Here is a 72,089-nt window from a genome sequence, read left to right as displayed (position 1 = left end):
AAGAGCAATGGGTGTATTGCAGAGCTGAAAGACCATGACTATCTTTTGGGCACAGAGGAGTGGCAGGTAGGATGGTGGTGATAAAAGGGCTAGTGGGGCTATTAGTTCTGAGGCCTTGGCTTACAGGCTAGCAAAACAGAAAAAAATGTTACAAGAAAGTGCTAATTAGGAAAATTAAACAAATTTTGTGTTGCTGCAAGTGTTGTGTTAGCAAGGGTTTACGGGGACCATAAGGCCCCTTCAATGCAAACTGCTTTTCTGAACCTGATGGGCCAGTGAACATGTCTCCCACTAGGATAGAAAATCTCCCCCTTCACTACATGAAGCTTATGAAACTTTTTTTTGGGGTGTAGAGCAAATTTTTGACCATTTGCACCAGCTGTTTGAACCTGGTGTTTATGCTCAGCTCTGTCTTGAAGCTGTCAGCATGCATGACTCTTTATATTCTCCCACTATTAATTTAAGCAATATGAATGCAGAGAGAATTTTAGACTGAATCAGTACTCTCCTGCAAAGTAAGAGAGCTGTACTTTGATCGGACTTTCCACCTGGCTATCATTATTGTAAAAGCTGTTGGAGGTGGGGTTCGCAGAACCCTACAGTCTATCCCCATTCAAAATTATAGACAAAACCCAGAGCTATTTAATTGATCTGAATAGCAGGGACAATCTCTGTTTTGCTGGGGGTCTCACAGCACTTATAGCAGTGAGGGATCTGACATGCAGAACTGTTAAGCAGAGCAAAAGAGCTACATGACAAACTGGGGTGGCCTGTGCCACCCCATGCTGAGTGACATCCCCTTATTTGAGGATCTGCTACATGTTAATATATGCATAATATCTGTTTATATGTATTTGTACACTCCTTTATATATATATTTCTATGTAGATATTGTATATAAATATATTTTTTTTTATAGCTGTGTGCTTCCTGGACCAAATGAAATGGACAGCCAGTCAGAGGGTGGTCTGAGATCCTGTGGATATGACAGTGTCAAAAAATGGCAACCAACCAATCACAAAGCAGTATGAAAACACATGAGGAATGACACTGTCAAAAGTTGTGGTCTCCCTGTATGTAGTGAGAGGGGGCTTCCTTTTCTGACATACTTCTGGGTACACTGGTAGGGGCAGCTAGTCCTAGCAGCCAATCATAGGGCTGCCTGGGAACACATAGATAGGACTATGTCAAGAAATGGTTGTCAGCCAATCAGAGAGCAGTTTGAAAACATGGGGGTTATGACATTTAGCAAAATGGCAGCTCCCTTCCATAAAATGGTGGCTGAAACAAAATAATGGTCCCCTATGTATGTAGGGGAAGGGGCTTACTGGTCTGATGTACTTTTGGGTAAACTGGAAGGGGCAGCTGGTCCTGCCAGCCAATCACAACAGAGCATGTGAACAGAAGATGGGAGTGACTTCCAGGGAGAATGGAACATGTGGCTGCCTGCAGGGGGCAAGACTTCTGCTAGAAGCTGAGGGTGGGGCACCTGTCACTTCTTATCAGTGGTCCCTATAATACTGACAGGGCCATTGTTTTACTTTATCTGATTAAATATTGATCATTTCTTCTCCCAAAGATGTTTGAGTCTAGTAAGCAGATGAGAATAAGGATTGTTTTTTCAATTGTGGCATGCTGTGAACAATTGCAAAAATCATAGTCAATATTTATAATGAACTCTGTGACTGAAAAATTTGTGTGAGTTGAAATGTACTCACATGAATGCAAAAAATATTACTTTTAAGCTTATAATTCACATAAATGCTGGATGAATAGGAAATACTCAGAGTACTATGTTAATTCGTACAGGGAGATGACTTTTTGCTCTTATGCAGTTCATTATCAGGAGTTTTTTAACCAGTATAGTGATAGGACATAGATTTTCTTCTCAGCCAAGGCATATTTTTGGCAAAATAATGCAACTGACTGCTGACTTGAATATTTAATTTTATCCTCACTTATGCAGAAGTACGCCAGCTACTGATACATAAAAATAATTTCTGGTATCACCTATCTCTTATCTCAGTCACTGACATGGCCCAACTTTACTTAGTTTATGAAATATGAATGCTCTGTTTGAGTATAGATATGTACATTATTCTTGTATCACTGAACAGTTCCTTTCCTAGCCGAGTGATTATAATTTAAAAAGTTTTAGACTGGGTTCTTTGGTACAATCCATTCTTTTACAGAAGCTACTAAGTGTATTATAAACTTTTGTTATCCAGTGCTTTATTTTAATGTTATTTGAAACTTGGCAATATTTTGCTACTAAAGTTTTGCAGTAGAGAACTCACAGTTGATGAGAGTTTTAGTATCTTCCATTCCACACAGAAAAGATATAGTACTTCTCAAGTCTGTGATTTGATGACATTCTGTAGGAAGCCAAAGATAACACAGACTTTTTTTTTCTGCCAAATTACACTGAAAATCTTACTTCGAACCTCTTGTCCACAGAGAACCAAATCTTGAGTCTAGGAGTAGAGTATAGCTACTAGATTTCGTAGCTTCCTATATAAAAGACTTGCATCATACATATGTATTTTGCATTGAAACACCAAAGTTATTTTGCAGGTGTATTTCAGTAGTCTGCTTCCTTCTTTTATTTATTTGGTGTACTTTGACGTATGACTTTGATGTGATTCTACTGCATGTATGGGGAATGGACGCAATTAGATTTTTAAAGGAGTTTTGGTGACAACAGATAGACATGCTATTGGAAGTTTGGTGCCTACATACCTGGCCCAAAATCTCCATACGTTTTTCACAATTCTGCATGGGCTGCCAGCAAGACTACTAGTACTTTAGGTTTAGTGCTAAAGGAAGACAATCCTTTCGAGAATCTTTGGATGCTTATCCTAGCAAAATTGGAACTAGATATTTGTATACCTAAATACAATTACTCAGAACAGTAGAATCTGGAGTTCTGACAGGCTAGTGGCTTAAGTTTCTCTGTCCTTGATGCCTGAAAGTGCAGAACTCAAATGCAAGTCAGCTACCATCCTATATATGAAGTTCTCTGATGATGGAACAATAAGATTATTTCAGACCAGAATCAGGGTGCAAACTATCACCTGAGCCATGTAAATAATCAAGGAAGTTAGAGATCAAATATGAATTCAAGATTCAAGTTAACAGGAGAGTTTCAGTGTAGCCAAAATATTCAGACTTCTTTTATCCATGCATTTAAAAAATAGTTTATTCTAGTCTTTTAGGTAATAGGTAGTTTGGGGCTTCAACTGGTAAAATGGTAGCAAGCACTGTACAAAAAAACTAAGCTAAACAGATACTGCTCACTCCTGTAAAATTCTCTTACAATTTACTCAAGTTCTAATCTGATTTTGTGTCCAGCAAATATATTTCTAAAAGAGATTTCTTGCATTAATCTCAATTAATAAAAATCCCTATTAAATAATGCCTTAAAACTGGTATACTTACATTGAGGTAATAAACCTCAATCAGTCACTATGGCGAAGAGTAAACTATCTTTTTATTCCCATTTCATAAGAATAGAGATATACACAGAGGTAAAAGAGTTTACTTGAGGTCAAGTACAAGATATTATCAGAACTAGGGTTAAAACTAGGGATTTTCCAGAGCTGTTCATATGCTTAGACTACTTGATATTCCTACTTCCTTTGTCCTTTTACTCTAATATAAGTGAATTTGTTATGACAAGAACGTTAAAGAGGAAAACATCCAAAACATTAATGTGTAATTATTTTTGTGTCCCGCTATCTGTAAAATGAACAATTCATTTTCTCTTGGTAGATAAGCATACATCTGCATTAATGTATTGCATGTAGAATGAAAGGGAAGATTTTGTTCTTTAAAGTTATATTTAAACTATAAAAATGAGCACGCTTTACAACAAACATCTTTAATGCATTTAATAATTCTATGTTTCAGAGCAGTATATGGCTAGCGACTTATCTACCTTGAGGAGAATGACTGAGATGTCTGTTTGGAATTATTCTTGGAATTAGACCAACATGAGGTCTCTTCCGCCAATTTAAAGTAATACTGCTGAAAGGCAAGTCGTCCAAAGTGATGTATGTCCAGCTGACTGTGCATTGACAATGTCATGCCTGGCAAAAGTTCTAGATGCCCGAAGCCAAAAAAACCCAGGAAAATAGGTAAACCTGGGGGCATCATCACTTTATGAGGCACGGTAAACATAAATTCCTTTCTGAGGGTTATTTAGTAAATAGAACCAAAAACTTCTCTAGGTGATGGACAGGTTTTACTAACAATTATAGTCCAGACTTCTGCCACAATGAAGCACCTTCTTAAATTACTGTGAAGATTAACTAACTAGTTATTTACCTAAGAATACATAGCATAATGGCAAATACAAGAGCATTGTTGTTTTCAGTTAATTTGTAAAGCCTTTACAACCCGCAGATCCCATTAAAGGAAAATCAGACAATTTTAAGTGAGAATGTGGACAGTTAATCATACAGTCTGATGCTACAAGGGCTATGTTTCTTGTTAGCAAAAATGCTCAGATTCTGCTTTCCCTTAACCTGGTATACATCAGAAGAGTTTCAGTTGCAGTCATTTTGTATCAGGGTAAGCCTGATGATATAAAATGAGGGCAGAATCAACCCTACCGGAACTTAAATAAGGCAAGTATGATTTGGCAAACAATATGCATGAAAACTAATTTGATTGCTTTAAAATATTCTTTTGAAATGTTTTCTTTAAGTGATTGTAGCAAAAAAGCAACAGAATATACACTGAGATCTGAAGTGTATCTGTCTCATTCTGCTTCCTTGAAGTTACATAAATTATGTATGTCCTCTTCACTTTGGCTAAGTCTGGTCTCAGAAAGATATTAATTATCATGTAATAACTTTCACTAATTGTTTCTCCCTTTAGAGTATTAAAAAATTGGTTCTGTTGACAATAGTAAAGGATGATGAATGGTTGTTAAAATGTCTGTAATGCAAAATGAAATACTGCTTCTGCTAATAATTTCAGAGAGACAAAGTCAGTATGATTTTAATGATATTATGGGTATGCCCCCCCCCCGCCTTTTTGAGGGGAAATAACCATCATGTTTTTCTACCATTTACGGAACTTGGAAAACCTCTATCAATGCACTCAAATTATTATTAAATAACACATTAAAATATCCTAAAACACATCACAAACAATACACAAATCCTTCGTGTTCAGAAATCCCATTTTCTTCAAAGGTTTGACTTGATTTCAGTGGGAGCTCTGTAAACAGGGGGCTGAAAAATATAGGTTCTTAATAATAAAGAAATCCTGATTCCAAAAATAGAGATGACAAAAAATCAAACACATTTTAAGAAAAAGCTTGAACAAAGATATTTTGTGCAGCTTTATCAGATATTTCTTTTAGCTATCAAAACCTCATGTATATGCAAGCTAATATAAAGCTGATAAATGTCTTATGTACTAGAACTCATTTGTGAGATATATGAGTGAATTAACATCTCTTAAAGACAAATGCTTCCTTAGCATACATGGACACATTTTATAATAGCTGTCACAATTGCATGCTTGTTGACAAGTCAAAATATGTCCCAACACACATATACAATTCTCATTCTTTAAGAGGAATTACTCACATAATGATATATGTATTTGTATACATATGTATGCACATCCCTCTTTAATTTCTAGTGGTTTCTAATTCTAGAAGTAAATGGAATGCTTACATTGTTTTCAGGTGCAAATGCCCTGTCAAGCTCTTACGAAGAGAGTACTTCATTTAAACAATATTTTATTAATTTAAAATGTAACAAAATATTTAATCTCTTCAGTACTTTTAATTATAGCACTATTCTTACTCTGTGAAAGCATTAATGAGATCTCAGACTGATTTTGATTCTATTACTCATCTTAGTTTTTTGTTAAAGTTACATAACACAGTTACTGATCTTTTATGGTACAAGCTAAAAACAATGGAAACTGAAGCATATCTAGAACATGGTAAAAGTAAGTCTCCTATAATAATTTAGTTTCTTGGAGAGTAGTGAATATCTTCATTTAAGTACAGAGTACATATAGGAGCACAAATTACCTTGTAGTGCTATACCACTGCTCCTCAGGAGAGTTTTGATGAACTTTCATATAAATACCAATGTGGTCCACTCTTAACTCTTGGGGATACAATAAGAATCAACAGCATCATTTGCCTTAGCCCTGCAAAATAGTTTGGATAGGACAAATTTTGTGCTCAATTCAGTTGGACTGACTTGGATCAATAAGGTAGCTACATTTGTTGTGGTATTGGTTCATATTCTGAAGAAGTGTGATAGCACTAGTACAGAGATTTTTTTTGTTAAAATACCTATAGGTATTTTATCTGCTGATGTTTCTTCTAACTTTTTTTTCTCTCTGGTCTACTGAATCTTGAATATTTCTTAGCAAAGTGGCACATCTTGAACAGGAGTGAAGAGTGCCCTCACCCAAGAATAGCCCATTCCTGGTATTCAGGGCAGGTTCTGACTTTCCCTACAGAGAAAAGACCTATGGGCAGCCAATGACAGGCACAGGGACTTAAGTGAAATTTAGGCTGGCTGAATCCAGGTCAGTTTAATCTAACTAATTCATTCTGATGTCCCTTCTGAGTCTGCCAAATAAGTCAGAGACTGGTGGTGAATTTGTGATATAGGCACACAAACAGACGACAACTGAACTCATCCCAAATAAGGCTACTTTCTTGGAAAGTAAGGGTCTTGAGCAAAGTTCTGACCTCTCTGGAGATTACATAAACAAAATCATCTACAGCATGGGTAGAGTAGAAGTCTACTCTCTCTGACAGATACAACCTACCACTTACTGCTTTTAAGTTTATTTATGAAACGAAAAAGCCCTATAATGAAATTGCCTCTTCTTTTTCTGAAAGGGATGAAAACCAAGATGAAAACAAATAACAAAATAAATATCAGCAGTAACCAAAAATCACTTCTTTATGTAATGTTTCACATCATAAACACTTTTCAATTTTAATTAATTACTTAGTTATAATCAGTACAATCAGTTATAATTGTCATTATAATACTTCCAAGGTCTACATGTTACTTGATAAGGGACTTCTTTTGTTATAATTTTACAGAAATAAAGCGGTGTGCATATGAGTATATATGGCAGAGAGAGAAAAACAATTGTAAGTTTGGAAGTTTTGTAGTAAGTCAATATACCAAAAGTTTCATTAAAGGAGAATCATGCACAGTCAAGCTTTTAAGAGGTTGGACATCATAGAATCATAGAATAGTTTGGGTTGGAAGGGACCTTTAAAGATCACGTAGTCCACCCCCCCTGCAAAGAGCAGGGACATCTTCAACTAGATCAGGTTGCTCAGAGCCCCATCCAACCTGACCTTGAATGTTTCCAGGGATGGGGCATCTACCACCTCTCTGGGAAACCTGTTCCAGTGTTTCACCACTCTCATCGTTGTAGAGGTTTGGTTAAGTGAGAAGGGGCACGATCTTGTGCCACTGAGCAGTCTGAGCAACCCAGGCTTTGAGCAAGGGTTAAGCCCAGAGCTAGCGACCTTGGACTCCCCTTGAACAGTGCAAAACAAAGAACCCCGTGGTGCCTGCTTCGGCGGGAAGCAGATCTGCGTCCGGGGGGGGGGGGGGGCGTTCACGGCTCTGAATATGTAAACCTATGGACCAATCACAAGTGCGATCGGGGCGCGTGATTAACATATGCATAGTCTATATAACCACTGCTTTCTTTGTTAATAAAAGAGAAGCCGTGAAGAATTTCTTCCTTATATCTAGTCTGAATCTATCCTCTTTTTAGTTTAAAACCATTATCCCTTGTCCTATCGCAACAGACCCTGCTAAAAAGTCTGTCCCCATCTTTCTTATAAGCCCCCTTTAAGTACTGAAAGGCTGCAATAAGGTCTCCCTGGAGCCTTCTCTTCTCCAGGCTGAACAACCCCAACTCTCTCAGACATTCTTCATTGCAGAGGTGTTCCAGCCCTCTGACCATTTTTGTGGCCCTCCTCTGGACCCGCTCCAACAGGTCCATGTCTTTCTTGTACTGAGGACTCCAGAGCTGGATGCAATACTCCAGGTGGGGTCTCACCAGAGCGGAGTAGAGGGGGAGAATCACCTCCCTTGACCTGCTGGCCATGCTTCTTTTGATGCAGCCCAGGATACAGTTGGCCTTCTGGGCTGCAAGCGCACATTGCCGGCTCATGTCCAGCTTTTCATCCACCAGTACCCCCAAGTCCTTCTCCACAGGGCTGCTCTCAATCCCTTCATCCCCCAGTCTGTATTGATGCTAGGGGTTGCCCTGACCCAGGTGCAGGACCTTGCACTTGGCCTTGTTGAACCTCATGAGGTTCACAGGGGCCCACTTCTCAAGCTTGACCAGGTCTCTCTGGATGGCATCCCATCCCTCAGGTGTGTCAACCACACCACTCAGCTTGGTGTCATCTGCAAAGTTGCTGAGAGTGCACTCAATCCCTCTGTCTCTGTCATTGATGAAGATATTCAACAGTACTGGTCCCAATACAGACCCCTGAGAGACACCACTTGTCACTGATCTCCATCTGGACATTGAGCCATTGACCACTACCCTCTGGATGTGACCATCCAGCCAATTCCTCATCCACTGAACAGTCCACCCATCAAATCCATCTCTCTCCCATTTAGAGAGAAGGATGTTGTGGGGGACTGTGTCAAAGGCCTTACAGAAGTCCAGGTAGATGACATTCGTAGCTCTTCCCTTGTCCACTGATGCATTCGCTCCATCACAGAAGGCCACTAGGTGAGTCAGGCAAGACTTGCCCTTGGTGAAGCCATGCTGCCTGTGTCAAATCACCTCCCTGCCCTCCATGTGCCTTAGCATAGCTTCTAGGAGGATCTGTTCCATGATCTTCCCAGGCACAGCAGCGAGGCTGATAGGTCGGTAGTTCCCAGGGTCCTCCTTTCTACCCTTTTTAAAAATGGGTGCAATGTTTCCCTTTATTCCAGTCTCCGGGGACTTCACCTGACTGCCATGACTTTTCCAATGTCATGGAGAGTGGCTTGGCATCTACATCAGCCAATTCCCTCAGGACTCTGGGATGCATCTCACGGGGTCCCATAGACATATGTATATTCAGGTTCCTCAGGTGGTCTTGAACCTGATCTTCTCTTACAGTGGGAGGGATTTTGCTCCCCTAGTCCTCGTCTTGCTATCCATCCACTCGAGAGGTGTGGGAAGAGAGGTTGCCAGTGAAGACTGAGGCAAAAAGTTGTTGAGTACCTCAGCCTTCTCCTCATCTATTGTTACCAGTTTGCCAGTCATGTTCATCAGGGGGGTACACTTTCTTTGACCTTCCTTTTCTGGCTGACATACCTGTAGAAGCCCTTCTTATTATTCTTTGTGGCCCTTGCCAAGTGCAGCTCCAGCTGTGCCTTGGCCTTCCTGACCCCATCCCTACACAACCGGGCAGCATCCCTATACTCCTCCCAGGATACCTGTCCCTGCTTCCACTGCCTGTGCATTTCCTTCTTGCCCTTTAGTTTGACCAGCAGGTCTTGACTCAGCCATGCCAGTCTCTTGCCTTCCTTTCCTGATTTCTTACACATGGGGATCAAGAGCTCGCGCTCTATGGCAAGCATCCTTAAAGATCTGCCAGCTCTGTTCTGCTCCCTTGTCCCTAAGGGCAGTTTCCTAGAGGGTCCTATTGACTAACTCCTTGAACAGCTGGAAGTTTGCTTTCCTAAAATTCAGGGTCCTGACTTTACTCTTCGCTTGTCCCATATCCCTCAGGACTGCGAACTCCACCAGTGCGTGATCACTGCAGCCCAGGCTGCCTCCAACCTTGACGTCTCCAATTAGCTCACTTGTGTTGGTGACCATCAGGCCCAGTATCGCAGCCCCTCTGGCAGGGCTGTCTATTACCTGGCTTAAGAAGTATTCCTCAATGCACTCCAGGAGTCTCCTTGATTGCCTACAGCTTGCCATGCTACTTTTCCAGCAGATGTCGGGGTGGTTGAAGTCCCCCAGCAGGACGAGACCCTGCGAGCGCAATGCTTCCTGTAGCTGGAATAAGAAGGCTTTGTCAATAGGGTCCCCTTGATCGGGCGGCCTGTAGTAGACACCAACCACAAGGTTCCCTTTGCTGCCTCGGTCTCTAATTCTTACCCATAAGCTTTCAACCTGCTCGTGCTTATTCTTCAGAGACAGCTCTTTGCAATCTATCCATTTCTTGATGTAGAGGGCAAAGCCTCCACCCCCCTTCCTTGCCTGTCCCTTCTGAACAGCCCGTAGCTGTTGATAGCCACAATCCAGTCATGGGATTCGTCCCACCAAGTTTCAGTAATGGCAACTAGGTTGTAGATTTCTAGAAGCACAGTGGCTTCCAGTTCCTCCTGTTTATTTCCCATGCTGTGTGCATTGGTGTAGAGGTACTTCAGCTGGGCTGTTGTCCACGTCACCTTTTTAGAGGAACACCCCTTAATTCCTTTGAGGTATTTCACTGGTGTTTTGCTGTTGGCTCCTATTACCTGTGTGCTCCAGTGTAACCAGCATGTTTCAGAGTAACAGGTTGAGGGCCCTCACTAGCACCCCATCCCTCAAACCTTGGCGTGTCATCCCACAGCTTGTAATGGGCAAGCCTGATATTATCCTTCTCCGCCTTCAAGTCTAGTTTAAAGCTCTGTCAAGGAGCCCTGCTAGCTCATGAGCAAAGACCCTCTTCCCCCTCTGAGAAAGGTGAATCCCATCTGATGCAAGCAGGCCTGGTGCCATGTAGGCCATCCCATTATTGAAAAACCCAAAACTGTGGTGGTGACACCAGCCATGGAGCCATGTACTAATAGATGGGGTCCAGCTGTTTCTTCCAATGTCGCTGCTTGCAACTGGAAGGAGAGATGAAAAAATAACCTGTGCTCCGGATTCCCTTACCAACCATCCCAAGGCCCTGAAGTCTCTTTTGATTGCCCTTGGACTACACGTTGTGCCTTCATCGCCACCCACATGGAAGAGCAGTAATGGGTAATAACCAGAGGGCTGCACCAGACTAGGAAGTTTCCTAGTGATGTCCTTAACCCGGGCCCCAGGGAGGCAGCAGACTTCCCTAAGAGGAAGGTCTGTCCGGCATATTGGACCCTCTGTTCCCCTCAGAAGGGAGTCTCCTACAACTATAACCCATCTTTTCTTCCTTGTGGAGGTGGTCGTGATACAGGGGGTAGGCCTTTCTGACCTTGGCAACACCTCTGGTGTAGATGGACCATCATCCACATAATCCATTGACTGGCCTTGCATATCCAGAGCCTCATACCTATTGTACAGAGGCACCTGGGAAGGCGAGGTGGGCAAGGAGGGGGTTTGCCTGCTGCCCCGAGCGTGCATGGACTTGCCTCCATTCACTCCTTTCGTATAAGGTACTGCCTTCAATCTAGCAGGGGGAGGATACAGGATCCCCTTGACCTTGTTTTTTTTCTGGTGGCTGTTCCTGTTTCTGTCTCAGGGAAGGCAGAGCATGGTTCCACCAGTCTATCTCTTTCTCAGACTCCCTGATGAGTCTGAGACTCAGACTCCTTAACCTTTCTACTTCCTCTTGTAGCTCTGCCACCAGGCTGAGCAGATCATCCACTTGGTCACACCTCACACAGCCATTCTCACTACTGTCATCCATTACCAGTGAAAGGCTCTGGCGTGCCCTGCAGCCTGAGACCTGCATGGCTGCATGTTTTCATGGGAGCTCTGTCTGGGTTGCCACATCCATTCTGGCAAGTGCAGAGGACATGGCTTTCTGTCGGGTGGATACCATAGCTAAGCTCCTTCTGAGAGGGTGATGACCACCAACCGAACTCACCTCTTGAGCTGGTAGGGTCACTACGCCCTTCCTGCATGCCCTTCTGTGCTGAGTGCTGCACCATGCCCTGGCTGACCTGTCGCGCCACGCTCTGTTTGCCTGCTTCTCTTCGCAGCGGTCCTGGTGGCTAGCGCTCCCTAGGCTGCTTTTCATAGGTGTGAGGGTAGCCGCGGTTGCTCTGGCAACGCCCAGGCCTCCTCAGCGTCTCCTGTGAGAGCTGCCGGCTCCTGGTGGGTCTCTCCACTGCCCTGGTGTTTCCTTGCCTCAGGAAACCCCCCTGTGCACCAAGATCTGCTGCTCCGCTTCGGATCGGGCTGGCTCCAGAGCATCTCGGCTCACCGACTTGTATGTAAGAATTAAAGCTTCCTTTGTAACCTTCATGATACTTTCTTTAATCATATACTAGTTTTCTCACATATACCATCAGCAAAGTTTAAAGGCAATTTCTTCAAAGCCATAGCACAGGTTTTATTCATTTGAATGAACAGAGTAACCAGTAACTGAGGTCAAATACTTTTCTGTATGCGGACAGATCTCAGAGATATATATAACACATACTTTGCCTCTGAGCTACACAATAGAGACAGCAGTGAAATACCGGGTATCAGGATACCCTAGTGCTGGGAGTAATGCGTCTTCTAGCAGTAGTAACAAACACCTAAGGATTTATAAACAACTAAGGAAGAACAGAAATTTGGTACAGTCAGTCTGAAATCCATCTACCCAATGTGGAAACCCAACCAAATGAACCAAATTTATCTCCCTGTTTACAAACTTCAAAAGCTTCAAAGATGACTTCCAGTACCTACAGCTGTTACCTACTTTTTGCATTAGAGGCTGGTGGAATACCTTGTATAATTTTCAGTAAATATTTGTTCGTATTTTTAAGTGATTCACTGTAATTTGCTCTGCTTTTTTATGCATGAATATTGTAAGAAAGTAGTTTGTTGGAAGAAACAGTCACTGTAACAGAAAATTTTAAACAAATATTACCAAATACTCATGGAAAGAAAATATTTCATTCATGTTCATGAACATCAGTGATAAAAGCCTCATTCCAGCAGTAGCATTAGTTCAGTTAGAGACAAGAAACATATCATATTATTTACATATACAAATAAGGCTATAGATTAAGAATTATTTTAGAAATAATTATTGAAGTTATTTATCAAGTAACTATAAATAAATATATCAAAGATAACATAAATCAATTTGCAGAGATATTTACATATATTTATATTATTTTAGCATTTCTTGTTAATACTCTGCTCTACTCTACACCCTTGCACTCTGGACCATATAACATATAGTAGCTACTCCAGCTAAGTCACCTACAAATTCCTGCAAGGAAAGATCACACAGCCTTGGACACAACCCTTTATCTATTATTGCTTGCAGTGGATTAACCTTGGCTAACAGCCAAACTCCCACTCAGCTGCTCACTCCATGCCCCTCCTCAGCAGGACAGGGAAGAAAATAGGAAAAAATACCCCAGGAATGAGAAAACTTGTGGGTTGAGATAAAAGACAGGGAAATTGCTTACGAATTACCGTTGAAAACAAAACAGACTCAACTTGGGTAAAATTATTTTCAATTAAAATAGATTTGGGTCGTGAGAAACAAAAAGACAAAAATTAAAATAACACCTTTCCCCCACCTTTCCCAGGCTCAACTTCACTCCAGACTCCTCTACCCCCCCTGAGCAGCACAGGGAAGACTGAGGGAGGGAGCTTTACAATTCAGTACATAACAATTTTTCTCTCTCTGCCTCTCCTTCCTTCTCGCACTTTTCCTCTGTTCCAGCATGGGCTTTCCCCACAGACTGCAGTCCTTCAGGAAAAAAATCTGTGCCAGCATGGGTTCTCCATAGGCCACAGTTTCTGTCAGGAAAATCTGCTCCAGCATGGGTTCTCCACGAGCTGCAGGAAATATTTGCTCCGGTGCCATGGAGCATCTCTTCTTCCTCCTTCTCTGACCTTGGTGCTCCCTCTGCTGTTTCTCACTCGTTTTGTTCCCTTCTCCTCTCTCTGTCTGTCATTTTTGCCCTTTCTTAAATATATTTTCACAGAGGCACCACAAACTTTGCTGATTAGCTCAGCTTTGTCCTGTGGTGAGTCTGTTGCCAAGTCAGCTGGAACTGGCTGTGTCTGGCACAAGGTGTATGAACAGGTTACCTTTGGGTCTGTTTTTCTCCTCTCCAGTTTATTTTCAAAATCGTCAGCTTGGAAGAATGTGATGACTCACAGCCACATTTTCTTTAAAATTCTTCCTTAGCTAACTGACATCTCATTTTCGTAGTAATCTGCTGAGAGAATGCACCCTTTCAACATCATTCCCAAGAGCTTGATCCTCCTAAATTTGCAGTTGTGCAGTCCTGGATAGTGCATTTTTATGAAGGTTCCATAAAAGTTAAACATTTCACTATGGAATATGAGTTTACTTTTGAAATTCGGAAACATGACTCAACAGTTTGAAGCAGGATGTTTATTGGTGGAAAGCTCATGTTACAGACTGGAATTCTCAGCCCTCCAGAGGCTTAGAGTTCTGCCAAGGCACCTTTTTCCTCATGACTTGACAGTGTTTTTGCAACGAGGTTTTTCCATAAGTCAATTGAGGATATGTATCCCTGTGGTGGGTTGACCTCAGCCAACAGCCACACACCCACATAGACACTCGCTCACTCCCCTCTCTTCTGCAGGACAGGGAGAAAATAGAAGGAAGGTGAAAAGACTTGTGAAAAGAAAGTTAACTCCATCCCAGCCAGATCCAGTACAATCTCCACCTCTTATTCCATACCATTTGCTTCATGCTCAAGTCCCACATTATCTGATACATCTAAGTATCCTCTGACCATCCCATTCATATATCGTTCCATTTCTATACCCTAATCAAACCTTTCCACTTTCTTACCTAACCCATACTGCATTACATATGATCCTTCTGTCCCATACCTTTCTTTTCCATTTCTATTCTATCTCTTATTGCTGAAGTTCCTTCTTACCAACATTTACAACTTATACTACATGCTTAAACCATCTTTAGATCCAACAGTCAGGTTTATACATCCTCATTAACCATCATCCCTTGTCCCTTGACATATACACAAATATTATTCCCCCATTCCATGGGCCCCTCCAGCCAAATGTCCATAAGAACAGTTGATCACTTGGGCCCCATCTGTCAAGGTGATCGCTTGGGGCAAGAGAAGGAGCATGATGGATTCTTTGGTGCCAAGACTGGCTTGGGTTGGGCCACCACCACACTCACCTAGTTCCTCATGAGGCTTATCCTCTGTTGATTCGTGTGGTTCCTGATGTATTACTTTCTATAACATACAACTCAAATCCTGGATTATTTTCCCCCAAGGTTAAATCACCTTGAGGTACACACTGGATTTCCCCATCCTTCTGCATTACCCACCAAGTACACCCAGGTCCTTGAGTGAAGACAATCCCACAAATGGGATTGCCTTTTCCCAAGGGAAGAGCAATCCAGACTGCCTTTCCCAGCCACTTCTCTACTGGCACTACACGAACCTTATCTTGTCCCACAGTATGTAAGGGCTTTATTTGGTCAAGACCAGGTCGGTTAGAAGATCCTTTGGTGTTAATCAGTCAAGTGGCTTCTGCTAAATTTGCATCTCAGTACTTCTATTCCCCAGCCCCTAATATTCTCAGAATAGTTTTTAACAGTCCATTATATAGCCCAATCTTTCTGGAGGCTGGTGCATGATAGGGGATGTGATACATCCAATCATTGCCATGTTTCTTGGTGCAGGAGTCTATGAGGTTGTTTTAGAAATGAGTCCCATTGTCTAACTCAATTCTTTTTGAGGTACTGTGTTGCCACAGAAATCGCCTTTCAAGGCCCAAAATGGTGTTTTGGGTGGTGGCATGATTTATAGGGTATGTTTTTAGCAACCCAGTAGTCACTTCCACCATGGTGAGCACATAGCACTTGCCTTAGTGGGTTCACAGCAGTGGTCCAATACAGGCAATCTGCCAGGCCTCACCATATCGATATCCCAGCCACTGCCCTCTATTCCAGGGAGACTTTACTTGTGTGGCTTGCTTGATTGTGGTATGTGGTTTACATTCATGGATGACCTGTGCGATTCCTTCAATGATCAGGTCCACCCCTCGATCACAAGCCCATCTATATGTTGCATCTCTCCCTAAATGTCCTAATGTTTCACATGCCCACTGAGCTACAAATAGGTCACCGTTACATTTCCAGTCCAGGTTCACCTGAACCACTTCAGTTCTGGCAGCCTTGTCTACCTGCTCATTTTGATGTTCTTTGTCAGTGTGGCTCTTGGGCATGTGAGCATCTACCTTTAACAGCAGTGTTATTTACTCGGGCAGCAATGTCTTGCCACAATGAAGCAGCCCAGATAGGTTTACTTCTGCACTGCCAATTGATCTGCTTCCACTGCTGTAGCCACCCCCATAGGGCATTAGCCACCATCCATGAATCAGTATAGAGATAGAGCACTGGCTACTTCTCTCATTCGGCAATCTCTAGGGCCAGCTGCATGGCTTTCATTTCTGCAGGCTGTCTTGACTCGCCTTCTCCTTCAACAGCTTTGACAACTTGTGTGGGACTCCACACAGCAGCTTTCCCCTTCCAATGGTTTCCCACAACATTACAGGATCCATCGGTAAACAGAGCATAATGCCTTTCATCTTCTGAGAACTCATTATATGGTGGTGCCTCTTGGGCACGAGTCACCTCCTCAGGCAATGCTCCAAAGTCTCTGCCTTCTGGCCACTCCACAATCTCTTCTAGGATTCCTGGCTGGTTGGGGTTCCCCATTCGAGCCTGTTGTGTGATCAGTGCTACCCACTTACTCCATGTAGTGTTGGTTGTGTGATGTGTAGAGGGGATGTTTCCTTTGAACATCCAGTGCAGCACAGGCAATTGCAGTGCCAAGAGGAGATGTGCTTCTGTACCAACAACTTCTGAAGCAGCTTGAACCCCCTCATATGCTGCTAATATCTCTTTTTCAGTCAGGGTGTAGTGGGCTTCTGATCCTTGATACCCCTGTCCAAAACCCTAGAGGTCGACTTTGAGTCTCTATGGGTGTTTTCCCACAGAGGCTCCAGGAGAGGCCATGGTCTCTGGCTGCAGTGTAGAGCATGTTTCTCACAGCTGGTCCTGTCTGGACTGGACCAAAAGCTACCGCATGAGCTGTGTCCCGTTCAATATATTCAAAGGCCTGCTGATGATTTGGGCCCCAGTTGAAATAGATTTTCTTTTGGGTCACTTGATAGAGATGGCTCACACACCAACTGTAACCCAGAATATGCATTCTCCGAAACCCACAATGCTTAAGAAGGTTTGTGTTTCTTTTTTGTTAGCTGATGGGGACATAGTTTTTATCTTATTGATCAGATCCATTGGGATGTGAGAATATCCCTCTTGCCATTTTATTCCCAAGAACTGGATCTCCTGTGCAGGTCCTTTGACCTTGCCTTTTTTTTTTTAATGGCAAAACCACCTTCGACTCCAGTTCATATTGGAGTTCTAGCATGTCCAGTATGGCATCACTCCACAGCAGTGTGACTTTGTTCAGACCACAGTAGTCCACTGTTGACCTCCACCCTCCATCAGACTTTCACACTGGCCCTATGGGACTACTAAAGGGTTAGTGAGTCTTGCTGATCACTCTATGGCTCTCCAGTCAATGTATCAATTTATGGATGGGAACCAGGGAGTCTCGGTTGGTGCGATTTTGCTGCCACTGCACTGTACTGGTAGCAATTGGCACCTGCTGTTCTCGATGCTCAGCAACCCCACAACAGAGGGATCCCCCAAGAGGCTGGTCAAAGTTGACAGTTGTTTAATCTTCTCTGTATCCATGGTGGCTATACAAAAGGCCTAGCAGTACCCTTTTGGGTCTTTGAAGTACCCTCTCCTGAGGTAGTCTATGCCAAGGATACATGGGGCCTCTGGGCTGGTCACACTAGGATGCTTCTGCCACTTGTCACCTGTTAGGCTCACCTCAGCCTCCAACAGAGACAACTGCTGGGATCCCCCTGTCACTCCCAAAATCCAGATGGGTTCTGCTCCTTTGTACCTTGATGGCATTAGGGTATACTGTGTACCAGTGTCCACTAGAGCCTTATACTCCTGTGGATCTGATTTGCCAGACCATCAAATCCAGAGAGTCCAGGAAATCCTATGAGGAGAAGGAACACGCCTCCACACAATCCAATGTGAATCAAAGTGAAGACGCTTTATTAAGCATAAGCTGTCCCTTTTATACATTTTGTACTTTCCCTGGCTGTAAGCATGTGCATTGCTACTGGTTAATATTACTAAACATACTCTTCTTTGATGTGTTGATTGGTCACTGCTCTGCCACTGGTCTTTTCTTAATTGGCTCCATCAGTTCTTGTTTCTTCTCCTCCGTGTTCGGCTCCCACCGGCTACTCCCTCAATTCTTGTTTGCTCAGCTACTGTTTTTCCTCATCTCTCCAATATACCGTTGACAAGGCACCAGGTTGTTCCTACTAGGTATTGAAAAAGCAAAGTAGCATTTGTCAATTTCATGTAAAGGGATAGTGAAAAAACAATCTTTCAGATCAATAACCAAAACGTATAGTCTGCATCAATAACTCCTGGTAAAACAAATAGACCTTGCAAGGTTACACTAGGACGTCCGAGTAATAGTGCACTTAGCCCATTTCCAATGGGTCCCACGACATTCAGTGGAACCTTATGCACTCTGCTATTCTCTGTTGTGATTGCGGTTGCTGTGGTAACATCCAGTCCGGCGCTCCCTGCGGTTCGGGCTGCGAGTTGACTGCTTAGGCCTGGAACTGGTTGGGAAGATTCATTTGTGTCAGCACACGGTTCCTCCCTGCGTTCTTTCTCCAGTTTCCCTGCACTCTGCCGCTGCTTGTTATCATCAGCTGACCTTGAGCATTATACTTAGACCTGCACTGCTTCACAAGATGCCCCAGCTTCCCACAGCAATGACACATCAAAACAGAGTTATCTCTCCCACTCAGCTTCAACTTCTTAAGGCAGTTTTTCTTAAAGTGACCTTCTTGCCCGCATGTATAACAATGATGAACTACCTTAACTGCCGCCACAAAAGTTTTTGCTAAATGCTCCATCTGAAATGTGGTGGTTCCTACTTTCCCACAAGCATCCATTAGCTCGGTTAAGGTGGGGTTACGATTTGCCATCCCTGCAATAACTTTTCTGCAGTCCTCGTTTGCGTTGTCCTTCGCTAACTGTAACAACAACGCTTCTTTAGCAGCCCCGTTTTGTATTTGTTTGTCTAAGGCAAATCACTCCCCAACTGAATGGCTCCCATTCGGGTGAGCTGCTTCCATCCCCTCGATATACTGAGCAAGCCAATACCCCGCCACCCATAGCAGACGCGGCCCCGAAATCACCATCCGCAAGTGCGTGCTCTCTTCATTTTCTCCAGAACCTGGCTGGGTCCGGGCCAGACACAGTAACCTGGACTGGCTGCAGCACGAATAACTCCTCCACGCTACTGCCTGACTTTCCCGACCCTCGGGCTCTGCAGCAATTATGTCCTGCTTCCACCTCTTCAGAAAGGTCTATTAAGGGTGGCTCAGTCTCAGATTCGGGTAACAGGACAGTAGAAGGATCAATGTTCCGCTGCTGTTCCCTGGACGGTGGGGGGGGGCTCTGGCGGCGCGGAGGGCGGTGGGGGGCGGAGCTCTGGCGGTGCGGTGTGGGGGGAGCTCTGGCGGCGCGGAGGGCGAAGTCACTGTGAAAGGAGCTGTAGCTGCCTCAGCTGCCGCCTTTGCCTCTCTATCCTCCTTCAATTGCTCCAGTGAGTCTATAACTAATCTCCACGTCGTCAAACGACACAGTGGTGTTCTTGTCCTCCCTTGAGGCAGCCTCAAACAGAGAAGTTCCAGCGCTTTGCCACGTACTAACTTCGAAAGCAGTCTGCGCTGTAGCTGGCAAATTATTCTTTTTACACCATTATTTACAATTATTTACACCAATTATTTACATCAATAGTCTGTGGAGCAAATGCTCATCGTATTTTACCCCTCTCTTAGAGAGGATATGTAGGAGAAGCCTTACTATCGCACTTTCTTCTTTAGAAATATTTTGGCCCATCTCCTTTTTCCCCGGCTGCTCACCTCACTAAGTGTCCCGTTGCAACGTACTATTCTTTTCTTGCGAGTCGTCCTCTGGCTCGCCCCGGTCTTCAGTCCCGCTGAGCCGTACTCCAGCCGGTGTACCTCCTTCTGGGCTATTCCCCGAACTTGCCATTGATCAGCGTCTCATCGGGGTCACCATCTGAGGAGAAGGAACACGCCTCCACACAATCCAATGTGAATCAAAGTGAAGACGCTTTATTAAGCATAAGCTGTCCCTTTTATACATTTTGTACTTTCCCTGGCTGTAAGCATGTGCATTGCTACTGGCTAATATTACTAAACATACTCTTCTTTGATGTGTTGATTGGTCACTGCTCTGCCACTGGTCCTTCCTTAATTGGCTCCATCAGTTCTTGTTTCTTCTCCTCCGTGTTCGGCTCCCACCGGCTACTCCCTCAATTCTTGTTTGCTCAGCTACTGTTTTTCCTCATCTCTCCAAGGTCGGCTTGTTGACACTAGCTACATGAATCTTGTCACGCAGCTAGGCCCTCACTCCATACTCTCATACTTCTGGCTCATTACATGACCATTCTCCTCCAAAAACCCCTCTACAATCCTATTGTTCCTTTCCTTTCTTCCAGGTCAGAGTATTTACTGTCTGAATCCTGCAGTATCAGACCAGAAGTCCCATCACCAAGATCAAGAGGAGAGGCATTCTCAGACCTTCTGCATCTGGGAGATTGCTGCTTGCCTTCCAATATCTCAATAGCAACTGGAGTGGCAGCCTTAGCAGATGTCTTCCTCTGCAGTTCACATATGCAAGCTTATAGCTTTGAGGTGGATGCACCATCCACCTTCCACATATCCTCCCCCTGGTCACATGGGAGGAACCATAGGGTGCCATGCAGCATGCACCTGGGGTTGTTCCTCCTCCTCCTCCCTTACTAACAGATTGCATGGACCCATCAATCTCCACGTCTATTGTTTTGTTTTGACTACTGGGGAAATTACTGTAGCTGGGGTTTGAGTCTCTGTCTCAGCCATGCTGTCCTCAGATGCAGAGGTCCTCCTTCCCCTGCTCCTCTGATGATGCCGGACAGAGGCTTGATAGGCATAGGCCAAGCCCCAAAGCAATGCTAGGAGTTGCTGGGTCTCATAGGGGTAAGCAAATCACCCTTCTGTCAAGTGGCACACCAATTCATTGGGATTACATATCCGTTCAGGTATAAAATCCCAGACTATTGGAGGTGATAACTGCCCCAGGCACCTGCCCAAATCCTCCCACATACCCTGCCACTCAGGGATCAAATAGCTCGGGGCACATTTCTTTGTCACATCACCAACCAGTTGTTTACTTGTATGCCAGGACCAAGTCAGGTTCTACACACCTAACAACAAGCCAACCATGCTGGATAATATGATTACACAGTTTACATGAGGATGTATAAGAAACTTGGGAGCCCATGCAGCAAAGCTGAACATGTTCATCCCAGAGGAGAAAAAGGGATGTGTAATGTAAAGATAGATCATCAGATTCTATTTTTAGCAACAGTGATATCAATCTGAAGAAACCCCACTAATTTCAGAGCAGCTGCCTTGGATTTACATATGAATTACAGATGTCAAATCAGTCTCTAGTTTATTGCTGAACATTAATGTACTGAGTTTAAGTGGCAAGGCTTTGGTAGCAGGAACTGTGGCTCATAGAGAGGAGCCCACACAGGAGCAGGTTTTCTGGGAGGAAGTGTGGCCCATGGGAGATCCATGCTGGAGCAGTCTTTCCCTGAAGGACTGTATCCTGTGGGAAGGACCCCATGCTGGAGCAGGAAGAAAGTGTAAGGATTAAGGAGCAGCAGAGATGAATTGTTATGAACTGACCACAACACCCATTCCTCATCCCCTCTGAGCTGCTCGGGGTGGGGAGGATGTAGAAGAGTTGGGAATGAAGGAGTGGAGTTGAGCCTGGGAAGAAGGGTGAGGGAAGGTGTTTTTTAGTTTTGTCTTTGTTTCTCACTACCTGAATCTATTTTTAATTGGCAATAAATTAATTTTCCCCAAGTCGAATCTGTTTTTCAAGTGATGGTAATTGATAAGTGATCTCCCTGTCTTTATCTTGACCCATGAGCTTTTCCATCTTATTTTCTCCCCCTCTCCTGTTGAGAATAGGGAGTGAGAGAGCAACTGGGTGGGCATCTGGCAGTCAGTCAAGGTCAATCCACCATAATTACTAAATACAAATTTCTGATTCCGTAAAAAAAAAAAAAAGATGCAAGGTAGCTCATGGAGCACAGAAATGGCAGCAATGCCACGATCATATGCCAGCCCAAGTGCATGGTCATTGTTGTTATAAAAAATATTCCCAATCACAGCAGAGTATGGTGATATGTGGTGCAGCAAACAGAAAAAGCTGACAGCAGCCACTAACAAGCTCTGGACTCTATTATACAGGAAAGTAAGCAAGCCCCGTGACCAATACAGGAGCCTGCCAATTAACAACTGAACAACTATAAATGCAATCTAATATGTTCCTATCAAACCTGTCATTATCTTAAGCCCTACATTGGGGACCAAAAAGGACTATGGTGGGTTGATTCTGGCCAACAGCCAAACACCCACACAGCCGCTCATTCACTCCTCTCTCCCACAGGACGGGGAGAAAATAGAAGGAAGGTGAGAAGAGTCGTGGATTGAGATAATGACAATTTAATAGGGAGAGTGTGCAAGCAAAGCAAAAAGAGGAACTCATTCACTACTTCCCATCAGCAGGCAGATGTTTAGCCATTTCCTGTGAAGCAGGGCCTCAGCATACATAAAAGTTGCTTAGGAAGACAAATGCTGTAACCATGAACATCTCCCCTTCCTCCTCCTTTTCCTGAGCTTTTATTGCTGAGCACTATGTCCTATGGTATGGAATATAATTCCATTTTGGGTCAACTGTCCCAGTGGTGTCTCCTCCCAACCTCTTTCCCACCCCCAGACTACTCAGTGGGTGGGGGGCAGGGCAGAGTGGGAAAGAGAGAATGCCTTGATGCTGTACAAGCTCTGCTCAGCAATAACCAAAACATCGGTATGTTATCATCACTCTTTTATCCACGCATGCAAAGCATGGCACCATATGGGTTGCTATGAATAAAGTTAACCCCATCCCAGCCAGACCCTTTACAATCCCTGACTGGACAAAGCTGAGCAGGAAAAGTATCATGATATTTAAATTATCGTAGGTATTGTAGGTTAGGTTCTGCTCTCTCACTAGGCTGGGTTCTGCTCTATCACTGGCTTTATTCAGATGGAAAACACTTTTACAAATTCTGACCATAGTATTTGAACTTGATCTTAATTTCCTTACATAGGAAAAATTCCTAGGGTGAGCTCTAGATGGACTTCTTAGGCATGTCAAATTAAAGCTTTTTAACATGCAAAAAAAAAAAAAGTATTTTAAAGTAGGATGATAAATGTGCCTAGACTTCCTAAAGAGACACAGAGTGAAATAGGTAATTTTGAAGGTCACCTCTCAGCCCTCCACCTGTGCTTGGTAAGGACTCATTTGAGGTAGCCAACAGGAACTCCTATGTTCTATGGAGAAGGACTGTCTATCAACTCCTTGTTCAATGTGGAGTTTTCTGTGGATTGCCATTCTGTCAATCACACACAGAGCAAAGAAAAATTGCTGTTAAAAAACTAGCATAATAATATGCATGCCAAGACAAAGCCTTTAGGCCTAAATTTTCTAAATATCATTTATAACCTGTATGAAACTATTGCCACAGACAACAAGATTCTAGTTCTGGACAGACTACACATGGGGGATTGGTACAGATTTATAGAGCTCACTGAAGATTGAGTAGTTTGCTTGCTGTTTTGAAGACTCAGAGTCTAATAATCCATATTCCTAGATTGTATCTTCCAGTTTTTATGGACTATGCCCCATGCAAAATAAATGTTATGAGAATGAAAACAACTGTTATATTTCACGTATGAAAGATGTTCTAATTAATCACTGCAAGAAATATTTGAAAAAGAGACAAAATAACATAGCAATTAAAAGTACCACACAGTGCATTATTTTATTTAAAAGTATGCACTGAATATAGCTGTCTTTGAACTAAATGATTGTGGCAGCTCCTGGGAAGGTGTAGGCAAATTCTTACAGGTAATCTTAAGGAGGCAGATGTTTCCTCCTCTAAATTATGGAGCTATTTTATCTATGTGACATCATATCAATGAGTTGTAAACCAATTTTGCTAGGAGATGCTCTGAAACAAGGAGATGAGGGCATGATTGTATTCTTTAAGATTAGCTTGAGAGATATCCTCCTTTCAGAAAGAAAATAAGTTTTTGTCTTCTAGTTTCTTGGAGGAAGGTGATAATGGTGGTATTGGATCATGGTCAGTCAGTTTAGCACTACTAAAAATTGTTCTCGTTTAAAAAGAAGTTTAATGATGTTGTATTTGATTAACTCCATATTTCCACAGGATGCCAGAAATTAAACAAATGATTAATGTGCCATGTAGGAATTCCACAGAACTGAAGGTACTTAGTATCATGAAAGATAAAGCTCAAGAAGGAAAATTCTTCCTTCCTTTTGCATCCTAAAAATGCTGAAAGCAAAGAAAATGTTTTTATTGTGTGAAATTATACATCTGTCAACATGAACCCAGTTGTGTTCCCATCACAGTCAGTGGGAGTTTACCATTCCCTTTTGAGTGGGCTACATTAAACCCTCTATCAATGACTTTTGAATAGAAACAAAGGACCTGATTCTGAAACATTCCCTCTGGTTAGCAGATCCACTGAAATCAGTGTTGTGAAGCTGGATGAATCAATCATCTATCTCAAATTTCCATGACATCAAAATATACTTGGCGCACTAGAAGAAAAACCTTAAATTAATAATATGATACAGTCTCTTTGTTTTAAGATCCAAGAAAAGCAGAAGCCCTTGAAATCGAATGTTAGCTGTCCATATTGAAGCTTATGTGTGCAATTCAAAAATATATTTTATAATATCACTTTATCAAGATCCATATAAATAGGTATATAGCAGATATCTAACTCGTCGTAAATATAATAATACTTCTTATTTGTTACCTATGGCTACTATATTTGCTTAAACAGATACCAACAGAAAACCTTAATATATTACTAAATAAAAATATTTTTGGAGGCAGTTCAGACATTGGCTTTTCATTTTCTTAAATAATTGTAAATCCATTATTATTCCATAAGCAAGAACGTACATTTGATTTAAGATTGCATTATATTGATAAATTAAATCCTAATATCAGACCACTGGAACAATTTTAAAGAGGAAAAAAAAAAATCTCTGTATATAGGTTTTGCTTTGCACTGTGCTGTATTCTATATCAGTAGAACAAAGGCTATATGCATAATGAGACCATGCAAATGAAGTGAAATCAGCAAAAGTACAGTGGAGGAGGGGGTAAAATATGGCCATCAGTATAATGACCAAGGAGTAGAGAATTTAAATGTTTAATGCTTGCACATTCAAGTTCATTTTTCTGTCATCTTTTTGAATGGGTAGACTGAGACTCTTGAAAGACCAGAATAAGATCTCTATTTTGGACCAAAAGGTTTAATAACATTCTTTAACAGACTGTCCAGATATACCTTTCTAGCCTGCAGCAGTTTTCCTTTATTTTTAAAATAAAGAAGCATGGTAATAATTAGTGTGGATAATGAAGGAGAGGGAGAACCCCCATTTTCTATGTTTTCAATGAGTAGGCTTTTTGCCCTGCTGCACTATCTGGATGCCAGCTCCCCATGTCTCAGCCCTGATGGAAGCTTAGAGTACAATAGAAGCACAGCAACAATATGAATTACAAATACATGTATATCTTACTGCATGGCCTCCTCCCCTGAAATGAATGTAGTCTAAAAATATCCTCCGCTCTAAATTGCTTTACTACTGAGGCAGTCTAGCAAAAACACTACACTTGCTTACTTACAAAATAAAAATCCAAACCCCAGACAGAATAATCTTGATGTGAATTTTTTTTGCTTCTGTTAGCAAATTCACTATCTTTTTGAAAGATATTAGTCTCATTTAATAATATAAAGTGCATGCCTATGTTAAGAACAATAGTATTTTACTTATAGTGAATTTATGAGGAATATCTTGTTACTTCAAATAAAAAAAGGAAAAAATGTAGGAACTATACATGATCAATATATATAGTGGTATTTTTTATTGTTGTAGCCTGATAAAACTAAATAATATCAGCTCTTGGAAAAGAATTAATGTCAAATATTTGTTCACAAGTGAACCTCTTGAGGAAAAAAAAGAAAAAAACCCTGAAATAATAAATGGAATGCATATAGAAATTATTTTTTTTATTTTAGAGCCTGATTCAGTAAATTCACTTACAAGAAACTACTCATATGAGTAACCCCTTTGATATTAAGAGGTTTACTCAAGTAAGGATAGTTACTTGTGTGCCAGAACTTGCATAATCAAGCCCTTGTCAGTAAATATTTAGAAAATAAATAATTGCTGAAATACGCTACATCTTTCTGTTTACAAGATGAAAACATCCGTTTGGAAATTGTAAAATGTGCTACAGAAATGCTTTCTTAAAAAAGTGAAAAATAGCTAAGTATGAATGACTTCCTTTGAATTAGTTAAATCCATTCTTTAGTTGCTACCAAAAGAACAACTAAAATTAATAACTTTAGCATTTCTGTAAAATCTTAACACTACCAATGTCAGAGTATGGGGCTTAATCAGCATGATTGACTAGGATTTATGAACTTTTTCATTCCAAATGCATTTATATACATACAAGCATATATGTGTATGTAAATTCTTTTTATTACAGCCATTTTACACAAACAGAACCTTAAGTAGTTGAAGTAATAAAAAAACCCAATCGAAATACTCTTCATATATCCATAAATCCATAAACCTTTTAAAATTGTCTCTTTTAAAAAACACAGCTAAATTATGGAAATTCAGAATGTATTATTTGAGTATTTGCCAGTTATATCTTGATTCTTATTTAAAAAGTCCACAAGAAGATAGGCATGCCAGCAATATAAAACATAGAAACAGGAAAAAAGTAGAATGCAAGGACTTGTAAATAAATCCATGGATATAAAGAAGCAGAAATGCTAAGATTACGCATTTTACCAGTACACTTCTATGCTTGTAAACCATAAGGCGAGATATTGGTGAGATGCAGTATTGCCAGCTCTGCAGAGAAGGGGGAGGGGGAGAGAGGGAGGAGAGTGAGAGTGTGTGTGCCCATGTACACGTGTATGCATGTGTGTGTGTGAAAGAGAGCAAAGGAGGGAGGGAGGAGGAAGGGAGAGGTGCAAGGGGGAGAGGAAGAGAGGTGGGGACAGGCAGACACAATAAAGCATAATAACATTTCTGCATGTCTAATAGCTTAAGCATGCTATGTCTCTGTATCCTATTGCTGTCTATATTGCAAGTAGAGTCAAAGAATTGGTTAATATTTGACCAATAGCTCATATTAGATTCAGGTACTTTTTACAAAAAAAGAGGAAAAAAAAGATTTGTATCTTTCAAGTAAAGGGAAAAATTAAATGTTTAACAATATTTTCAAGATACAACAGTGTTTGCATAACTCATGCTTAACATGGTAAGTGCCAATCATAAAATGGTAGCATTAAATGATTTATATTTTAGTTATGTAGTGCACCTTATTATTGGTAAATTAATATTAATAGTTCCAACTTATATTTTAATAATAGCATATTTAAAAATATTACAATTTTAAAGATGCAAAATAAAGCCAAGCCCATAACTAGCAATGTTCGGTTTTGATGTTAATTGGATTTATGGTTGTTATTTTATAGAAATACTTTTTTTTTTATTTGACAAATACTGCAGCTTTAACAAAGAATGACTGAATTGTCTTAACAAAGAATATGAAGAATGTGTGTTGCTTACAATAGAATAACCACCTTCCAGCTCTCTTAAATCCACAATATATGTAGTGCAGGTCCTGAGTGGCTTTTGGTTTCAATGTGTTTTGTAAGCTTTTAGGTTTTTTTTCTGCATCAAATATGTCAAGTTAATTTACAGGGCACTATGACTGATCTATTTCCTTGGTTTGTGGTTTTCTGTGAAAGGCAGGCAGCTGAGACCAAGTCTTCAGATGGAGAGGGAGGGGCAGGAGGAGAACATATACACATATAGTGTGCCAGTGTCTGTAAATTGGCATATGACAGCAGGCTAGGAGAAACTTCCAGTATCCATTTGCATGATGAAGAATAGCCAGGATTAAACCAAACTGATTTTCATACAGTATTTAGACCTGACATTTATTATTCAGTCTATAGACTTCTTGAAGGAAAGTTTATTTTCCATTCATAGATGAAAAATCTTCTCAGATAAGTAAAGGCTGGCTTGGCATTAACAGTAAATAAATATCTTTCCCGTATTTCTTATGAATTTATCTTATATGATTACTAAACAGATGTTTGCCACCAAATTATTATATTTTGCTCCTCAACAATTCAAAAGAAAAATATCTATCATCTCACTTACTATGTGGCATTTGTAAAATGTGTCTATTTAATTCCAGAAGTTTGCTTTCCATAAATAAAATTATAGATAATGTTTTTTAAAACGAATTAAAATAATCTTTTGAAAAAAGCTATAAAAAAAAGACATAAGGAAGATTTTTATACCTTTCTATCTTTATGTAGACATATGTATTTTTCTACCTACTGTATGCAGTAGTATTTTTCAAGCAAGCATTATGAAAAATACAAGCAACTGTTACATGAGAGTTTGCATGTAGTGAATTTATAACATAGCACTAGTTCATTTTCATCATCTAATAGGTTCATAAAATATTTTGGTGATGCTTAGCATTCAAGTCTTGATAGCTGGTACTGATAAAAACTCATAATCTAATATAATAAAATTTTAAATAAACCAAGCCTTCTCTTTTAATGAGAGCTAGTACAATGCTTTGACTTGTCACTAATTTAAAGGAATATATTACAAATTTTCAAGATGCTGCTCTCCAGATAGCTCTTCCAATAATTTTGACAGGATGTCGGTACCTTCTGTGAGCTGCTTAGTGTCTTGCAGGATCAGGGCTTTAGTAAGCATATCCACTTAGACATTACTTCAAAATCTCTAGTCTTTGCTGAACAGCTGTTAAAACTTAGCTTAGTCTGAAAACTGAAAACAGAGAACAAATTCAGGCTCAGTTTAATGGCCGATTCTTCAAGAATTAGTATATACTATAATTTAAAAAATGTACTAAAAATATATAGGGACAAATCCCTAGCTGATGTAAATTTTCCTAGTATATTTCATTCAGACGGGTTGTGACAATTTACATGTGCCTGAGTACTGTGTCCTAATGTTTGTTTTGGTCCGATGTCTGTAAGGCACTGAGCATCTTCAAGGGGACAGCTCTCAGTTCACTAGTGCAAAACCACAATGAGAGTTTGTGTTCAGTGGTGTTCAGGTTTGGACCCTTTATGAACACAGAGCAGAACAGGATAAATGTTAGACACTCCTTCTATGACTTCTGAATACAAAATACATATTCAAAGTAAACAGATAAAATTCCTACATTTATGTATTTGGATATCCATGTTTTTTGAAAAAAACCCCAACATGTAAAGACATTAATTTGGTCTTCATAGACGTTCTGATAGATTATAAAATTTATCTTTTAAAATATAATACTTGGGAGCCATATTGTTTTGTTCAGATGTGATGCACATGCATCCACACACACATTCACACACGTGCATGCCCATTCATTTGAGTATGTATAGTATTTTTTATTCTTTCATATGCAATAACACAGTTGTAAGTTATTTTTGTAGTGTGTCACAGTCAAGTTTATACTGTATGTACATACAGTCACTTGAAACAATAAATATAAAATGCTAGATTTAACACTCCTATGTTATAGAAAGCAAAGGTTTCCCACTTATTCCATTGTTTCATTACTTTCTGGCTAATTTCCCCAATTAAATTTGAGATCTCATATAATAACAAAAGACAGGACTTTCGGTGAGCTTCTCTTCCACTACACTGTTACACATGAAGGAAAGGATTTGGCTTATGTTCATTAAAAAAATTCTATAGACTACATCAGTAAAATATTAATGAATAAAACAAAAATTATGGCTTCTTTCATAAGTGCAAATGCAGTGATGTATTTATATATTTATGACACAATGAAGTGTACTCTTAAATTTTATGAACAGACAGTAAGTTTGACTAAGAACATATACAATTAAAATTGTGCTTTCTCTTTAATTTAGCCTGCAATATTTTTTAAGTGTAGGTATATAACCATAGAATAATTTCTGTTAACACTGAAGGATTCATATAGGACTGATATTGCATGCATTGTTTTGTGAATATTTTGAGGCATGTGGCAGCCTAAATAACACATATGTTTTTGCAAAACAATTAGCTCTATAACAGTATCCAGTAATACTATATTTGTGGTGTAACAGGCAATTTTATTTGTTTTTTATAAAAAGCTAGACTTCTCAATCTTACTGTTGCATACTAATATATGGTGAATATCTACTGATATTTTGAGGTCTTACAATGCATTATATCTTCATCTGCAAGTAACTACTGATTTAAAACGAAATCATGTAATGAATTTGAAGGTCTAGCTGATGTGCTAGCCACTTAAAATATACAGAACAAAAATGATCATATTTAATAGTCATTATTAGTAATAATTACAAATAGGAAATTCTTAGGCTAGGTCCCAATTAATTTCTTTAATAAAAATCATATCCAAATCTCTAGGATGTGCAACAGATCTAGAACATAATTCCAGTATATCATAGTTACCAAGAGACAATTTAGTGTCATTGTTTCAAAAGTCTGCACTTACTTACAATAAAAATGAGCAGCTTGCTAAATCGTTCTATCAGGTGGGTGATCAGATTACTGAAGTAATTAGATCAAACTAATTTTCGGAAATCAGTCTAATATAAGAGACATTTTACCCTCCATTGTTATCTGTAGGTAACATAATAATATGTAAAATATCTACAAAAAGACTTTTATTCATTTCATGTAAATAATTAATCTTAAGGTAAGACAGACTATCTTACATGCATGCACACATATCACATGTATATAAAAAACCTGAAGCTTTAAAAAGTAGTATGCTAGTAAAGTAATTGATTTTTAAAATATTTTATTCAAATTCCTACCAGTTTACACTGCTCCCAGAAGAGACCAAGGAAATATTAAAAATACAATAGAAATAAAATGGTATTTGTCACTCTCATTTAAATTGATGTACGCTGCTGTCCTATGTCACATCAGATAACCCTGGAAAATTACCATAAATCTCCATAATTATGCATATTCATGATGGTGTTGTGCATAGTGCTAGCAGCCGGTTGCATGGGGGGTTATGAAGGGAGGAGGGTGAGGAAAGACCAAATGATTTGACAGACTAAAATTATTACCACCATTCTAGAAATAGACTCAGCAACAGTTTCAGTTTGCTTGGTTTACAAAAACAAAACAAAGTCCATAGCACTTTCCTTCTGATGCTTACAATTCATTAGTATTTTTGTGCTATATATTTAGCCATAAAATTTTAATAAGGATAAATTGCTGAGAAATGCCAGTGCTAATTAGAAGGTTCTTTTTAGTACTGACAGTTGTAAAGAAAACCAGGAATGAGAAATCAGAGGAGTACTTTTCAGAACTGCCTTTTTTTGTTGCATTTCCAGCATCAGACCAAAGCATAAATTTCTCATTTGTTCACATGATATAGATGAGTGTGAATTAAGGTGCATTGTTGTTTCTGCACCAAATATCACACCTAAGCAATATTCAGTAAACTATGAGACTTCAGTAAACTAAAAGACTATGAGAGAGAGAAAAGTTGTCCTGTGTCTAGCTCAATAGCTATTTGTGCTGAAGCAGAGAGCAGAGTTAATCAGAAGCTTTAGAAGTAATTATCGACAGAGTTTGGGTAGTACAAATGCTTGGGTAAACAGCAATAATTATTTTCACATGATCCCAAATAGAAACAACAATACTGGTATTGTCATCCACTTCTCATTAAGGGGATTCAGGGATGGAGATGAGTGCTCTGAGGTGCATGGGAAACTGACAGGCAAACTGTGCTCTGAACAAATCCCTCATGAACCCACTACAACAGATTTAGGCTTTTGGCCTCAGCAGTGCCAGCTGTATTGGGAGAAGCCAAGCCTGTCATACTATCTTCTCATCAAATCTTCAATGCAAAGGCAAAAGCATAGTTAGAGCTTAATGAAGAAACAAAGGAGAAGATTAGGCCTTGTTAACACTTGCATTCATTTGTCCCTATAAAAAATCTGCAATGAATGGACTGCTTTACATAATTTTTTTTATAAGGAGAGAATTATCACAGAATCACAGAATCACAGAATGTTAGGGATTGGAAGGGACCTCGAAAGATCATCTAGTCCAATCCCCCTGCCGGAGCAGGATTCCCTAGATCATATCACACAGGAACGTGTCCAGGCGGGTTTTGAATGTCTCCAGAGAAGGAGACTCCACAACCTCTCTGGGCAGCCTGTTCCATCATTATATTGATGAAGTGGTGTTTTTATAAATGTTTTTTATACATCTTGCCATGACCACATAACTATAACCCAACAAACTGTTTTGTCAAAAATTCTATTTCTAACAATTCTGTTAATGACAACTGTCAGTCCATAAACATATACTTTAAAAATGTTGATATTAATAATTTTGTATCTCTTCCATCTGAAGTGTTTACTTACATACTTTACTGCATGCTTTTGAAAAATAATAATGTGGAACTTTATGCATTGTTATTGAAGTTAATCTGTTCTTCAGGACGAACGTTGACATTTGATGGTTCTAAATTACTGTAAGATCAAACTATGAGCTCTTGTCCCTGAATAATACTTTCCTTCATGAGTAGTTCTTTTGATTTCAGCAGTGCTTCTTGTGGGGTAAAATGCTACTCTGTGTGAGCATGAGGCTCACAAGCTGATCCTCTAATTCTTTTTTACCCTTGTGGATTTGAAGCAAGATGACCTTAATCAGGGTCCAAGCCTAAAAAGCTTTTGCATATCAAATTTCTATTGAAGCCAATGTGAATTTTGTGATTGGAGAGTTTGAAGAATTAAGGCCCTAGTCTTTAAGCCTGTAAACTACGCTGTCTGCAGTGGAAGATTAGCCTGAACAGGGCCATTAAAAGATGAAAATCTGTTGAAAGTATCTTGTAGAACTATGTCCTCAGTAAGAATTCAGGATTTGGCCCTGCATTAACATGTTTAATATAAAGACATGCTTAAACCTGGTGTAAGCTTGCTTGTTTGAATGTGTATCACTGAAACAATGAATTGGGGAAAAATATACATAAAACTATTTTTGTTAAATTTATATCAATAGATAATTTGGAGGCTTGAGGTTATTTAAATGTTTGCATTCATAAATCTATGTGCATACATGTATGTACATATAGATAGATATATGTGTACATAGAAATATTTCTATTTAAATGTCAGGGTGTTTTTTTATTTGTTTTCATAGCTAGGTATACTTGAAAAGAAGTGAAACATCAGAAACAATTCTCAAGTCTTTCTTGCACAGACATAGGTACATATTTACCAGAGAGTGGCCAGGAACTTTGACAGTCATAATGCTATAATTATTTTCATTGCTGTAGAAAAGGTGTATCGTATGTAGATCTAATGTAAAGCTTGTCTTTGTTTATGCTACATTTAACTATCTGTCAACTATAGGATACCAGTAGAGTATATTTTAAATGTTAATACTATAAAGAAAACAAGAGAACCTTAACTGGTTTTAATCTGTTTACCATGTTGCAAAGTGTGTGTAGAACCCGTACATGAAAGAAGCATAATAAAGTTGCATCTTTAAAACCTTAGATGCATGTTTGATGAAGGTAGATGAAGGAAACCTATTGCTAGAAGACAACAATGTAGAAGAAAATACACTGTATTTGGTGCAGAGAAATATCAGATTTTTAAATGGGAATTTTTCAAAATTTTTTTATATTTTCTTCTTTGGTCTGTTAAATTTTGTTCAAAGATGACTTGAGAATTCATTGTGATGTTCAGCTTATTTTCAAGTGTATTCTGCTATAGAAACAAAAGGCACAAACATTTAAAGTCTATAATAATATATAGTTTTATGAATACTAGTATGTAAAAAATAACATGTCCCTAACAGACTAAAATACTATTTTTACCTTATATTTACCAAAACTTGGATCTCAGTATATTTATTTCCATATACTGAAACACTCCTGCTTAGATCACAAGAAGAGTAAAAAGTGTTTATGATGTATTTGAACTGAAAAAATAAGACCTGCTTCAAAAGGACTCTGTTCCCGGGATCTCAGTGAATGTATGTTCTATTTTAATTTTCCACTTTTTAGTACCATTATCAGACATTAGAATAGAATAGAATAGAATAGAATAGAATAGAATAGAATAGAATAGAATAGAATAGAATAGACTAGACTGTTTCAGCTGGAAGGGACCCACAATGATCATCTAGTCCAACTGCCTACCAATTCAGGGTTGACCAAAAACTAAAGCATAGTATTAAGGGCATTATCCAAATGCCTCTGAAACGCTGACAGGCATGGAGCATCGACCACCTCTCTAGGAAGCCTGTTCCACTGTTTGACCACCCTCTCAGTAAAGAAATGCTTCCTAATGTCCAGTCTGAACCTCCCCTGGAGGTTTTCTGTGAAAGGCAGGCAGCTTTGAACCATTCCCATGCGTCCTGTCACTGGATACCAGGGAGAAGAGATCAGCACCTCCCTCTCCACTTCCCCTCCTCAGGAAGCTGTAGAGAGCAATGATGTTGCCCCTCAGCCTCCTTCCCTCCAAACTAGACAAACTCAGAGTCCTTAGCCTCATAGGACATGCCTTCCAGCCCCTTTCACCAGCTTGGTTGCCCTCCTCTGGATGCATTCCAGGACCTCCACATCCTTCTTAAAGTGTGGGGCCCAGAATTGCACACAATACTCAAGGTCAAGCCACATCAGCGCTGAATACAGTGGGACAATCACCTCTTTTGACTGGCTGGTTATACTGTGTTCGATGCACCCCAGAATGTGGTTTGCCCTCTTGGCTGCCAGGGCACACTGCTGAATCATGTTGAGCCTCCTGTCGACCAGCACCCCCAGACCCCTTTCTGCAGGGCTCCTCTCCAGCCACTCCTCTCACAATTTATACTTGTGCCTGGTGTTACTCCGTCCTAGGTGCAGAATCCAGCATTTGTTCTTGCTACATTTCATGCCATTGATGATTGCCCAATGCTCCAGTCTATCCAGATCCCTCTGCAAGGCCTCTTGTCCCTCAAGAGAGTCAACAGCACCTCCCAGTTTAGTATCCTCAGCAAACTTGCTAATGGTGCATTCAACTCCTGCATCCAGATCGTTGATAAATATATTGAAGAAAACTGGCCCTAGAATTGAACCCTGAGGAACACCGCTGGTGTCTGGTTGCTAGCCAGATGTAGCCCCATCCACTACAACCCTTTGAGCCCTGCCCTTCAGCCAGTTCTTCACCCAGTGCACTGTGAACCCACTCGTCCCCCAGTTGGACAACTTGTCCAGAAGGATGTTGTGAGGGACAGTATCAAAAGCCTTACTAAAATCCAGAAAAACTACATCCACCACCTTTCCTTCATCCACTAGGCAGGTGACCCTATCATAGAAGGATATCAAATTGGTTAAACAGGACTTTCCCTTTGTGAACCCACGTTGACTGTGCCTGATGATTGCATTGTTCTTTAAATGCCTTTCAGTAGCACCCAGTATGATCTTCTCCATAATTTTTCCAGGAACTGAGGTTAGACTATCAGGTCTGTAGTTTCTTGGGTCTTCCCTCACACCCTTCTTGTAAACTGGAATAACATTGTCTACCTTCCAGTCAGCAGGGACCTCCCCAGGCTCCCAAGACCTTTGGTAGATGATTGAGAGGGGTCCTGCCATAACATCGGCTAGCTCCTTCAGTGCTCTGGAATGAATCCCATCAGTCCCCACGGACTTGTGAACATTCAGCTGAAACAGCTGGATTAATAACATGATTATTTTCAAATTACTTTACAAAAATTAAAACGCACCTATCTATTATGAGGAAGTGCGTTATCTTTTCAACACATAATGACCTAAGATTGTGTCATGTTTTTAAGATTTAAGGCTTATCTAAATGAAGTGTCCTTTAAATCTGTGAAATACTTTCACAGATTCAGAAAACTATAGGCAAAGAAAGCCTTATTTTAGTAACTATTCCAATGATGTTATTTGGTACTGTGTTTACTAGTCAGAAGTCCACTGTTATGATCACAGAATCTATTTTTGTGAAGCTGCTTACTCAGTAACAAACACGTGCGTGTGTGTATGTATATTTTTATTAAACAGCAGCCCTTCAGTTGTTTTGAAGGAAGGGCAACAGAGTTAAATGATGTCTCTAAAAGTCAGTGCTGCTGTACAATAGCATTAAGGCAAATATTAGTGCAATTTGCAACTACAGTGAGATCATATTTCTCTTTACACAAATAACAGCTTTGCAATAATGAAATCTAAATTTGTTATCAATTAAAGAATAGTTAAATATATTGTTGGAACTATAGCTAATGCAATCATGTATGTATGAGAATTATGCAAAGTGCAGCTGCATTATTTCATGGCTGATTATTTGTCTCTTAAAGAGCTTCTGGTTATATATACAATTATAAAACGGATAAAAACAGCACCTGAAAGCACTGCTTGGCAGATACTAACCATGCTAGAGGTTATAACATACATAAAAATCATATAGAAATTAAATAACCTATGTGGTGCCTGTTGGTAGTGCCATCAGCTGTGTATATCGTATATTTAGATACGCAATTATTGGTGCCAGATCTATAGAGAGAATATTAAGATAGAGTAAGCACTTTTTGAAAACTCTGTTGCTTGCCAGTGAGTAGTACTGTAACCTTCAAATTCCAGAGAGAATTAGCCCAAATTAGTTTGTAATTTATGCTTTAAGTAACTTTTGAGAAAAACAAGATTGAATTTGCAAAGTCCTTTGAGGAGATTATTGAAATATCTTAAAAATAAATAGTGTGATAATATCTCCCTTCTACCGCTATTTTCTTTGAAGGCAACAAGATCCATCCTAAAGTTTTTAAAGAAATTCAGAAAATATTTTTTAAAAATAGAAAGAGAGTGTGTGTGTGTGTGTATGCAGGTACCCTCAAAAATTTTATATCTGTGTCCTAGTTTCATGGGGATAAAATTTATAGAATAAAGTTTCTGTTAGATTTTGTTTTAGCTTGTGGCCAGACATGGTGATCAGGCCATTAGTAGTTAAATCCAGGGCAGCTGACCCAGGCTGGCCCAAAGGTGTATTCTATATCATTGACATCAAGTTCACTATAAAAGGGAAAGCTTGCTAGGGCAGAGGTCCTATTTTTTGGTCTCCTCTCTTTTCTCCTTTCTTTTTCCTATTCTTAATGATTGCTATTCCTAGAGCAACTTGTCAGTGCCCTGTAGCGAAGTATAATTTTGTGTGTTTTGTATTATCATTGATATTGGTTATTTTATTAAATCTGTTTAACTTTAAACCCATGAGTCTCCCTCCTTTTCCCAATTTCCTTCCTTGGTTGGGGAAGGGACATTGGGTGAGAGAACAACTGCCTATTGTTTAGCCCTGGGCTAAATGAAGACAATCTGTAAGTTAAATTATATGTTTTTCATGTATTACTACAATGCTACTGTAAAAATGAATAATATGCTAGAAAATATCAAACATAAAATAGAACAGATCAATTTTCCCAAAGCTTAAGCAAAAAAAAAAAAAGCACCAACAGCAACTTATAAAGTTTGAGTTTTCATTTCTCCTTCTATACTAGAAAAGATAATAAATAAAGCAAAATAAAGAGTCACTAAGATAAAATATTACTAGTGTGCTACAATGAATCACTTAATAAGGTTTTGAATATGCCATATAAGATGTGAATAGTCTTTGCTGGAACTACTTATTTAGTAAATGACATGTAAGGTGAATGCAAATTGCAGAATTAGATTCCAAAAGGAATAACTGAAGTCCTAACAAAATCACTGGAGCACTCCTGCAAGATACTGAGTACTTTGCAGCTAATCTAACAAGATATCATGAGTAGGATAAACTTGAAGTGTGTCCTCAAAGTTAAAGATATACACAGGTTTAAGTACTTTGCCAAGTGGGAGAGTAAATGAACAGAGCTTTGTAGCCCTGGGGTTTTTTGTGTTTTTGAGAAATATTTTGCTGGAAGTGAGGAGTTTTCTCCAATGTCCCATGATTATTTTATTATTTTCTCCCAAGTATATAGCATTTTAGGACCATTTTTTCCCCTTGGAATAGGAATAAGGGCAATCATTATGTCTTCTAGAGAACAAAGACAATTAATGTATAAATCCAAAGTCCAAAGTATTCGGCAGTCCCTTGAAGAAATTCAAGGTTTCTACCTGTATGGAATATTTTGGAGATACCTTTTCTTTAGTGTTTTCTGCAGGCAAAACAGTCGCTGTGAACTAGGAATAAAAATCAGCCCTGTCAGGGCTGGTTTAAAATTTACAGAAAGGTGCATAAAATACTGGAGGCAACAATATCTTTACTTCCCCACCTCCTTCAAATTCATCACTGATACAGAAATCTGAATAGTTATGTTGTCTGTCTTTAGACTTTGTGTTTTCCAGAAGAGACTTCCATTTTCTTGTTTAACTTTCTGATAAAATGTGACAAATACGCAACTGTGTCATGGACATGTATCCTCACAGTTTTGTATGTATCATTCAGCTTTCTATTAAGTTCTATTAAGTTTTTATTAATTTTCATAAATGAAATTTACTATTTCCTATGACTTTTTTTTCCTCTTGTGCTCCATTGCTGTTTGTCAGTCTTGTATATACTTTACTTTCAGTGTTTTTTCCCTTGTTCCTTGCCTCTCATTTTCTTCATTTTGTCTCCCCTCCCCTCTTCTTTTCCTTCCACTTTATTTTCTCTTACATTACTACTATTTAAGTCTCCCCCTTTCTGACTCTCTCATGCCCATAATCTTACTTTCTTTCCTGTTGCTTCTTGTATTGCTTCTGATTTCTGTAATATCTCATCACTTTGTTTCTCTTCTGCCCCCACAGTCCTATTCATTCTACCTGTTCATTTGCGCCAGTCAGCCCTGCTTCACACAGTCAGTCTTCGTTGCCTTTCAGTTATGTCAACTCACACAGTTATTCTCAGTACAATCATTCTGTCTCTATAGCTACCTATACTCTCATCAGGTCTCTAGTATTCACTCTGCAATTAGCACATGCTCACTTTGTATGCTGCTGGGCTTGCTTCAGCTATACAGGACACAATAAGGCACTCGGGTGGTACAAATCTCTGGACTTTGAAGTCTAATCAGGAGCCACTTTTCTTTCCAGAGAAGTGCCATAGACAAGTGTGGCTGATCTTTTGGGTAGGAGAGGACCAAAGAAAACTTGTTATCAGGAGAGCTTAGGCCACAGTTCCTTTAGATAGCCTAAGATTACACACTTGAATCACAGACCACCTTATGAGAGCACAGCCTTTATTAGTTATATGCTACATCTATATGATAATGGAAAGAACAAACCAGTCCTGCATGCTACTCATAGAATTTGTCTACCTTTAAACTGCCCAGTCACTGAGTCCAGATTTACAAAAAAGCCCATTTAAATCTATCACCCATATGCTTATTTTCAAAATATAACTAAAATATTTATTGCAAAAGTAATTCTAAATACATCATTCAATATTATGAAGAATATATGTACCATAGACAATATTTTTTCCTGCTTTCTACTCTGCAACCTCACTTATTTCAATGATTGCCATTTTAAAAAATATATAATTATGCAATATTTCTCTATTAGAAGCATGACATGGCCCAAATTCTATGCTGACTTGCACTATGTGCAATTATTAGATTCAACAAGCCACATTATGTGAAAGTCCTCTGCAAGGATCCCCATGCTAATGTAGAAAATTGCCTGTACTCTTGAATGCACAAAATAGCCATGAAACAAAGGCCTCTGCACATTCCAGATGCCAAGTTGTGTTCTTCACACTGCTTTTCACATCAACACATAGAGCACTAAGAATTAGTTAGAAGGGGTTATTTTGTTTATATTGATATAGTAGCCAAAATGCCCTGCATATGGAGTTCACCAGAGTAGTTGCTCTTAACCTAAAGCTGTCAATGCAAAGCTTATTTACTCTGCATGTGGAAAGGAATGAATCTCATCCTCAGTTACATGTGCACAATCACATACTTCAGAGGAGAATTTGCTCCACTAAGTGTTTTTAATCAAAGTGAAACATTTTGCAGCCTTATAAGGTTTTTCTAAGTAAACCTGTCATACTAGTACATGAAAAATGCTTCTTTACTGTTCTATGAAGGCTGGTGTATTTTCAGACATGACTGTATACATTTGCATTAAATCAAATCTGCTGAGTGTAACTGTATGTAGGCTAACAAAAAAGAATGCTTCATCTGTTGCAGTGACCTATTAGCCCAAATTTCATTCCAAAATCTTCCTGTATTTAAAATTTGATTTAGCTATCTGCATGCTCTGCCAATGAATTCTTATTTTATTTATCTATTTATTCCTGCAAGTAACTTCCCAATAAAAGATTAACTGACACAGAATCACAGAATGGTTAGTGTTGGAAGGAACCTCTGGAGATCATCTAGTCCGAACCTCTGGAGATCATCTAGTCCAACCCCCTGCTAAAGCAGGTTCACCTAGAGCAAGTTGCACAGGGTTGCGTCCAGGCGGGTTTTGAATATCTCCAGAGAAGGAGACTCCACTACCTCCCTGGGCAGCCTGTTCCAGTGCTATATCACCCTCAAAGTAAAGAAGTTTTTCCTCATATTCACATGGAACTTCCTGTGTTTCAGTTTGTGCCTGTTGCCCCTTGTCCTGTCGCTGGGCACCACTGAGAAGAGTCTGGCCCCATCCTCTTGACACCCGTCCTTAAGGTATTTGTAAGCATTGATAAGATCCCCCCCTCAGTCTTCTCTTCTGCAGGCTAAACAGACCCAGCTCCCTCAGCCTCTCCTCATGAGAGATGCTCCAGTCCTCTAATCATCTTCCTAGCCCTCTGCTGGACTCTCTCCAGTAGTTCCTTGTCTACCTTGTTGAGGTGTTGGAGCGAGTCCAGAGGAGGGCGACCAAGCTGGTGAAGGGTCTGGAGGGTCTGTCCTATGAGGAACGGCTGAGGGAGCTGGGGTTGTTTAGCCTGGAGAAGAGGAGGCTCAGAGGTGACCTTATTGCAGTCTACAACTACCTGAAGGGAGGTTGTAGCGGAGTGGGAGTCGGCCTCTTCTCCCAGGCAACTAGCGATAGGACAAGAGGACATAGCCTCAAGCTTTGCCAGGGGAGGTTCAGGTTAGACATTAGGAAGCATTTCTTCTCAGAAAGGGTCATTAGACATTGGAATGGGCTGCCCAGGGAGGTGGTGGAGTCACCATCTCTGGATGTGTTTAAGAAAAGACTGGACATGGCACTTAGTGCCATGGTCTAGTTGACATGGTGGTGTCAGGGCAATGGTTGGACTCGATGATCCCAGAGGTCTCTTCCAACCTGATTGATTCTGTGATTCTGTGTGATTCTGTTTTTCTTTAACTGGGGGGCCCAGAACTGGACACAGGACTCCAGGTGTGGCCTCACTAGGGCAGTGTAGAGGGGGAGGATAACCTCCTTCCACCTGCTGGCCACACTCTTCCTAATGCACCCCAGGATACCATCGGCCTTCTTGGCCACAAGGGCACACTACTGGCTCATGGTAAACTTGTTGTCCACCAGGACTCCCAGGTCCTTCTCTGCAGAGCTGCTTTCCAGCTGGTCAACCCCCAGCCTGTACTGGTGCATGGGGTTATTCCTCCCTAGGTGTAGGACCCTACACTTGCCTTTGTTGAACTTAATTAGGTTCCTCCCCGTCCAACTCTCTAGCCTGTCCAGGTCTTGCTGAATGGCAGCACAGCCTTCTGATGTATCGGCCACTCCTCTCAGTTTTGTATAATCAGCAAACTGGCTGAGGGTACACTCTGTCCCCTCATCCAGGTCATTGATGAATAAGTTAAACAGGACTGGACTCAGTACTGACCCCTGGGGAACACAGCTAGCTACAGGCCTCCAACTAGACTCACCGCCACTGATCACAACCCTCTGAGCTCTGCCATTCAGCCAGTTCTCAATCCACCTCACTGTCCACTCCTCTAACCCACACTCCCTGAGCTTTCCTATGAGGATGTTGTGGGAGACAGTGTCAAAAGCCTTGCTGAAGTCAAGGTAGACAACATCCACTGCTCTCCCCTCATTTACCCAGCCAGTCATGCCATCATAGAAGGCTATCAGATTGGTCAAGCATGATTTCCCCTTGGTGAATCCATGTTGACACATTTTAATGAAGGAGTTTATCCTTAGCTTTAAGTGTCATGCAAAAGTCCCTCAAGTGGAAATTATTACTCAGAAAGCTCTCTTATGTAAGGAAGTGTTAAAGTCAGTTCTTCATCAGCCGATGAGGGAGACAAGGATGCTTAGTACAGAATTACTAAGGGAATATATTTTCTCATATTAGCTATGCGCAAAGTGGTAACCCAGCCTAATGCGTGGAGGACCCTGAGAAAGAAAACCAATGAATATTTATTTTCTCCAAATAGGTATTACATGAATAGAATAAAATAGAATAGACTGTTTCAGCTGGAAGGGACCCACAATGATCATCTAGTCCAACTGCCTACCAATTCAGGGTTGACCAAAAACTAAAGCATAGTATTAAGGGCATTATCCAAATGCCTCTGAAACGCTGACAGGCATGGAGCATCGACCACCTCTCTAGGAAGCCTGTTCCACTGTTTGACCACCCTCTCAGTAAAGAAATGCTTCCTAATGTCCAGTCTGAACCTCCCCTGGAGGTTTTCTGTGAAAGGCAGGCAGCTTTGAACCATTCCCATGCGTCCTGTCACTGGATACCAGGGAGAAGAGATCAGCACCTCCCTCTCCACTTCCCCTCCTCAGGAAGCTGTAGAGAGCAATGATGTTGCCCCTCAGCCTCCTTCCCTCCAAACTAGACAAACTCAGAGTCCTTAGCCTCATAGGACATGCCTTCCAGCCCCTTTCACCAGCTTGGTTGCCCTCCTCTGGATGCATTCCAGGACCTCCACATCCTTCTTAAAGTGTGGGGCCCAGAATTGCACACAATACTCAAGGTCAAGCCACATCAGCGCTGAATACAGTGGGACAATCACCTCTTTTGACTGGCTGGTTATACTGTGTTCGATGCACCCCAGAATGTGGTTTGCCCTCTTGGCTGCCAGGGCACACTGCTGAATCATGTTGAGCCTCCTGTCGACCAGCACCCCCAGACCCCTTTCTGCAGGGCTCCTCTCCAGCCACTCCTCTCACAATTTATACTTGTGCCTGGTGTTACTCCGTCCTAGGTGCAGAATCCAGCATTTGTTCTTGCTACATTTCATGCCATTGATGATTGCCCAATGCTCCAGTCTATCCAGATCCCTCTGCAAGGCCTCTTGTCCCTCAAGAGAGTCAACAGCACCTCCCAGTTTAGTATCCTCAGCAAACTTGCTAATGGTGCATTCAACTCCTGCATCCAGATCGTTGATAAATATATTGAAGAAAACTGGCCCTAGAATTGAACCCTGAGGAACACCGCTGGTGTCTGGTTGCTAGCCAGATGTAGCCCCATCCACTACAACCCTTTGAGCCCTGCCCTTCAGCCAGTTCTTCACCCAGTGCACTGTGAACCCACTCGTCCCCCAGTTGGACAACTTGTCCAGAAGGATGTTGTGAGGGACAGTATCAAAAGCCTTACTAAAATCCAGAAAAACTACATCCACCACCTTTCCTTCATCCACTAGGCAGGTGACCCTATCATAGAAGGATATCAAATTGGTTAAACAGGACTTTCCCTTTGTGAACCCACGTTGACTGTGCCTGATGATTGCATTGTTCTTTAAATGCCTTTCAGTAGCACCCAGTATGATCTTCTCCATAATTTTTCCAGGAACTGAGGTTAGACTATCAGGTCTGTAGTTTCTTGGGTCTTCCCTCACACCCTTCTTGTAAACTGGAATAACATTGTCTACCTTCCAGTCAGCAGGGACCTCCCCAGGCTCCCAAGACCTTTGGTAGATGATTGAGAGGGGTCCTGCCATAACATCGGCTAGCTCCTTCAGTGCTCTGGAATGAATCCCATCAGTCCCCATGGACTTGTGAACATTCAGCTGATACAGCTTGTCCCTTACAATTTCAGTGTCCACAAATGGAAAGTCACTGTTCCCACACTCGTTGTCCTCCGACTCAGGGGACCGGGCAGCCCTAGGTCTATCAGTATTATTAAAGACTGTGGCAAAAAAATCATTGAATGCCTCTGCTTTTTCTTCATCCCTATTAGTCAGGTGACCATTTTCATCAAATAGCAGTCCAATGTTTTCCTTCAACCTCCTCTTGCTATTAATATACTTTAAAAACGCCTTTCTTCTTGTCTGACACAACACTGGCCAGTTTCAACTCTAATTGAGCTTTGGCCTTTCTTGTCTTCTCCCTGCGTATGTGAAGCATGGCTCTGTAATCTTCCTGGAAAGCCTGACCTCACTTCCAGGGATCGTACCATTTCTTTTCCCTCCTGAGTTCCAAGAGAGGTTCCCTGTTCAGATAAGCTGGTCTTCTGCCCCACTTGCTTGACTTAGGAAACGAAGGGATTGCCTGCTCCTGTGCTTTGAAAAGGTGGCTCTTAAAAATTGACATGCTCTCATGGACCCTGAGATCCATGAGATTCCCAGGGGACACTGCTAAGTAGCTCCCTGACTAGCTTGAAGTTTGTTCACTTGAAATCCAGGGTAGTAACTCTGCTGACCTTTTTTCTCATTAGACCAAAAATTTTGAACTCAACCATTTCATGATCGCTGTGGCCAAGACAGCCACCTACCATCACATCTCCCACGAGTCCTTCTGTATTCACAAACAACAAGTCTAGGAGGGCATCTTTCCTAGTTGGCTCACTGAGTACCTGTGACAAGAAGTTATCTTCCACAAACTTCAAGAATTTCCAAGACTTGCTTGTCACAGCAATATGGTATTCCCAGTTGATGCCTGGGAAGTTGAAATCTCCCATAAGGACAAGGTCTACCAATCCAGAGATTTCTCCTAATTGCCTACAGAATAACTTATCAGTGCTTACATCCTGGCTGGGCGATCAATAGTAGACACCCACTATGACATCTCCTTTGTTTTCCATCCCCCCTAATCCTCATCCAGAGGCTCTCACCCACATCATCCCTAACTGTAAGGGCTGCACAGTCACATCTCTCCCTTACATACAGTGCAACTCCTCCACCTCGCCTGCCCTGCCTATCCCTCCTGAACAGCCTGTGGCCCTCCATCCCAGCACTCCAATTGTGGGACTCATTCCACCAAGTCTCACTAATACCAATGACATCACAGCTCTGGGAACTGACCAATGCTTCCAATTCATCCTGTTTGTTTCTCATACTGCGTACATTTGTGTACAAGCATTTCAGATGTGCTCCTGAGCCCTCCGTGCTCCCAGGAGCAGCATAAATACTCCCATTAGCATTGCCACCCTCAGGTGATGCCATGCTAATCCTTGGCTTACCTTCATCTCTCCTGTTGGTATCCCCTTCCTCCATTGACTCTAGTTTAAAGGCTTCTCAATCAGTCCTGCCAGCTTATGAGCAAAGAAGTGTTTCCCCCATCAGGACAGGTGGATCCTGACAGGCCCCAGCATACCTTGTTGTGCTGGTTTTGGCTGGGATAGAGTTATTTTTCTGCATAGTAGCTGGTATGGGGCTGTGTTTTGGATTTGTGATGAAAACAGTGTTGATAACACATGGATGGTTTCGTTATTGCTGAGCAGTGCTTACACAGAGTCAGGGTCTTTTCTACTTCTCACACCACCTCACCAGCAAGTAGGCTGGGGGTGCACAAGAACTTGGGAGGGGACACAGCCAGGACAGCTGACCCCAACTGAAGGGTTGCACCTGCAGGGAGGAGCGGAAAGGACAGGTGACCCAAAATTGACCAATGAGATATTCCATCCCATACACATCATTCTCAGTATAAAGTGGGGGGATCACAAGGGTCTCGCCCCCTTCTGCTATGGCCGGTGTTCGAAGAGGACTTTGTCCGTTTTCCTGCTGCCCCCGATCCGTGCATCCTTGAATCCAGTTCCTGTCCATCGCTGCGCCTTCTGGGAGCCTGCCCTGCAGTGCCAGTGGTGACATGACCGACATCAGGGGAGTCGATCTTGATTTTGTATATATTTGTATATATTTAATTATTTCCGTAATTATTATTATACTCTTTTTCATTATTATCATTCATTAAAACTGTTTTAACTTTCCAACCCATAAGTCTCCCTCTCTTTTCCCTTTCCCTTCTGGGGGCAGGGGGGAGGGTTAATAGAGAGCGTCTGCCACCAGTTTAATAGACAGCCCAGCCTTAAACTGTGACACCTATTAAACTGTCTTTATCTCAACCCACAAGTTTTCTCACTTTTACTCTTCCGAATCTCTCCCTCATCCCACTGTGGGGGGAGTGAGCGAGCGGCTGTGTGGTGCTTAGTTGCCAGCTGGTGTGAAACCACGGCACTTGTGTTTCAAAGACTCTTCCATGGTTATAAAAACCAAAGTCCTGGTGGAAGCGCCAGTTCTGGAGCCAGGTATTGATGTCTTGATCTCGCCTGTTTCTTCCAAAGTCTCCCTCCATTACTGGGAGGATTGAGGAAAACACTACCTATGCTCCTGGATCTTTTAGCATTCTTCCCAGGGCCCTGAAATCTCTTTTGATCGACCTTGGACTTCTTGTTGCGACATCATTAATACCCACATGAAAGAGCAGGAACGGGTAATAGTCCGAAGGCTTTATTAAGCTCATCAGTCATTTGGTGACATCCCTGATTTGGGCCCCAGGGAGGCAGCAAACTTCCCTGAAAAGAGGGCTACGTCTGCAAATGAGTGCCTCTGTTCCGCTCAGGAGGGAGTCACCTATGACCGTAACTCACCGTTGTTTCTTCTCTGTGCTGGTCTTAATGCAGGTCTTGTTGCAAGGCGTTGGTTGATCTGACCTTGGTGAGGGTACTTGCATAGGTTCCTCCTCATCTATCTCATTATGAACTTTGTCTACCATACCCAGAGCCTCATACCTATTCTGTAAAGGTAGCTGAGAAGTTAAGGAGGGGTTCCTCTTACAGCTCCATGCAGTAACCTGCTTCCACTCTTCCCTATCCCTCATAACGCTGCCTTCCTCCTGGCACAGAATAGAACCTGGACCTACCTCAGTAGTGGCCATGCTGAGTTGGCTTGTCTGTACCAGAGATGGCAGAGCACAGCTCAACTGGTCTATCTCCTTCTCAGATTGTTGGACGCTCCTCAGTCTGCTCACCTCCTCCTGAAGCTCGACCATGAGGCAGAGCAGTTCATCTACCTGGTCACACCTCCCACAGGCGTGATTGCTATCACCCTCCATCTCCAGTAATATCCTCACATGCACCCCACAGTCTGAAGCCTGTGTGGTCACATGCTCTGACAGGAGCTCTGTCTGTGTGGCTGCATTGGTTCTATTGGGTGCTAGAAGCTCAGGAGTAGCAGAAGACAAAGCTTTTTTTTTTTTTTTAATTCCACTGGGTGGTCACCATACTGCCACACACCTGCCTGCTGGGAATATATATGCGTCTGTTGCAATCAGGTAGGCTGATTGTTTTAGCCTCTTTAAATCACCCACACTGCCAGGTGCAGGCCCCGCCCCTTGCTGGCTCATCCAATCAGTGGATCGGGGCTCCATCACTCGGGGAACCCTTGTCCTCGTGTGTCCCTCACTGTGCCGTGCTGCTGGTGCTCCTCACACTACTCCGGCATCCATTGCAATCTTTAACCTTTTAGACTTTCTGACTCTCATATGATCATGCATCACCAGCCATTTTATGCTCATCCAATAAAGGACTGTCTCAGAATGGAACCTCCTCCTAAGTATAATGCATCTTATTCCTTCAAACTCTTAAAGCAAACAGTCATCTGTAAAGAAAAGGAGCACTTTGTATCCTTTAGGAAATATGGAAGCCAATCTTTCATCATTTATGGACAGAGTCAGCATATGTTGCCTCTTGCCTGAACATAATGCAAAACAAAGCTTCATAAAGAACGTGAAAGGGAGCTGAGGATAGTGTAGAGGAGTTATTTAGAAGATGTGCGTGAAAACTGAGGAGAATTATTGTGTCAGGAAACCTGTTTATATTGTGATGGGGATGACAAAAGACTCAGAAAGGAAGACAAATGCCGTAACTCCCTTCCTCCTTCTTCCCCCAGCTTTTATTGCTGAGCACAACATCATATGGTATGGAATATCCCTTTGGTCAGTTGGGGTCAGCTGTTCCAGCTGTGTCCCCTCCAAGCTGCTTGCTCATCCCCAGCCTACTCGCTGGTGGGACAGTGTGAGAAGCAGAAAAGACCTTGTCACTGTGTAAGCACTGCTCAGCAATAACGAAAACATCCCCATGTTATCAACACTGCTTTCATCACAAATCCAAAACATATCAACATATGAGCTACTATGAAGAAAAATAACTCTATCCCAGCCAAAACCAATGCATTCTCCACTCCTTATTCCATACCATTTATGTCATGCTTAGGTCCCACACTAGCCAATACATCCTCATTAACCACCACCCCCCTTCCCATCCTTTGATATATACACAGATATCATTCCCTTAGTCTGTGGGTTATCCTTGTAAAATGTCCATAAAATGCTGATAAAATATCCATGAAATGTCCACTGAGTTCATTTAGTCTATGACTTTGGGCTCCACCTGTTATGGTGGTCAGTCAGGACAGGAGAGATGGTGTGTTACGTAGACCCGTGGAGTTATTAGGCACCAAAGCCAGCTCAGGTTGGGTCACTGCTGCACTTGCACTGCTTCTTGTGAGGCTCATCCTCCGTTCGTTTGAGTGGTTCCTGCTATAGTGCTTACTATAACATGCAACTCAAATCATGGGTTCCAACGGTTTAAGGGTATTGTTGTCGCTTGTCTGCGGCAAGCTCCGTTCGGTTGCTGGCTGGCCTGAGGCTATCCGCACCCCAGGGCCATTGAGCACTGACACCAATGTGAGGATGCAACAAATGGCGTTTATTTAACTGCGCAACAGCCTTATATAGTCGTCTTGTCCCGTACGAACTCGCACGATACTTGCACATCCTGCTCCTTTCGCCACGCCTACCTTCCGTTACAGCCCGAGATTTTCCGGTCGCCGTACCCTAATCTACCTACATTTCCCCCTCCCCATGCTTCAAGTCATGCGAAGTAAAGCGTATCGCTGATTCTGGAGCCTTGCGTCAAAGCGTAAGCGTAGCTGGCGGATACAACATCCCGAGCCCAGGTTCTCCAGTAAGATTCCCCTGCAACTCCTGAGATGCAAAGCAAAAGCAAGCTAATCATGAGCGCATTGTTTAAGGCTTTTGTTTCACTCAGCAACAGTCGCCGTTCCTCATCTTTCTTGGCGCCCCGCCGCTTTACCAGACTCTCTGTACTGTCATGACTCCTCACGTCTGAAGGTCGAGGCTGGTGCTGTTTCGGCTTCCCCCACAGGTACTCCTGCAAAACATAAAGCTCGGACAGCGTACATATTACTTCGGGTTAGGATTTTGTTTTAAATCAGGGCGCAAACAGCGTGTAGGGACCATCATCATCCTGTATAACATCATCCCGTTTGATGGCGGCATACCCCCTCCCGTGATGTAGCAGCTCCCAACCTGTTTCCCACTCCGCTGTCCCAGGGAACCGAACCTTGACTGGGGGGCCCACTTCTGGCACCCCTGGACCCCAATGTCGCTCAATTGGGGCACGCTCTTGGTCTCCCCGGGCAAAATGATTTAAAGAATAAAGAGCGCGATGTAAAATGTGAGACTGGTAGTTGACAGGAATTACGTCTGGGAATCCTTCCCCCTCCCCAAGAATCTTAATTCTGTGTTTTAGCGTCTGATTAGCGCGCTCTACAAAGGCCTGCCTGGTAGAATTATACGGAATGCCGTGTTTGAGCGTGATACCCCACTGCTGACACCACTGAAGTGTGGTATGAGCAATAAAACAGGGGCCATTATCAGTTTTGATCTCGACAGGTAGGCCTAGCCAAGCGATTGCAAGATTCCAATGTAGATGAATGGAGCGTGCTGTTTGTTTCCGATGCAGGGTGGCCACAATCATCATACTGTAAGTGTCCACGCGCCTCTATATTAGTTCTGATTGGCTTATGCTAAAAAGCTATATCTTGCAGGTGCAGCATTCTTTCTTATTTTTCAACTTCCCCCATATCTTGTTGGTCTCATAGCCAAGGCCCTTGTTCTGTATTATGATTGGCTAGTTCATCACCACCCCATTACCACCCCCTGGACATGCCTGGACATAGCTCGTTCAGTAGCTCATTCCCACCATTGTCCCGTGGGAACCCCACAATTCTCCCTTTTTTTTTTTGAACGAGCTATGTCCTATCTCGTCCTTTTTGTTTTTGTTTCTTACTCAAACCCGGTTCCCTGTGTCTCGCAGAGCCCAGTCAGAGAATCCCAGCCTTGGTTACCCATAAATCCTGCTCTCTGTTGTTGAGCCACAAAGGTTGTATTGACCATTCGTTGCACAGTTTTCTGCAAACATGCAAACAAACAGGGTAACACAAGTAGGATAATGCCTATTATAAACATTCCCATAAGCAGACTCTATCTACAAAACATGCAGTTTCCTTCAGAACATACTGTTATTCTCTGTTATTCTAGCTGAAAGGAAAATTACTGACAGGAAAGCTGATTCTGTGTAAAGGTAACACAGAGCAGGCCTTTTAGAGCCTACTCTGAGGCCTACTCTTGCTAAACCGTTGCTAAACCATCCGGTATCAATTTCCCCCTTTGGAAGTAGTTAGATTTATTATCTCACTACTTCCATATACTTTCTCAATGATTGTCTTAACATAACCCACGTTTTGTTGAGCCAACTATTTTCTGCTGCATCCCTAATTTCCCTGCTGTCTTCTGCTACTCTCTGTCGGATCTCCGGATCTGGATTCCACCTCCACATACGGTGTAATATATTTGATCGGAAACCATCGTACGCCTGTGCCTGTAGAGACAGAAGCATAACCTCGACCCATTAGTAATAGTTCCCCTGGTCCCAAGCATTCGTTAGTACCTGGTTCCCTATACCACACTTTGCCTTTGTTTTGCACATAGCTTGCTCCCTGTCAAACTGCCTCCCAATGTATTACAATTGGGGGTCACTCCTTATCTCCTGCTAAAGTTAAATGGTTGAGTACATAAACAGCTTTTGCAAGTCTCTCAGAAGGTTCAGTCACCTCTCCCCCTTTTTCTTTTTGCAGAAGCTGTTTCAATGTACTATGAGCACGTTCCACAATCGCCTGACCTGTAGGCGAATGAGGAATCCCAGTGACATGTGTAATACCCCATAGTTGACAAAATTGACGAAAAATCTGTGAACAATATGCTGGTCCATTATCAGTCTTAAGTTGTTGTGGAACCCCAAGACTCGCAAAGCAAGCAAGTAAATGTCGTTTGACATGACGACCTGTTTCCCCAGTTTGTGCTGTTGCCCATATTACATGTGAAAACGTGTCAACAGATACATGAACATATTTGAGCCTTCCAAATTCTGCAACGTGAGTAACGTCCATTTGCCACAGTTGCAACGCACTCAGTCCTCGAGGATTTACCCCTATTCCAATTCCCATGCCAATTTTCTGACAACTAGGACAAACACTAACTAATTCACGTGCTTGTGCCATGGTGAGGTGAAATTGTTTCGCTAACATTTTCGCTGATTGATGAAAGAATTTATGGGATAGGCGAGATTGTTCAAATAGATTTGGTGATATTTGCGTATAGGACACAAGTGTGTCTGCTTTATTATTTCCAATGCTCAAACCTTGATCAAATTGATGACTACGAATGTGAGTGACAAAATAAGGCACCTCTCTGAGGTTTATTGCTTGATGCAACTGTAGCAAAATGGTGTAAAGTCGTATATTCTTCACTGGTCGTATAAAAGCTCTTTCAATTCGATTTACAATGCCTGGTGCATAAAGAGAGTCTGTTACAATATTTACAGGTAAGTCCTTCCAATTTACAAAAACCTGATATATCGCAAAAAGTTCAAGTGTCTGCAATGAGTCCTCAGTTTGTCCTGAGAATTTGCAATGTTTCCATTGTCCATCCTCTTGCCAGGTAATAACTGCTGAATGTGATTGCTTTCCTGCATCAGTCAAAACAGTTAGTCCAGTCACAGGTATCTCTGATCTGATGGGTTGTTCTTCCCAATGCTGTTTGCAAATAAACTGTAGCTTTTTATCTTTTGGCAGATGTGTTAACAATTGTCCAGTAAAGTCCTGTAAGGCCATTTGAAAAAGAGTTGACTGATTTGTTAACCACTGTAGATATTCCTTCTTGATAGGTAAATAGATAGCATCTGAGTCTAGTCCGGTAATGTCTGTAATTCTTTTATGCACTTTGACAAGCAATTGTACTATTGCTTCCACTCTGGTACAAATTGTTGTTTTAGGATGAAAAGGTGGAAAAACCCATTCTATGATTTGCTGTTTAATGTCCGGCACCTGCACAGTCATTGCAGTAGAATTTGTAAGGTCAGAAACCAAAGAGTCCACTCGAGCATTGCCTTCTGCAATAAACCCAGGCAAATTAGTATGATTTCTTACATGTAAAACATAAAACAATGCAGTTTGGATTTGAATTTCTTGCCACAGAGCTCGCAGCAATTCAAAAACACACTGATTACATGTATGCTCTATAACAGATCTATCCAATTGCTTTACAATGCCAGCTACATATGCTGAATCAGTAATCAAATTAAAGGGAATGGGAAAATTTTGAAATATTTTTAATACAGCTCGTAATTCTACCACCTGAGGTGAACCCTTTTGTTGTATTACTATAGATTCCCACTTGCCGTCAGAATACCAGGCAAGGCCCGCCTTGCCTGTTTTCCCAGATCCATCTGTAAAAATGGTAATTCCATCCACAGGAGTGTCTGTACACCACACTCCCGTGGCAATTGGAAGTTCCGCACTCAACAACCTGTCCCGAGAAATTCTCCATAGCTGTTTGCAAAGCAAAGCTATTAGCCATACACCACTCAAAATATTGAGCTGCAATAGGAACAGTTAGTGATGCACGATCTCTGGCCACAAGCTCCCGACATCGCATCCGACCTTTGATGATAATCTGTGCCAATAGCTCTGTAACGAATCTGATCATTCTGAATTCCATTGACCAATTATTGCATACGGAATTTGCCTATCAAACAAAGTGATAATTTGTATTTCCTGATTCAAATCAATACAATGTACAAATTTGGAATGTAGCCTGCTTTCTACTTCTGTAATCAGTTGCTGTACCTCTGCGCTTCCCTGCGGTTCGGGCTGCGAGTTGACTGCTTAGGCCTGGAAGTGGTTGGGAAGATTCATTTGTGTCAGTACACAGTTTCTCCCCACGTTCTTTCTCCAGTTTCCCTGTACTCTGCAGCTGGTTGTTATCAGCTGACCTTGAGCATTATACTGAGACCTGCACTGCTTCACAAGATGCCCCAGCTTCCCACAGCAATGACACATCAAAACAGAGTTATCTCTCCCACTCAGCTTCGACTTCTTAAGGCAGTTTTTCTTAAAGTGACCTTCTTGCTCGCATGTATAACAACGATGAACTACCTTAACTGCCGCCGCAAAAGTTTTTGCTAAATGCTCCATCTGAAATGTAGTGGTTCTTACTTTCCCGCAAGCATCCATTAGTTCAGTTAAGGTGCGGTTACAATTTGCCATCCCTGCAACAACTTTCCTGCAGTCCTCACCTGTGTTGTCCTTCGCTAACTGTAGTGGCAATGCTGCTTTTACAATTTTCCAATCTAATGGTTGCCAAATATTTCTTCCCTCAGGACCCGCACCCACAATCACCGGATATGCTTGTGGAATTATAACTCCTTCTAATAACACATCTCGAATGATCCCTTTCCATTTTACTCCTCCCCCCCCTTCCCCCGTATACGTGGGCGGACGCTGACTCTCTCCCTCACCTCCCACATTACCAGATGGACGCAAACTTCCCCCCCAGCCCTGATCTAAAGGTGGAGTAGGGAAATTGCAAAGGAGGTTGAGGTGGCCCTAATACTTGTCCCGAACACAGAGGGGGGTTTGGGGGAGACATAGTCACGTGTCCCGAGGTGTTGGCTGAACGGTGCTGCTGCAATTCCATCTTTAATTCTTCCAGTCGTCTACCAAGCTCTGTCATGTCAAGTTTGTGTCCATTTCGTGATGGTAACGGTCCTTTAAGTCCTTGTGACTCTGGTACTGCTGACTCCGTAAATGGCGACTTTAACGGTGGTCGTTTAGCGCCGGAATGTAAACTTTGTTCAACAGACTCAGAAAACGGCGAATCCGGTAAAGGTGGATACAAAGCAGGTTTACCCTCCTTCTTGTCCTCCTGCTCAGCCTCATCCGTAGAGAGATCAATGAGAGGAGGAGGGGGTTTCGGAGGGGGTTTCGGCCAAGTCTCCTGTTCAGCGTCTGAATCAATTAGTCCAAATCGAGCTCGTGTTTTAGGGCGCACTACCGGTTCTGATGGATCTGTATCTATTTTACTCGCTCCCCACTCCTCAGCTTTTTTCGGAGCCGTCCGTATCGACGGCGATAAAGGAGCTGCCACCGGTACAGCCACCGGGGCCGTGGGAGGTTTTGGTCCCGCAAACAGTGAGGGGGTAGTAGGCGCTTGCAGTCCTAAAGCCATAAAAGCTGTATGTATGACTTCTCTCTCTGCTTTTATTCCTTTTAACGCTTCGCTAACCAGCCTCCATGTAGTAGACAATTTATAGGCTTCCTTATCACCACTTGACACCGCATCCCAGAGAGAGTCACCAATCTTCTCCCATAAAGGCACTTCAAAGACATCATTAAAGGTTGTAAAATGTCCTTTATCTTTTGCCCAAAGCAGTAACTGCTTTAACGCAGCTTCGTCATATTTAATTCCTCTCTCAGAGAGTATGTGTTGGAGGAGTTTCACCACTGCCACTTCTGTCTTGGTCAGGGTAGATCCCATTCCTCCCCCAGCTACCTGGGAAGCCCTACCCAGGTTTTCCTTTGCTAGCAAAACTCGGGCTTACCGCATCCGTTCCTGCTGGTGCGAACCGCATCCGTTTCTGTTTCCCGGTGCGAAAATCCAGTGCCGGGGCAGCACTCTACAGCTGGCTTCCTCTCATCCCTTTCCTTTCGTGCCGTTGTCCGCTGCTTCTCCGCAGTCTCCGGCCGAAGGCCCCTGGTCCGGGGGAAAGTCCCTGTTCGGGCGCCACTTGTTGAGAGGGCACGGAATAAATGCACGCAGACCAATATGATAGTTAAGCAGATCTCGTTTATTTTCGTATCTGAGGGTACATTTATACTATTCTATTAAGGGTACATTTATACTATTCTATTTTTGTACACACTCTGTGTACATGTCATTTCTATTATGATTGGTTAGTATGCTTTGTTCACACGCCTCTATATTAGTTCTGATTGACTTATGCTAAAAAGCTATATCTTGCAGGTGCAGCATTCTTTCTTATTTTTCAACTTCCCTACATATCTTGTTGGTCTCATAGCCAAGGCCCTTGTTCTGTATTATGATTGGTCAGTTCATTACCACCCCATTACCACCCCCTGGACATGCCTGGACATAGCTTGTTCAGTACCTCGTTCCCACCATTGTCCCGTGGGAACCCCACAGTAACCAAACAATAACCATGTGGAATCGAACAATAACGAGGACGATGGTTCATCTAGCTTGGAGGTGTCGCCAAGGTTAAGTTGGACTACGCCCTGCGTCAAAACCACAGAATCACAGAATGTTAGGGATTGGAAGGGACCTCGAAAGATCATCTAGTCCAATCCCCCTGCCGGAGCAGGATTACTTAGACCATATCACACAGGAACGCGTCCAGGCGGGTTTTGAATGTCTCCAGAGAAGGAGACTCCACAACCTCTCTGGGCAGCCTGTTCCAGTGTTCGGTCACCCTCACCGTAAAGAAGTTTTTCCTCATATTTAAGTGGAACCTCCTGTGTTCCAGCTTGCACCCATTGCCCCTTGTCCTGTCAAGGGATGTCACTGAGAAGAGCCTGGCTCCATCCTCATGACACTTGCCCTTTACATATTTATAAACATTAATGAGGTCACCCCTCAGTCTCCTCTTCTCTAAGCTAAAGAGACCCAGCTCCCTCAGCCTCTCCTCATAAGGGAGATGTTCCACCCCCTTAATCATCTTTGTGGCTCTGCGCTGGACTCTCTCTAGCAGTTCCCTGTCCTTGAACTGAGGGGCCCAGAACTAGACACAATATTCCAGATGCGGCCTCACCAGGGCAGAGTAGAGGGGGAGGAGAACCTCTCTTGACCTGCTAACCACACCCCTTCTAATACACCCCAGGATGCCATTGGCCTTCTTGGCCACAAGGGCACACTGCTGGCTCATGGTCATCCTGCTGTCCACTAGGACCCCCAGGTCCCTTTCCCCTATGCTGCTCTCCAAAAAAGCATAAAGAAAAAAACCGCTTCCATAAAGTAAAAAAGACAGGTGAAGGTTAGACTGACAGGCCTGTAGTTGGATTAGAGGGGTTTCATTCTGCTCCCCATCCCTGTCTTCCAGCTCAGGGGGCTGGCTACCCAGAGAACAACAGGTATTACTACTAAAGACGGAGGCAAAGGAGGCATTAAGCACTTCAACCTTTTCCTCAGCCTTTGTCACTGTGTTTCCCCCTGCATCCAATAAAGGATGGAGATTCTTCTTGGCCCTCCTTTTGTTGCTAATGTATTTATAGAAACATTTTAATTGTCTTTTATGGCAGTAGCCAGATTAAGTTCTAGTTGGGCTTTGGCCCTTCTAATTTTCTCCCTGCATAGCCTCACAACATCCTTGTAGTCCTCCTGAGTCACCTGCCCCTTCTTCCAAAGCTCATAAACTCTCCTTTTTTTCCTGAGTTCCAGCCAAAGCTCTCTGTTCAGCCAGGCTGGTCTTCTTCCCCATCGGGTTGTCTTTTGGCACATGGGGACGGCCTGCTCTTGTGCCTTTAAGATTTCCTTCTTGAAGAGTGTCCAACCTTCCTGGAACCCTTTGCCCTTCAGGACTGCCTCCGGAAGTCCAAGGTGGCACTTCTGCTGACCCCTCTCCTTACTGCTCCAAGAATTGAAAACTCTATCATTTTGTGATCGCTATGCCCAAGATGGCCTCCAACCATCACATCACCCACAAGTCCTTCTCTGTTCGCAAACAACAGGTGCAGCAGGGTGCCTTCCTGTCCTGGTTTTATGGGATAAAACTTATAGAATCAAGTTTCTGTTAGATTTTTATTTCAATTTGTGGCCAGCCATGGTGATCAGGGCCATTACCAGCTAAACCCAGGGCAGCTGACCCAGGCTGGCCCACAGGTGTATTCTATATCATTGACATCAAGTGCACTACAAAAGGGAAAGCTTGCTGGGGTTCCCCCCACCCCACCTTGACCCATGAGTCTCCCTCCTTATCCCAATTCCCTTCCTTGGTTTGGGAAGGGACATTGGGTGAGAGAACAGCTGTTATTGTTTAGGCCCAGGTCTGGGCTAAATGAAGACACTTCCCTAGTTGGCTCACTCACCAGCTGTGTCAGGAAGTTATCTTCCACACACCCCAGGAACCTCCTAGACTGTTTCTTCTCTGCTGTATTGTATTTCCAGCAGTCATCTCATAAGTGGAAGTCCCCCACAAGAACAAGGGCTATTGATTGTGAATCTTCTCCCAGATGCTTATAGAATATTTCATCCGACTCTTCATCCTGGTTGGGTTGTCTATAGCAGACTCCCACCATGATATCTTCCTTGTTAGCCTTCCCCTTGATCCTTACTCATAAACACTCAACCCTATCGTCACCATCCTCATGCTCTAGACAGTCAAAACACTCCCTAACATACAGGGCTACCCCACCACCTCTCCTTCCTTGCCTATCCCTTCTGAAGAGTTTATAGCCATCCATTGCAGCACTCCAGTTATGCGAGTCATCCCACCATGTTTCTGTGATTGCACCTACGTCATAGTTTTCCTGCTGCACAACTGCTTCCAGCTCTTCCTGTTTGTTGCTCATGCTGCGTGCATTGGTGTAGATGCAGTTCTAGTTGGGCTATTGATCTTGCCACCTTTTTTGGGGGGAGAAGCCCTAATTCCTATGTGACTGTTCTCAGGTGCTTCCATGGTTTCTAACCCATGAATAACCCTTGTGTCTTTGCTGCTGCATGGATCTCCATCCCTTGACTTCACTGAGATGGCAGACTGAAGGATCTCGCTAGCACACTGTCCCTCAAATATTGATGTGCCGCCCCCAGGCTTATCTCTATCAGGCCTGCTTTTATCCCTTTCCCACTTCAGATCTAGTTTAAAGCTCTTTTGATGAGCCCTGCTAACTCCTCTGCAAAGATCCTTTTCCCCCTTTGAGACAGGTGTGCTTCGTCTGTTGCCAGCAGGCCTGGTGTCATGTAGACCAACCCATGATCAAAGAAACCCAAAATTGTGCCGGTTACACCAGTCTCAGTGCCAGGTATTGATCTGCTGGTTCTTCCTGTTTCTTCCCTCATCATTCCCTGCAACTCGAGGGATAGAGGAGAACACTACTTGTGCTCTTGGTCCCTTAACCAGTCGGCCCCAGGCCCTGAAGTTTCTCTTGATTGCCCTCGGACTTCTTGTTGCAACTTCATCGCTGCCTACCTGAAAAATCAATAATGGATAATAATCTGAGGGCCTTACCAGGGTAGGAAGTTTTCACATCTTTAACCTGGGCCCCAGGGAGGCAGCAGACTTCTCTAAGAAGTGGGTCCGGTCTGCATATTGGGCCTTCTGTTCCCCTGAGGAGAGAGCCTCCTATGACAATGACCCGTCTTTTTTCTTTATGGAAGCAGTTTTGACGCAGGGCATAGGCAAACTTAACTTCGGCGACACCTCCAAGCTAGATGAACCATTGTCCTCATTATTGTTCGGTTCCACTTGTAGAGCCTCATACCTGTTATGCAAGGGCACCAGGGCAACCAGAATTCTTCTGGTTTCACTTGCTACCATCCTACTTATGCTCATTTCGTTGTTTATATAAGGGAGAAAAGCACCAGGCAGTTTGTTACTCCGTGTACTTAGAAAAGCAATGGCTCTTTATATTTTGATTTCAGTATGACTAAATATTTTTCATCTACCTCTCCGTATAAAGTTATTGCACTAATTTGCTTATTCTACGATATTCTTGAATTCCTTACCTTAAAGTACAGATTCTGATTGGTTTATGACATAATTTTGTAACAAATATTAATTTTTTTAACTACCATACTATTGTAGCACTTAGCATTAAAACAGCAAGTAAACCAGATAGTGTTGTTTATGATCATGAAAGATCAGAATTTAAGGTACTTATTTCATCCTATAAATGAAAATTTTTTGTTCTTTTATATTTTAAATAATAAATATTAAAAAGTTTATCATAATCTGTTAAAAGACTTTTCAAACACTAACAGCATTTTAAAATTAAAAATATTTAGAAAAGCATTAATTCATTTTTCCAGAATGTATAATTGAGAATGAAGACAGACAATGTTTTTGAACTAAGTCAGGTTTTTCATTTTTAATGCAAAAATTGTAGCCAGAAATAGACTTCTAAATGGAAAATATTTTTGATTTTGGCTTTGGCACTTCACTGAAATATACCATTTTCTTTCTGTCTACTGCTATTCCAGGGCCAGACTGGAGGTTGGATTTCTCTCTGTAACATTCAGCAAAAATTTTCCAATTACTTCCTAATTTATGGAAGACCTGGTCCGAAAAAGAAATTGATCATGACTTATAATTAATTTTTAGTTGTGTTCATTTATGCTAAAAACTGGCTCCAGTTACTGTCTGCCATATGTAAAGGATGGTACCAAATTAAGACAGTATTGCCACAATGCATCAAAAACTGACTGTGTTTTCAATTTATCCTAAACTATAAGCTTACAAACATGCTCTTTGACTGGTCAGTGGGCTTGGCACAACTAGGTGGATGCTTGAGAAAGAAAAATGTTTGGTTTATGTCACAAAAATTTATTTCTGATACCAATTTATCAATAAACTAATATTCAATGCAAACAAAAGAGCCTTGCTATTTATATATTATCCCCTCTGCCCATGAAAAGTAATTTGCCATCTTATGTCAACATAACTACATGAGACTGGGATGAGAAATGGGGAGAATTAATTCTGCCTTTCTCAACATGGATATTTGTCTCCACATTCCTCCTAGAAGGGAGGGGAACATAAGAGTGACTGAAACATTACCTCCATAGAGGATAAATCTTTCCAATATTATCTTCCCCATCCCAGGATTTAAGTGTGGGTGTTGAGAATAAACCCAATTTCCTTCCTCTCACCCACCCCCAGTCAACTGCGAAGATCTTCCACAGCAACATAGGCTTCCTTCATAGTGTTCACTGAAATTCTGATCTCACTAAATATCAGTGCACAAAACAAATGTCTTCCAAAGTATACATAATTGAAAATTGTCCATCCACCAACATCCCTTCTTTCTTGTTTTGTCTTTGTACCACGACACATATGTTTTGTACATTTTGTTCAGAAGGATGCTAACTTGCTTACCTCAGGCAAAGGGATTCCATTGCTTACCTATACTAATGTGCTTTGCCACAAAGAGCTTTGCAGGTGTCTGCTGCATAGTGTGCATATCTTAATAATAGCATACCATTAATGTTAAAGGCATGTTTAATCTGCAGGGCTGATCTTTAGGAAAATTCTTTTGTTTTTCATTAAAAAATACTGTATGCCAAATACTAATTATTCCTTCTTCACAGTGTTTTAACCAATCATGTTATTTATATCAATAAAGCATATAAGGTCTCTAAGTTCAACAGTCAAATCAATAAAAACATTGCTTCATAACAGAGCAGCTTGTGCCTTTTTTGACTGCATATTCTTATATGCTTACACTTTATCAGTGGCGACTGGCTTTGTTTTACTTTGTGTTTTCTGTTTTGTAAATGCCAGCGATAGTATGATTAGAATGCTGAACATGTTGTTAGCAACATCACTAATAAGTGAATGTTCCCTGATGCTTATTAGCAGGGTCTAGCAATGTGGTGAGATTGTCAGTTAAATGCTTGGAGTCTGAACAGAGGAAATGGCAGGCAATGCCACAGATCCAGCTGCAGTGCATGTCTCCACTGAGGATGGAATCACTGAAATGGTGAAACTAGTTTAGGTTCAAGGTCATGGCTGACATTCAGCTGTCATGGCTTCATTGTCTATATGTCTTCCCTACATTGACACATTCAAGGGTTCTTTATAGCAACCACAAAGAGCTAGTCAATTGATACCATCACATTTTGTGCATACACAAGCCACATGCTTGTTCAGGACTGTTGATACAGTATAACTTTTATTCATAGATGGAGCCATTGAAATTGCTACTTGATCAACACTACTCCTAACAACACAGATTTACTTGTTTAGTCCAAACATTTAGCTATGTCATTTTAAAGTTTTGCACAGCATTCTCTAATTGAGGTAAAATTATCTGCATTTGAATGCTAGGCTATGTGTCCAATGAAAGATTACTTGAAGAGCCCTGCCATTTACCGTGACAATTTAAATACAGGCAGTTGCAAAGAAAAAAATATATGCAAAACATGTAAGCAAGGAAAAAAGAGAGAGATTTATTTGTTCTGAGCATGCCACAGAAATCCAATTGCTCAGAAATAGTCTAGTGAAAATGGGGAAAAGATAAGCTTGGGTCAGGGAAGACAAAGTGATTAGCTCCATTGTTAGGGGCTCTTTGAGCTTCTTTGGCCCTACAGAAAAATCCACTAATGAGACTACTGAACTTGCCAAAATTTGTGTGGAATACAACCTAAGTTATGGTGCTTATCTAAGATGTGATTGTAAAGTATGCTGATACAGAAAATAGCAAATGTGCATCTTTATTAACTGCTTTCCTATACAAATAATTAAAAAAATGCTTAAGATTGTTTATTCTGCAAATGTGCTTTTCCTGTAAGTGCAGTTCTTTTATTGAAAATTCTAATTTTGAGAAACCAGTGTACAGAGGATAAAAAGATAAAATAAACTAGGCCTGGTGTTAGGTGTCATAAACTTTCAAAGTCCTTTTACTACTGTTTTCAGAATGAGGCCAGATGAAAATTTATTTTCTTTGAATTTTTTTAGGAGACATTTATTTTAGAGTTTGGCTTGATGCTTGATAACAACTTGAAATGTGTACAGTCAAACCTCACAACCACAGTTAACTTTGCAATTGTATTAATTGTATATCAAAGGCTATTGCTCACTAAATGTTCTACTAAAAATACAGTTTTTACTTTATAAAGCTATTTCCTTATGTGTGTTTTCCTGTATTGGGTTTGCATGGCAAGGTTTCGGTAGCGGGCAGGTTACAGGGCTGGCTTTTGTGAGAAGCTGCTAGAAGCTTCCCCATGTCCGATAGAGCCAATGCCAGCCGGCTCCAAGACGGACCCACTGCTGGCCAAGGCTGAGCCAATCAGGGATGGTGATAGCGCCTCTGTGATAACATATTAAAGAAAGGGGAAAAAAAAAAAAACCTGTGCAACACCAGCAGCAGCTGGAAGAGAGGAGTGAAAACACGTGAGAGAAACAACTATGCAGACACCAAGGTCAGCGAAGAAGTAGGGGGAGGATGTGTTCCAGGCACCGGAGCAGAGATTCCCCTGCAGCCTGTGGTGAAGACCATGGTGAGGCAGGTTGTCCCCCTGCAGCCCATGGAGGTCCATGGTGGAGCAGATAGCCACCTGCAGCCCATGGAGGACCCCACGCTGGAGCAATTGGATGCGCCCAGAGGAGGCTGTGACCCCATGGAGAGTCCACGCTGGAGCAGGCTTCTGGCAGGACCTGTGACCCCGTGGAGAGAGGAGCCCACTCTGGAGCAGGTTTTCTGGCAGGACCTGTCGCCTCGCAGGGGACCCACACTGGAGCAGTCTGTTCCTGAAGGACTGCACCCTGTGGAAAGGACCCACGCTGGAGCAGTTCGTGAAGAATTGCAGCTCATGGGAAGGACTCACGTTGGAGAAGTTCGTGGAGAACTATCTATCTCCCATGGGTGGGACCCCACGCTGGAGCAGGGGAAGAGTGTGAGGAGGAAGGAGCGGCAGAGACAACATGTGATGAACTGACCGCATCCCCCATTCCCCATCCCCTTGCACCGCTCGGGAGGAGGAGATAGAGAAAATTGGGAGTGAAGTTGAGCCCGGGAAGAAGGGAGAGGTGGGGGGAAGGTGTTTTAAGATTTAGTTTTTATTTCTTATTACCCTATTCTGATTTGTTTGGTAATAAATTAATTTTCCCCAAGTCGAGTCTGTTTTGCCCATGACAGTAATTGCTGAGTGATCTCTCCCTGTCCGTATCTCAACCCAAGAGCTTTTCGTTATATTTTGTATCCCCTGTCCTGTTGAGGAGGGGGAGTGATAGAGTGGCTTTGGTGGGCACCTGACATCCAGCCAGGGTGAACCTACCACATCTCCCCATCTGCTTTCTCGTACACTGTACTAGGCTGAATTCCTTTGTTACAAAACTAATGTAGCAGAGGCTGTAGCAGAGCAAATTTCCCACATGCTGACCTGTCAATGTGCCTCATCTGATCAGGAAAGACCACTTCTAGAGGCTACAAAGTTGCTGAGACAGCCAACAGGGGTGCCAGTTAGTGTCAGTTGTTGCCATAGTTCTGTGATATTGACACGTGTCCATTGGGAAACAGGCTGAGACCACCAAACTAATTTGTCATAAACCAATGAATGGACACCAGATGAAAACAATCTCCACTTACATACTAACTATCTGAACTGGCCTGATAAAAGTAGAAGGCCATGCATCATTGCCAGTATAAGGTGAAACACCATTTCCAGATCATCCCAACACAAGAAAACATGCATTGTCATGTAAAAGTATGAAACAAGTGCCCCCCACCTGGTGTTCACCTGGTGGTGTGATTGAGCCCAGGAAGATAGGAAAGTAATGGTTGTGACCAGGTGGGACATCATTGATCTGTCCTCTGCAGGGAGTCTCACATAACATTCAATTGGCTTAGACTTTATGAGCCAGACCTCACCTGAGGCTCTATCATTTAATATGGATCTCAAGTGGAAAGCCACAATCCCAACCACTCATTCTTCAGAGGGTCAATTAGTAGGTTTTAAAATGACCAGATGGGATATCTAGTAACCTGCCTTAGCAGAGGCCAAGAGAAACTTACTTGAGGAGGGGACAGAAAAATCTGGCTGTGGCTGACAGGCTTTTTGCCTTTTTCACAGCCACAACAGGACAGAAGCAGTAGTAAAAGGCCTAACTACTTCAAGTGTTGCAAATCAAATAGAGATCTGGCTTTAACTTATCAAAAGCCAGTGCAGTTTAAAGCTAAAACAAGTGTTCCTTAGAGATCATAGAACCATAGAATCATAGAATGGTTTGGGTTGGAAGGGACCTTAAAGATCATCTAGTTCCAACCCCCCTGCCACAGGCAGGGACACCTTTCCACTAGACCAGGTTGCTCAAAGCCCCATCCAACCTGGCTGTGAACACTTCCAGGGAGGTGGCACACACAACTTCTCTGGGCAACCTGTTCCAGTGTCTCGCTACCCTCACAGTAAAGAATTTCTTCCTAATATCTAATCTAAATCTACCCTCTTTCAGTTTAAAACCATTCCCCCTCGTCCTGTCACTACTTGCCCTTGTAAAAAGCCCCTCTCCAGCTTTCCTGTAGGCCCCCTTCAGGTACTGGAAGGCTGCTAGAAGGTCTCCCCAGAGCCTTCTCTTCTCCAGGCTGAACAACCCCAACTCTCTCAGCCTGTCTTCATAGGAGAGGTGCTCCAGCCCTCTGATCATCTTCATGGCCCTCCTCTGGACTCACTCCAACAGGTCCATGTCCTTCTTATGTTGGGGGCCCCAGAGCTGGACACAGTACTCCAGGTGGGGTCTCACGAGAGCAGAGTAGAGGGGCAGAATCACCTCCCTCAATCTGCTGGCCACGCTTCTTTTGATGCAGCCCAGGATACAGTTGGCCTTCTGGGCTGCAAGCGCACATTGCCGGCTTATGTTAAGCTTCTCATCAACCATCACCCATAAGTCCTTCTCCTCAGGGCTGCTCTCAATCCATTCTCTGCCCAGCCTGTATTTGTGCTTGGGATTGCCCCGACCCACATGCAGGACCTTGCACTTGGCCTTGTTGAATTTCATGCGGTTCGCACAGGCCCAGCTCTCAAGCCCTCTGGATGGCATCCCTTCCCTCCAGCGTGTCAACCACACTGCACAGCTTGGTGTCGTCGGCAAACTTGCTGAGGGCGCACTCAATCCCACTGTCCATGTCGCCGACAAAGATGTTAAACAGGACCGGTCCCAATACTGACCCCTGAGGAACACCACTCGTCACTGGTCTCCACTTGGACATTGAGCCGTTGACCGTAACTCTTTGAGTGCGACCATCCAGCCAATTCTTTATCCACCGAGTGGTCCATCCATCAAGTCTATGTCTTTCCAATTTAGAGACAAGGATGTTATGTGGAACAGTGTCAAATGCTTTGCACAAGTCCAGGTAGATGACATCAGTTGCTCTTCCCTATCCACCAGTGCTGTAACCCCGTCATAGAAGGCCACCAAATTTGTCAGGCACGATTTGCCCTTAGTGAGGCCGTGTTGGCTGTCACCAATCACCTCCTTGATTTCTGTGTGCCTCAGTATATTTTCCAGGAGGATCTGCTCCATGATCTTGCCAGGCACAGAGGTGAGACTGACTGGCCTGTAGTTCCCCGGGTCTTCCTTTTTTCCCTTTTTGAAGATGGGGGTTATGTTTCCCCTTTTCCAGTCAGTGGGAACTTCACCAGACTGCCACGACTTCTCAAAAATGATGGATAGTGGCTTAGCAACTTCATCTGCCAGTTCCCTCAGGACCCATGAATGCACCTCATCAGGTCCCATGGACTTGTGCACCTTCAGGTTCCTTAGATGGTCTCGAACCTGATCTTCTCCTGCAGTGGGCGGTTCTTCATCCTCCCAGGCCCTGCCTCTGCCTTCCGCGACTTGGGTGGTGAAGCTAGAGCACTTGCCGGTGAAGATTAAGGCAAAAAAGTCGTTGAGTACCTCAGCCTTCTCCATATCCCAGGTAACCAGGTCTCCCATTTCCTTCCGGAGAGGGCCCACATTTTCCCTAGTCTTCCTTTTATCACTGACATACCTATAGAAGCATTTCTTGTTGTCCTTGACATCCCTGGCCAGATTTAATTCTAGCAGGGCTTTAGCTTTCCTAACCTGATCCCTGTCTGCTCGGACGATTTCCCTGTATTCCTCCCAGGCTACCTGCCCTTGCTTCCACCCTCTGTAGGCTTCCTTTTTGTGTCTGAGTCTGTCCAGGAGCTCCTTGTTCATCCATGCAGGCCTCCTGGCATTTTTGCCTGCCTTCCTCTTTGTTGGGATGCCTTGCTCCTGAGCCTGGAGGAGGTGGTCCTTGAAGACTAACTAGCTTTCTTGGGCCCCTCTTCCCTCCAGGGCTTTATCCCAAGGGACTCTCCCAAGCAGGTCCCTGAAGAGGCCAAAGTCTGCTCTCCTGAAGTCCAGGGTGGTGAGCTGGCTGCGCGCCCTCCTTGCTGCCCTAAGGATCTTGAACTTCACCATTTCATGGTCACTGCAGCCAAGGCTGCCCTTGAGCTTCACGTCCCCCACCAGCCCCTCCTTGTTGATGAGAACAAGGTCCAGCATGGCACCTCTCCTTGTTGGCTCCTCTATCACTTGGAGAAGGAAGTTGTCATCCATGCATTCCAGGAACCTCCTGGATTTCTTGTGCCCAGCTGTGTTGTCCTTCCAACAGGTATCAGGGTGGTTGAAGTCCCCCATGAGGACCAGGGCCTGTGAACATGAGGCTACATCTATCTGTCTGTAGAGGGCCTCATCCGCTCGGTCTTCCTGGTCAGGTGGCCTGTAGCAGACACCCACAATAATGTCACCTGTCCCTGCCTTCCCTTTAATTCTGACCCTTAAGCTCTCAGTCAGCTCCTCCTCCATCCCCAGGCAGAGCTCCACGCACTCAAACTAGTCATTGACATAGAGTGCAACACTCTCTCCTTGTCTCCCCTGCCTGTCCTTCCTAAAAAGCCTGTATCCCTCCATTCCAACACTCCAGTCATCAGAGTCATCCCACCATGTCTCTGTGCTGCCAATAAGGTCGTAGCCTTGCAGGTATGCGCACATCTCTAGCTCCTCTTGTTTGTTCCCCATGCTCCGTGCGTTTGCATAGAGGCATTTCAGTTGGGCCCCCGACGAAGCTACTTTGCTGCCTGAAATTCCTTTCTGCTGCTCTTCCGACGCTCTCCTGCTGACCTGCCATCCTTCTCCAGTCTCTGGACACCTATTGCTGGCCCTGGCATTGGACTGGCTGAATTGGGATGGTCTGAAGTTCCCCTCCCCGGCACATCTAGTTTAAAGTATCTGGTGGGAGATTGTTCCTTTAAAATGCTTATAAATAAATAAATAAAAACGAGGCTATCTAATTCCATTTAGTCTATATAATCCTTCTTTTATATGTCCAAAACAGTGAAACAGTTCCTGTATTCAGTCATGGTCATATTGCCAAAGGTTCACAAGTTTGTTACCATGTGCTTACAGGTACATAAACCTTGAGTTCACATAAAATTACACCAGAGTAACTGAATAGGTTTAACTGCACCTTTTCTCCATTTCTACTAGTTTTCCTTAAACCAATGCATCTTGATGTATAGATGAAGCCAAGGATTTCCTGCAGCTTGCAAGAAAGTCTAAACCTGAATATATACATTGACTGAGTTTCCTTTGCTCTAGAATGTTTTAGTCAAGTTCTGCAACTCAGTCTTGCCAGACATTTGGGTTTAACCTCAACACTGTGTGTTTCTGGATAGTTTCCAGTTTTCTGGGTTACAGTGCAACCCAGAACCTTAAAAGTCCAGGTAGGAATAGCATCCTTTTGTGAGGATATTAATAGACTGTCAAAGGGATATTTCATGCTTCATATCCACCCCCAAACACCTTTTGGCCAGGCAACAGAAAAAATTCAATTGCATCACAAGGAACACTACTTTTGAGTCCCAAGGAGATGGAAGTACCAGCTACATTGTGTACCTGACTCTGCTTGTAGGAGATGATTTAGGCAGCACCATGATATTGATCTGGACTTGGACCCAGATAAATCTGCTATGACTACTCTTTCTGTTATGTTGGGAGAATTAAGAAAAGAGAAAGCAGTGCTAAATTACTGTAAAATAAAATAACAACAGCAAAGAGCATCACTGTAGTACATCAAGGTTATCTGCATGTCATGGTTTAACCCGAGTAGGCAGCTAAGCCCCACACAGCCGCTCGCTCACTCCCCCCCCAGTAGGATGGGGGAGAGAATTGGAAGGGTACAAGTGAGAAAAATCGTGGGTTGAAATAAAGACAGTTTAACAGATAAAACAGAAGCCGTGCGTGCAAGCAAACTAAAATAAGGAATTAATTCATTACTTCCTATGGACAGGCAGATGTTCAGCCATCTCCAGGAAAGCAGGGCTTCATCATGCATAACGGTTACTTGGGAAGACAAATGCCATCATTCCGAATGTCCCCCCTTCCTTCTTCTCCCCCTGCAGCTTTTATTGCTGAGCATGACATCATATGGTATGGAATATCCCTTTGGTCAATTAGGGTCAGCTGTCCCAGCTGTGTCCCCTCCCAACTTCTTGTGCACCCCCAGCCTACTTGCTGGTGGGGTGGTGTGAGAAGCAGAAAAGGACTTAACTCTGTGTAAGCACTGCTCAGCAATAACTACAACATCCCTGTGTTATCAACACTATTTTCAGCACAAATTCAAAACATAGCCCTGTACTAGCTACTATGAAGAAAATTAACTCTATCCCAGCCAAAACCAGTACACTGCATAGCAAATTTTCCTCCACTTTGTATGTATTGTGCAGACACAAATATACTACTAAAATCACAGCATTACTTATATAGTATATGTGTAGGTGTTTTTCTAGCATTGGCACCTGTGTTTCTAGATGAATCACCAGGCCATGTTAGTCAAAAACAAAAGCCTAAAATTAGCCTGTTTTGAAGGTGCAGTAAAACCAGCAGTTCTTATTGGCTTTAATAAGAGTTGCAATAACCAACATTTTGGAAAATCAGGTTATTTAGTAGTATAATTTTCAAAAGCTCCTAAACAGGTATATAAGAGAGGTAATATCTTTTATTAAACCAACTGACGTTGAAAAAACAGGGAAACTTTCAGTTTCATGAACTCTTCCTAAGGTTCTCATACTAATAAAATATATTATCTCTTCCTGTAAAGTTTGCCTCATGCATCCAGGCCATCATGACTGTAACAAAATTGCTACAAAATCAACTTAGATAATTTAAACATTTTGGTTTTAGCAGTCTAAATTTAGGCTCCAGTTTTTGATTGACATGTCCATGGTACATTCTTGCTTAGGTCTTTCCTGATTTCTAGTGATTGTGTCTTGGGATAAAGCTGGTAACTGTTTTTCAAAGTCAAATTATTCTTCTGTTTTTTACTGTTTTCTTTATTCCTATTTTCTTTTCTTATATTCCATTTTGTCCTGAAAAACCTTATATTCCAATAGCTTTTTTCCATATTGTAGACCTAAATCTGCTGCTGACAAAATCAGAGACCTACATCACTGATGTCTGAAGAAGTATGACAAAGCCCTCGTTTGGATAAAATATACCAAGCAAAGGGGCTTCTTGAAATTTTAAAGGCTGGTTCATGCATCATTTTCTTTTATAGTTAAACTTGGCTCCTCACTGATACAAGTCATTTGTAGACTTCTGCTTTTTAAGTAAGGAATAAACACCACAATGTATCAGACATTCTTCTGTACAGGTAAGGATAATCATTAATAAAGGAAGTGTTTAGCTGCAGCAATATTGCAAAAATAATATTTGGCCTTTTGTGGATGAAGGACAAAGAGAGTTTTGTACTTAACAATTAAGAATAGCTCTGGTGGTCTTGACACACTGATATAATTATATCACAAACCAAGCACTCTAATTCCCTCCCCCTTTTTTGACTAAGTCTATATCTGACTTTAAATGTAATACTGATTATTTTTCTTTTTGCTATAGCCTGCTAATTACACCAAGTCTTACTCATATATTGTTGGAGGAAAGTTAATCAACAGTAATAAAATCAACCTTCTGAAACTCAAACTGCAATTAGACAAGACAGTATCATTTTTCAGTTGTAATAGACACATTTTGTGTTGTTCAAAACTAGACATTTTAATTGCATTATCTGATTCTTTAGAAAAACAGAAATTATTTTTAAGAGATAAAAGACTCATTGGTATAATTTTATTTTACCCTTCAACAGCACACAGACAAACCAAGCAGTTTACAAAGAAGGGCTTTAGATAATTTTGTTCTTACAGATGAAAAAAGGGGAGGGGGGGCAGATAGGGAGGGAAGAGGCAAACGGGGTGGCAACAGCTTACTATTCTAATAGTGAAGTCTTTTATGGAAGGATTGCTGAAATACTCTTTGATTTAATTTTTAATCTAGAAGGAGATTTTTTTGATGGGTTTACACAGTAATTAGCAAGATCCATAATCAAGATAACTGATTCTTTTCTTATTGGGCAATCTAAGAAACTGAACACATCTGTTACAGCACACAGTCAAGTAGTCTACAACTGACCTGCTTTGTCATACTAATGCTAGTAGTGCCTGATAAGAAAAAAGAAAGCTATCATTGTATTAATAGCTAAGTTTATGTAAAAATAAAAAACATTTATCCAATAGGAATAACAAGTGCCATGTATTGGGTGTCCTACAGTATAGTTAGCAATAAACACAACCAGACATTTTGAGCTATGCCTGGTATAGACAAGTGGCTTGTAATATCTCAAAATAGGCTCAGAATGAAATAATTTTTAATATTTAGCTTGAATAATTTGCAGGTTGGAAATTATTTGAGCTTTTTTTGGTAATCTTGTAGCAGATATAACTGTTGACAACTTTAATGTTTTAGGGTTGTTTATTGTTTGGATTGTTGCTGATGCTTAGTAGAAGAGACACTTTCAGGTTCTGTTCTAGGAACCTCATGGCTCTCCTTTACTCAGTTTAGCCTAATGGAATTAAGCCGGACATGTTTCAACTCTATTTTTTATAAAATAAACATTAAAAAATGGTTTAGATATCTAATAAAACTCTTGAACCATGTGAGACTAAAACTTTCCCTGTTCTTTTACACATTTGTAAATAAAGATCATAAAAGAAGAGTGCAACAGGATAAATCAACATGAATTTGAAATCCATTGCAGCCTATTAAATGGTGCAGTCTCACTGAAAGAGAAGGTGACCCCATAGCTTCTTGCAGTCTGAAGCTAATTGTTTTCGTCGGGATGGGAACATCTGGAAGTCCACTGCAGTGTCCCATCAGCAAGACTTCAGTAACTGAGCCAGCCTGCAGAGAATGGACCCACTTTGTAGCAGCACAGCGGGCTTAGACACCACCTGTTCTGCTCTCCAAACTGTCATGCATAACAACTTCATTGTGCTAAACTGAACTTGAAAGCAACCAAAGGCTATGAGAAGAAGAGGCTATGAGAAAAGCATGCTGTCAGTGTTGGCAAAGGCTGACCTGGAAAGCAAGCTTAGAGACAAGAGAATAAAAGACCAGGGCCCATGAACACAGCATATTGTTTCATTTTAAAGTATGATTCCCATACAAGAGAAAGTAGCAAATGTGATGTAAATTTATTTAAATAGATTCCACCACTTAAAAGTTTGCCAGCCGCTCTTATCCAACTTTCCCAGCTCTCTGATTTGTTACTTACAGTGGGAATATAATGACATATAGTCATCATTGTAACAGCTTCTTTGCAGGGGCACAATGATGATTAATAGCTAGTAGCAAATTTTCACATGGGCTCTGAAGCACTATAGCATTAAAAAGCCAAACACTCCCAAATCCCCCTTTTCTGTTCCACTTAAAAGTCCTCTCCTTGTATCTTGCAGATATGAACAAAGCCTATCTTAATT

The sequence above is a fragment of the Nyctibius grandis genome, chromosome W (assembly GCF_013368605.1).
Source record: "Nyctibius grandis isolate bNycGra1 chromosome W, bNycGra1.pri, whole genome shotgun sequence".
Classification (NCBI taxonomy): Eukaryota; Metazoa; Chordata; class Aves; order Nyctibiiformes; family Nyctibiidae; genus Nyctibius; species Nyctibius grandis.
This window is presented reverse-complemented; position numbering follows the sequence as displayed.